Consider the following 72,089-nt stretch of genomic DNA (forward strand, 5'->3'; position numbering starts at 1 on the left):
GGTCCCAGCAAAGGAAGAATGGATACAAAAACTTATGGCGAAACTCACTGGAAGAAAAAGAAATAAAGATAACAAACTTTTTTTTTATAAAAGAATGGAAATGCTTTATTGAATATTTACAGATAAATTACAAACAGATAAAAACATTGGCAGGATTATTGTAATAACCTGCAATTTCATAAGAGTTTATATTTAAAGTAGATGATTAAATGAGCTAATTAAATAAATCTGGATATGCAGAAGAGATTAAAAATAAATTTGAGGAACCGCAGAAAGAGGGGGAAGGAAGTCAAACTTTGAAATGTTAAAATGCTTGTAAAATTAATGAAATGTATAAATTTGAAAAGTATAAATAAAAACTTTAAAAAGAAAAGTAAGCTCAGTAATTCTTTCAAATAAAATTGTTCAAGGCTCGAATGAGGTGATCCATTGTATGAGTGTTCATATAAGTAAAAAAAAAAGCCATCATGTGGCTGAAAAATCTTATGGTGCATCAAAGCCATTGGTGACTTTACATTCATGAGTGAGCTTGTCCAAGCCTTTCATGTCACACCCTTACTGAACATGGAATAATTTTACTGTGGGTAGAAGTACAAAAACCTAGTGGATAAAATGTATGCCTGGGGCTGTGTGAGGCCTGCGTGCAAATGTGACCTGGAGCGCCTATATTTTGGAACTCTTTTTCAATGAAGGTTTTAACGCAGATTTCAAGGTAAATTAGTAAAAACACATTTGTTCTGCTGGGACCTGGATTCTTAGAGCTGGCTCCTTGCAAATTAGGGTGTCATCCACCAGACACCCCTACCTAAGCAGCCATCAGTAGCTGAGGAAGCTACTGTACTTATTGTACACTAAAAAGGCAGGAAGGGATCAGGACATTATATTGCATGAGTTTCCTCCATAAGGCAGGAGTGGAGAATCTGTAGCTTTCCCAGAAGTTGCTGGACTATAGCATCATCCCTGTCCTTTGGCTATGCAGTCTGATGGGATCTGGCATCCCGAAAAATCCAGGGACCATTGGTTCACCATTTTCCTAAGTGGCCTGCCTTCAAACTGCTTAGTCCCCTATGGGAAAGACATGTGTGCCCCATCTGTATGCCTGCTCCCATGTGAAAAAAGCAGTTTAGAGCAGGAAATTGGCAATTTAGTTGAAGAAATCTCTGTGTGTCAGCCCCAATCCAATTCTCCTCTCTCCCATACCATGGGTGTTTTTACTTTAACCCACTTAGAGAAACACACAGGAGATCATAGAATCATAGAATGGTAGAGTTGGAAGGGACCATGCGAACCATCTAGTCCAACTCCCTGCAATGCAGGAATATGCAGTTGTCCCATATGGGGATCAAACTTGCAACCTTGACATTATCAGCACCATGTTCCAACCAACTGAGCAATTCAGGCTGACATTCAAGAGTCTCCAAATGTCACACCCAGTTTGAGCTAAGGGAATACATCATGTGGTTAATATTCCTTCACAGTGAGAATGAAGCAGGCAGAACATCAGGTAGAGCACCAGGTCCTTATCATACTCTATTTGTTCATTGCTTGACTTTCATGTGTTCCAGGCTATTTTGTTGAATGAAAGGAAGCTCCATGGAATAGTTAGTGGCACAAACCAAACATGACACAGGAGCAGCAGCCACACTTAAGACTTTCAGAAACTTGAACAAACTGAAAATATTAATCTATATCTATCATCTATCTATATTGATCTATCATCTATCTGTCATCTATCTATCTATCTATCTATCTATCTATCTATCTATCTATCTATCATCTATCTATCATCGATCTATCTATCATCTATTATCTGTTTATCTACCTACCTACCCACCTGGCATTAATGGTTTGTGACAATCTGAGAACCTGGTCTCTTACAATCCCTGTCGCCATTCAGAATGTCAGTGACTTTAAGCTTCTTGAATAATGTCAGATGTTATTTGTGAATAATTCATATGACAATTCATGCAAAACTCCCTAGATAAGCTCATTGGTTATGAGTTCGATCATTAAAAAGAAGACAGATGGGGAAACAAAAGCAATAAAACAGAGCACACACCACTAAAGCACATTATTTTGAAATAATACAATAAAAACATGCATACATAAAGGGTCAATCTGTAAAGAAACATTTTCCTCTACAATAAGTGGCAAAGATAACAACAAAAAAGAGGAAAAAATAGAGATGCCAAACATTCACTTCAGAAACACCTGCATGTATAATAACAAGATCACCGGACATGACCTAAAAAAATGACTCAGCAACAGTAATTGATCTCGCTGTGGACAAAATGTCACAGGGCAAATTTAAGCTACTGCTCAAAGGACTCAACTTCTGCCCAGCATCAAGAAACCACAATATATCATGAATAGGATGGGGAGAGGAATGACACAACAACATTTGAAAGGAGATGCAGATTGACCGGTTTTGTTTGTGATTATTCTAATGACAACATGGATATCTACAATAGAGATCCTTTGCCACTGAAAACTTGGACACCAAATATTAACAGAAATCCAGCCCTAGAAAACTTTTTCTTATCAGTCAGACAGGGTGATTAACAAACACAAATCAACTCCTATTTATTACAACCTTTCAGAAAGAAGGAAAGAGAGAGAACAGCTCCAAGAAACATTCAGATGAGAAAGGGTGCTGTCATTAAGCCTTCCAGAGGTAGAGCTAGCTGCCATGGCACGCAAAGCAGCATGCACTCGGGGGACGGGAGGCGTCCCGGCAGTGGCGTAGCGTGGGGGTGCAGGGGGGGCCGGCCGCAACATCTGGGGGTTAGGGTTAGGGGGCGCAAATCCATGGGTTAGGGGGCGCAAATTACTTGCCTTGCCCCGGGTGCTGACAACCCACGCTACGCCACTGCGTCCCGGGGCAGCATGCATCCCAGGGGATGGGACACGCATCCCGGGGGTGTACCGGCTGCCGCGAGCCTCCTGGGGGCACTGCCCACAGTGAGTGTTGGGGGGCAGCAATGTCCACAGACTAAAAACAGAACCCCACTGTGATAGTGAATACCTCGTATATTTGCTTGCGTTATTTCCACTCCTGACCTAAGACAAACATGCAAATTGTGTTGGTTTCTACTTCCATATCCATTTCTGATGGAAATCTTTGACGATGGTACTTGCAGTTGAAAACCACTTCCTGATTGTTTTACTCAAGTACAATAGCATCAAAACAGGCAGTTGCATAATTGTGCAAAGTGCCACATTTCCATATAGAACACAATTATTCAGAGCCAATACAAGTCTGAAGAGGTTCTCAAGTGGTGCAAAAAACCCCAAACCAAAACTATTTGGAGTTGAGCATACATCAGCAAAAACACATTTACATCACACATTTTAAAATACAACTCCCCCTGCCCCCTGTCCAAGATCTGAGTTACTTTGCCAACCATCCATTAGATCCTTTAGGCCTTCTATAACTGTGAGAAATTGACATTGGGAGGTGAATGGATTCTATATCATTACAGGCCCACCCTCCTTGCCACATTTTAACTGCCATGAAAATGAGCTGTTTCGTTTTTAAGTTATTTTATATGTTGCTATACATTTTTGCACTGTTTTCTGCTCAACTTGTGCGACACATTTTATCAGAGACAGAACACATATGCAGCAGCCATATCAGTTTTCCCAAGAGTTTGTGATTACAAGATTTTCCGTAAAAGAGTAAGGGAACTATTATGCCTTATTAGCAGCACTAGTGGCTCATTCAAACAGTTGTTTATATATGGTTTGCCATAAAACTGCATGAAATTCTTGGACATGTGTATTGCTGCCATATCAAATATCTGATTCACTGATAGGCATTGCTACATGGCAAGCTTGTGACTTGTTATCAGTGCGGTAAATAGAAGAATAATTGTACATGCAAAGTTTAAGTTTGTGTTGGCCTTTGTGCAAAAGCAATTGAGTCCTGGAGCTCATTCAGATGAAATCCTTAAAGAAGGGGGGGGGATTTATATATCAAATATTTAAAGAGTTAGTGGATCAACACTAATTTCTGGCATGAAATCACTTGATATTATTGCTTGTAAGCCGCTCTGAGCCCGGCCTTGGCTGGGGAGGGCGGGGTATAAATAAAACATTATTATTATTATTATTATTATTATTATTATTATTATTATTATTATTATTATTATCTGTAGTGAATAGCGATTTAACCACACAGAGAGCAGGATACACAACTGGGCATTCTATAGTGGACATAAGTTTTATCCCATTGACATCACTGGCCAAACTAAACTCTCATGATTTTTAATAGATCTGGTCATCGCCCCGGAAGTCATAGCTCTCTGAAATGTATTATTGCAGAGTGTATTTTCTCAATCGCTTTTGTGAAAAGATGTATACTATGTTATCAGAAATGGAAATACAGTAAGGTAAAAAGGTAAAGGACCCCGGACTATGGGGTTGTGGTGTTCATCTCTCTTTCAGGTCGAGGGAGCCGGCATTTGTCCACAGACAGCTTTCTAGGTCATGTGGCCAGCATGACTAAAACGTTTCTGGTGCAACAGAACACCGTAACGGAAACCAGAGTGCACAGAAACACCGTTTACCTTCCTGCCACAGTGGTACCTATTTATCTACTTGCGCTGGTGTGCTTGGTTCGCAGGAGCTGGGACAGAGCAACGGGAGCTCACCGCATCGTGGGGATTAGAACTGCTGACCTTCCAATCGGCAAGCACAAGAGGCTCAGTGATTTAGACCACAGCACCACCCACATTGTTCATTCTCCTTCCTTGGAGGTTTTTAAGTAGAGGTTGGATGACCATCTGCCATGGATGCTTTAGCTGAGATTCCTGCATTGCAGGGGCTTGGACTAGATGACCCTTGGGTCCTTTCCACCCCTAAAATTCTATGATACTATGATTCTATGTAATGTTTAATCAGGCTTTAGTATTTGAATTGGGACACGGGTGGCGCTGTGGGTTAAACCACAGAGCCTAGGACTTGCTAATCAGAAGGTTGGTGGTTCGAATCCCCGCGACAGGGTGAGCTCCTGTTGCTCGGTCCCAGCTCCTGCCAACCTAGCAGTTCGAAAGCATGTCAAAGTGCAAGTAGATAATTAGGAACCGCTTTGGCGGGAAGGTAAACGGCATTTCCGTGTGCTGCTCTGGTTCACCAGAAGCGGCTTAGTCATGCTGGCCACATGACCCGGAAGCTGTCTGCGGACAAACGCTGGCTCCCTTGGCCCATAGAACAAGATGAGCGCTGCAACCCCAGAGTCGGTCATGACTGGACCTAATGGTCAGGGGTCCCTTTGCCTTAGTATTTGAATTGCAGCTTTGTACCTTATTTGTGACTCTTGTGAATCCAGGTTAAAAGGAACCCTGGGGAATTTTGAATTTCTAACTCTGAAGATCCTGGATTAGAATTTGAGAGAACCCTATATTCATTTTAACCAGAGTTAGCAGTGGTTATACATAATGCAGATCCAGGTTTGAGAATGATGAGGGAGAATTCACACATAGTATCATGAAAGTGTAGCTATGGGGAAGGAGCATAAAAGCCCACTCCCAAACCTTAAACTCTGGTTAAATATTTGGGCCACATTCACATCATACATTTAAAGAACTGCAACATCACTTTAAACAGTCATGGCTTCTGTCAAAGAATGCTGCAAAGTGTAGTGTTAATGGTGCTAAGATTTGTTAGGAGATCCTTATTCTCCACACAGAGCTACATTTTAACAACCAATCTCTCACATGGAGCTAAGCCTTGTTAGAGAATAGATGATAGATTAGATAGACAGACAGACAGGCAGACAGACAGACAGACAGACAGACAGACAGACAGACAGATAGATAGATAGATAGATGATAGACAGACATTCAGTAACTTTTAAAAACAGCTTTGTGGTTCCCCAAAAACCTTGCTGTAACATGGAACATGAATACGAGATAATGTCAAAAAGGAGGCAGGATCAGGCTCAGAGACAAATCTGGCATGACATTCATCTTTTTTTCAGTATATTCCATATGAGGAATTAGATACTGCCCATTACTGTCCCCTAAGGCAGCCAATAAATGAACCATCCTTTGTTTCTATAAGTACCTTTTCCAAAGCTATCTGAGAAGCTATAAATAAATGCAATGCATTCTGTGCAACTGCTGCTGAAAGGTTTAATTGCTTGAGTTTCTTTTTGGACATTTTAAATGGCTGTTTCATTTTCTTTTTGGTGGGAAGGGACAGAGTATACAGTGTATGAAGCCCAATCAACGTGCATTAAAGACAAGAAGTTTAGGCAAGCAGTAACAAAGACCGCACATCACACTCCCCTTTCTAAGGACTTGCAAATAAAGTTATGGCTGGTTCTGGTTATGCTAGTATAAATGATTCACCGGGAAGCTGATTATTAAATAAACCTAAAGAGATCATTTGGTGGCACTGGGGAATTGCTGGCAAGATTTCATCTTCCTTTTTCCAAAAAGACTGTACTGTTTTATTGTTTGTCTGACTCGAGTTTGAGACATTCTTTATTAATTGCTTATTCATAGAAAAAAATATTGGCTTGGCTCTCAGAGATGTAATGCAACATGTATCAATGCTTTCCTGTTTATTCTGCAATTTCCTGCTTGTATCACTCAGCACATCAGCTCATCTTAACTTGCCGGGACTATTTAGCAACCTGAATACTTGATTTGATTTATAGCCATCTAGTTATGTTATTTATGTTGTCCCCAAGCTGAAATGTCCCACTGCCTTGCAATATTTATAGTTTGGATCTTCAAGACATCCTTATGAGATAAGGGAGTCTTTAATTACTTTATTATAGATGGTGAAGAGAGGCCTGCAGAAATGAGAGGTGAGAAATTTCAAAGATTCAATTGAAGGGCAAAAAGCTGCAGATTCTGGAATGAAGAGTTAGACCCTATGATTCATGGACCACATGGTTATACGTCACTCATCAACAACTATGTCAACAGCTGATGACATACCCTCCAACTTTTCTCTGATGAAAATAGGGACAACCTATTCCATCATTATCATAATCTTACTTATACCCCATCCATCTGACTGGGTTGCCCCAGCCACTCTGGGTGGCTTCCAACATATATAAAAACAATAAAACATTAAACATTTAAAAAACTTCCCTTCAGATGGCTCAGGGGTTGGATAATTCCATACCCTCCAACATTTCTTCATATGAAAATAGGGACATCCAGAGGAAAAGTAGGACATTCCAGGATCAAATCAGAAACTGGGGAGGAGTCTGTAAGTTTGGGACTGTCCCTAGAAAATAGGTACACTCAGAGGGTCTTGATGAACCCTGCAAACACAACTTGGCATCCTACTGACAACATATTGGGCTGCCTTGTCATTTGCATTGGTGTGTAATTCCTGCACCAATCTCTAAAGTCTTACTAGTCAGAAAAAGCCTCAGCATTTTGGTTACTCAAGCACAATTTGGGATATGTGCCCAATGTGTCTTACTGTTTGCTAACTCATGATATGAACTACCCTAGTCCTCTTCTAGTAGTGCCAGAGACTGGGGCATAACTACTTGTTTCCAGGATGCATGCAAGCGCCACCCATGTGCATTTACTAGAGGTGTTCACTGACCACAAGATTTGGGTTGGACCCCAATTAAGCACTTTGAAAACAGTCTGATTCAATCCAAAATGCTTTGGAGACTGCTCTATTCAGTTTGGGTCAACCTGGCTTCAGAAAAACAAAGCTCTGTGCCTCCCCTGTTCTCTATTACAAGGAAATAAAATGAACATACTTTCCTCCCTTTGACAGAAGCAGATGAAATTTGCAGGCACAGTATTCCCACCCCGAGTTGACAAACCTGCCAAATTATAGACATAAGGGTCCTGGCTTTATTCCCCCCCCTTTTTTTTGGAGGGGGGTTGCTGGACACCTTTAGGGTTGTTGTTGGGATTTTTTATAAAAAGGAACTGCCCGAAACAGCCTCTTTTGGTCCTTGAGTCAGGACTCATCCAAACTTGTTGCACAGCCCTTGTCTATGCCATTCCCATGCTGGTCTCAAATTCCTTGCTGGTGCAGCTAGATCAATGGTGCCTATAAGGTTATCAGTATATGTTAAGAGTTGGTGTGGTGCAGTGGTTAGAGTGTTGGACTAGCACCTGAAAACAAGGGTTCAAATCCTCACTCAGCCAATAATGAAACTCGTAGGTTGAGATTGAGCCTAACCTACCTTGCAGAGTTGTTGTGAGGATAAAATTGGTGGGGGAACATCATATACAATGGTACCTCGGGATGCGAACAGGATCCGTTCCGGAGCCCTGTTTGCATCCTGAAGCGAACGCAACCCATGTCCACACGTCCGTGCATGCACGGTCACGTTTTGCTGCTTCTGTGTGTGCGCATGACGTCATTTTGACTGTTTGCGCATGTGCGTGCAGCGAAACCCAAAAGTAATGTGCTCCGTTACTTCTGGGTCGCCACGGAGCGCAACCTGAAAATACTTAACTTGAAGCACATTTATCCCTAGGTATGACTGTATGCCACTTTGAGCTTCTTGAAGGAAAAGTGGGTTATATATCAAATAAATAAAGTGCATGGAAGGACCCAGCACATGATGCATATGGTTGGTGCTGATGGTACCTTGGAGGAAGGCCACTCTTGCCCTGCTTTAGCTGGTGGAAAATAAATCTTGTATACTCTGGGCCAATGCTATTGTTCCAGAAAAAGAGGTGCTGGAACTCACCACAAAGCGTGTTCTCCATAGCAGAGAGCACATGTTGCGGTTGGGGATACAAGCCACCCCGTTGTTGCTGGGCAGATTTGGATAAAACCCAGGCAGCGAAGTGGTTAAATTGGGTCGCTGGGGAGTTTTGAATGTTGTCAATTTGGAGGTGGGGTCAGGTGGGGTTAAACGCTGGATGCCCAACGTTGGGCGTCCTCTTGGCTGTTTGCACCGGATCACCCGACCACCCTCCCTGTAATGGGGGGGGGGTTGGTTTGCTTGACCTTGCTATGCCTGTCATGGGGTCGTCTGCCTTGGTGCAGGGGCCTGGTAGGAATTTTGCCATCTGGCTGATTGGCTGGTGCCATTTGGTTTTTGCCTACTGTGTAGCAAATCGTCACAACTTGTAAGGTTGGCGGTTAGGCATTGGTTAAAATTGGTTGGTGGATGGGTAAGTGCCTACCCTCCAATGGTGGTGCGGAAAGGGAATTCCGTTAAAGGAATCCAGGGGCTTGCCATTCTTTTCGTCCTTGTCCCTGGCATCAGACTTGGGCCGTGCAAGCCCCATAGGAACATGAGGGTGAGAAGTGAGGGACTGATGCCCAGCTTCATTTCTCACCCAATATTTGTTTCCCACGCTGGCTTCCGCTGGAATCCGGAAGTCAGTTCTGTCCCTGGGGCAAGGACAGATAGTCATAACCAATGCCTAAGCAACCACTCACATGTGTGTATTTGAATAAAGTTTTGGCCAAAATTATGCCAAAAACCTTAAACAACAATTGATGTGTGATGTGTGAATTTTTTTGAGGGGGTGGCATGGAAGCCTCAACACGCAAACACCTCCCTTGTTCTCCTAGAATGTCAATGGTGCCCACCTAAGAGGTGCTGGAAATGAGTTCCTATGAATTCCTCCTGACACCCCCCCCCCCCGCTCTGGGTGCTTTTTTTAGTTGGGAGGTCTAATGAAGATAAGACATACAGGTAAGCTATTGAAACAAAGGTGCAAGTTCCACCCTAAGTTATATTCATAGTTGGCTGGAGTGAAGGAATTGATAAGTCAGTGAACCAATCAGAAGGGAAAAGGAAACAAACAAGCTCAGCCAGCAAATCCAGCAAATGCTTTTTTATTCATGCAACACAAAGAGAGCTCCTGTATTAGGACACTAAACATTCATAAAAGGCTTTTTAGAAAAACAGCAAAGAGGTTAAAATAATGATGATCCAAGAACTTCTGATGAGTTCGTCTGGATTTTCATAGTCATACAAAGCCAATTTTGGCTCCTGATCAAAGAACATGAAATGAAGCCAATGATTCCTGATATTTAATCTCATCTCCCATTGGGACATACGATGTTGCCCAGGAACTTGTTTTTCTTTTTTCGCAATTTTTAAAACAAAGTCAATAATGATGGCAAAATATCCCATGAAGACCGATTTCTTAGTACATGTGAAGGATAGGAATAAGATATTTAGTGCAGGAGTTGGAGAGACAGCCTCTATTGCATGGCATGATATTCCTTTGGAAATGGCAAGTCTGCAGCTTGAAAGTGCTCACTGAGGTCCAGGAGGCCTCAGTGGCTTAGAGTGCTTAATTCCATCTCCAACTGGTTTGCCAGCTATAGTCCTTCCTAGAAAAAGAAGGCTTGGCAACTGGGATCCATGCTCTGGTAACTGCACATGGGACTTTCATTGAATATGGTTTGGAAACTGCGTGTAGTGCAGAATGCATCTGCCACATTGCCTGCAAGCACAACTGGGAAAGCTGGTGTAACTCTTCTTCTGACAGAACAGCACTGGTTGCCTATTCACCTCCAGGCCCAATTCAAGGTCTTGTCTTTGACAAATAAATCCCGACATTCCTTGGGTTTCAAATGTCCGAACAATTGACTCCTCTCATATAGACCAAACTCGTAGCTGCGTTCATCTACAATCGGCAGGTAGGGCCTTGTTGGTGGTGCTGCCACCAGGGGATGCCTGAAGGATGCAACCTTCAGCAGAAAGAAGTGTGTTTTTAGAATAAATATGTATGGCATAAATGCAAATTTTGAATGTGCTTTTTTAAAAGAAAGAAAAAAGAAATATATTAAAAATTGCAGAAAATGGGAAGGATTGATGCAAATCTGTCAGGGGCTGGAAATGGACCAATCCCTCCATCTTTACGTAGATGGTTTTAAAAATCCATCATTGAATGGCTGTAAGCCATGATGTTTATACAGTGTTACCTCTGGTTACAAACACCTCAGGTTACAAACACTTCAGGTTACAGACTCCGCTCACCTGGAAGTAGTACCTCGGGTTAAGAACTTTACCTCAGGATGAGAACAGAAATTGTGTGCTGGCGGCACAGCGGGAGTGGGAGGCCCCATTAGCTAAAGTGGTACCTCAGGTTAAGAACAGTTTCAGGTTAAGAACGGACCTCCAGAATGAATTAAGTTTATAACCAGAAGTACCACTGTATACACCTAGCATTGCTGCCCTTTGATGGCTCCTGAAAATTTGTCATTTCAGGAGGGTCTCAGTTTCGTGTATACTGCATGTGTGTAGTTTAGGACTTGCTTTTAAACTGATATGAATTGCTATTTCTACTATATGTTAAGTTCTCTAAGATCTTTATTGTACACCACTTTGGAAATATGAATTGAGAAGCAGTTTATAAGTTTTTAAATTAATTCACACAAAAAATAAATACACCTCCAAACACCAGCCAATGTATCCTGCTGCTTGGGAAACCCAGCCAGATGGGCAGGGTATTATTATTATTATTATTATTATTATTATTATTATTATTATTATTATTATTATTATTCAGCTGAAATATTTTGCACTAAAGCTGTCATCATTACTGACCATTGTCCATCCTGGGTGAGGCTGATGGAGGTCATCATTCAAAACACCTGAGGGGCACCAGCTTGACAAAGGCTTCTGTAGACCACAAAATAGTTTATTCCCTGCTCACACACCCCTGGAAATTTGCATTAATGTGGAGAAAAATCGCTCTATTGATACAAGGAGCTAATGTCCCCCAAACAGCTCACCACATGGTGACAACCACCATGTGGAGCGATTTAGAGTGGCCTCCAGCCTATCTAGAATTCCCGCCTTCAAAAGAGTATTTTTGAAATGGTGCTTTGCTGTACAAATACACCATATGAGCAACAGGAGCAGAATGGAGACAAAACAGATGTGTGTTTTATAAGCTAGTCGCTGATGCCATGGTGCCTTCTTTCCTTTCCTTTCCTCTTTTCTCTTCAAAAGATGGATTTGAATTTCAGGGTTAAGCAACAGATTTGGATTAGAATTACAGAATTACATCCATGAGTCTCGTTCTAAATATTTCAATCAATTCCATCAAAGAGCATATAAAGATCTGAGGTCTTATAAAGAATCTTATCTAGCCTATTAGCGTCATTACTGCCAAATCAGTTCAGCATGAAGTTACACACATTTTGTGCTAATTCAACCTTTTGTATGCCTCAGCTTTCCTGCCCTCAAGGAACTCTCACCGTGCTATTCTGTCTGCAAAGGGATCCCTGGACTTCTTCAGTAGAGCATGTAAAAGAGGGCACTCTCAGCTTGCATGGGATACCAGATCATCCTTTTTGGATCTCTCCAGACAGGTGGGCCTTTGTGTGATTCCGCATGTGTCTTCCGCAATATGTCATTGATGCAATCACACTGCAATAGTGGTGTGTTTATACTGGATCATTCCACTTGATGAGTTGTTCTGTGATGCTTCCCCCTTATTATTACATTATTGCAGTCAGGAGGAGCACTCTAGCACTCTAGCACATCAGCTGCTCCCTTATGTATGCTCATCCTACACAAATAGCAGCCTAAAAACAGCTACAATCTCACATTGTTTCCTTTACTTCCCCCCTTATAGTCATCTGCCTCTGCCCTAATAAACAAAACTGAGCAAAGAAAAAACATAATTAGGGTTGCTATGGCATCATGGTTAATGATCTACCATGAATGCACCAAGCTGGGCCACTTTATTCCTTCCCATTCAAGAGATATGCTTAATGTTATACCTAAACCAGGGATCTGGTTCCCTGTTTAGGGAAGCTTTTAATGTTTAATAGACTATTGTATTTTAATATTCTGTTGGAAGCTGCCCAGAGTGGGTGGGGTATTAATAATAATAATAATAATAATAATAATAATAATAATAATAATAATAATAATAATAATAATAATAATAATAATAATTGTTATCATCATCATTATCATCATCATGGTTTGATTTGCTGCAATTCTCTGTAGCTAAGGTTTGCTTTTGGCTTACAATTCCTAGTTTGGACATAACGTTAAGGCAGTACCATTGTTATTTTTCCTGGTTGTGTGCTAGTAGGGAGAAACAAAATGGCCCAGATTGGGGTAATAATAATAATAATAATAATAATAATAATAATAATAATAATAATAATTTATCTGGGCTGTTTCATCAATATGGTTTTGTTTCAGTCATGACAAAATTAACTGGCAAATTCTCTATAGATCTGAGCACAATCTTAAAGTAACATTCCATCTGATCAAATGAGTTCCCCAGCAGCTTCAGGATTGCATATGAAGATTCTTAGAATTGCCTCTGCAGCACAGAAAGAGGCACTGAAGTTTAGATAACTCTCCATGGCTAAGTTAGCACTCAGCAAATATATCCCATTTGTCAACTAAAAATCTGTCACACATGTTTGGAATTATAACTTCTTCTTTTTAATGACGACTGTGAAATTACTGTTTGGTTACGATGCCAGTTTAATATTTCATGTAATATTAATAACTTCTCTTTGTATAAAATTAGTACTAAGCTGGGAAGTCGGCAAAAGGCTCTATAATGCTGAATTATTATTATTAACAGTCCATAGCCATTCATTTTACATCAGATTCACTTCCAGAGCACATTAGCTGCAATCATGTGCTTTCTCGTTTGCCAATATTGCCAAAATGAGTGCCATTAATTGTTAAGGGATGCACAGATTTCCTTTGTGGAGCTAGGCTTTCTGGCCACTTCCTGCCCCATAATTTCAAGGGAACGAGGACAGCAATTCTAGCATATTAGTGGGAAGGCACATATGCATTCCAGGTTGTTGTATTGAAACCAGCTTATTCTTTTAAATTTAGTTCCCACTCTTCTCCAAGAAGCATATTTAACATATGATAAAGGTTTAATCTGGGTTTCTCATACTTATCCAGAACATTAGTTGAGGAACAGTCTGTGTCGTCCTGTATCTTGTTTCCCATGGTAGCCAAGCAGATGCCCCTGGGAAGTCCATAAGCAGGACAGGGGTGGTAGCGGCTAGCATTCAGAGGCATACTGCCTCTTATTCTGGACTATCATGACTACTACCTATTGATAGCCTTCATTCATTTGTCTCATCCTCTTGGCCACCAGCACATCTTGAGCAGCAGATTTGAAAAGTGATGTGACATGGAGCAGTTGTTTTCCTCTCCTAAATCTACTGTCAAACCAGGTCAGTCGATGACTCTGGGTTCTAGTATTATGGCAGAGGGGGAGTAACTCACTTCCATCTACAGTGGTACCTCGGGTTACATACACTTCAGGTTACATACGCTTCAGGTTACAGACTCTGCTAACCCAGAAATAGTGCTTCAGGTTAAGAACTTTGCTTCAGGATGAGAACAGAAACCGGGCTCCAGCGGTGTGGCAGCAGCTGGAGGCCCCATTAGCTGAAGCGGTGCTTCAGGTTAAGAACAGTTTCAGGTTAAGTATGGACCTCCGGAACGAATTAAGTACTTAACCTGAGGTACCACTGTATATAACACCATGTATCCCTTTGTAGAGCAAAGGGCCCAGATTCAATTTCCAAAGTCTCTGATTCAAAGGATCTTGAAGAGCAAGGCTAAGAAAACCACAATCCCAACCCTGGACAGGGATAGCCTAACTTCTGTTATCTATGCTCTTGTAGCCTCTAGGCTAGATTACAACAGCACTTTATGCATAGGTCTGCCTCTGAGTATGGTTCAGAAACTTCAGCTCGTACAGAATCCCATAGCCAGGTTGCTCATTGTGGCAAGATGGTTTAAGCATATAATGCCAATATAGGCCCGACTGCACTGGCTGCCAATTTGTTTCCGGGCCCAATTCAAAGTGCTGAAAATAAAGCCTTAAACAGCCCAGGACCACTAAACCTCAAGGACCATTTCTCCCCATATGAACTGACCTGGACCCTGCCATCAACACCTGAGGCCCTTATTTGTTTGCCTCCTCTGCGAGAACGAGAGGGTGGCAACATGAGAACGGGCCTTTTTCTGTAGTGGCTCCCTATTTGTGTAATGCTCTCTCCAGGGAGGCTTGCCTGGCGCCTTCATTACATATCTTTAGGCGCCAGGCAAAAACATTCCTCTTCTCCCAGGCCTTTGGCTAATTACACAATCTATGGCCTTTGATGGCACAAAGTGAGGAGCAATTAAAGAACCTTTTAATGAGGGTGAAAGAGGAGAGCGCAAAATATGGTCTGAAGCTCAACATCAAAAAAATGAAGATCATGGCCACTGGTCCCATCACCTCCTGGCAAATAGAAGGGGAAGAAATGGAGGCAGTGAGAGATTTTACTTTCTTGGGCTCCATGATCACTGCAGATGGTGACAGCAGCCACAAAATTAAAAGACGCCTGCTTCTTGGGAGAAAAGCAATGACAAACCTAGACAGCATCTTAAAAAGCAGAGACATCACCTTGCCAACAAAGGTCCGTATAGTTAAAGCCATGGTTTTCTCAGTAGTGATGTATGGAAGTGAGAGCTGGACCATAAAGAAGGCTGATCGCTGAAGAATTCATGATTTTGAATTATGGTGCTGGAGGAGACTCTTGAGAGTCCCATGGACTGCAAGAAGATCAAACCTATCCATTCTGAAGGAAATCAGCCCTGAGTGCTCACTGGAAGGACAGATAGTGAAGCTGAGGCTCCAATACTTTTGCCACCTCGTGAGAAGAGAAGACTCCCTGGAAAAGACCCTGATGTTGGGAAAGATGGAGGGCACAAGGAGAAGGGGACGACAGAGGATGAGATGGCTGGATAGTGTTCTCAAGGCTGCCAGCATTGGTTTGACCAGGCTGCAGGGGGCAGTGCCTGGCGTGCTCTGGTCCATGGGGTCACGAAGAGTCGGACACGACTAAACAACAACAACAATGGCCTTTTAAACTGTATGGGGGCAGGGGTTCTTATTATTTGTTATCATGGTATGTGTTTTCATATTGTAAACTGCCCTGAGATCTGCAGATGAATGGCAGTATAGAAATTGGATAAATGATGATGATGATGATAGTGGGGAGAGAAATGGCAGAGGGAATGACCCAATGGTGTCCACGAATCCAAAAAGGTTGATGAAATTCTCGATTAGAACATTTAAATAAAATGCCATTTTGTAGTCGTCTTCTTAAGCTCTTCAGAAACCTGACATATTTAATAAGATTGCCCCAGGATGCGTGTAATTCAGCAAGCACTTAAGCAACAAGCAATTGCCAGTGACTCAGGTGTCTGTCTCAAACCTTCAGAAAGGCTGATGAGACAGTAGGCGTTGCTTAGTCACGCTACACCTCACAGACAGGATTCAGAAACTTCACACTATTGTTCCCCTGTCTGTTTTCGCTACACCTCTCTGCAGAGTTTAGTACAAGAAGGCCCTCCAGCATGTTTTCTTGGGATGGGAATCATATTCCCTCCTACAAGTTGTCTTCCAGATTTATTTATTTTTTAATTAGCAATTTACTTGGCAATTTTCCTCTGTAGCATTTTTTTTACAGGTTTTCTAAATGAAAAGAGCGTGAATTAAACATTTTGCTTTAGGTTTACAAACAGCATAATAGAAGCTCAAGGAAGTTAGAAAAGTCACTTCATGTGATGGCAAGAGAAGAAGTAATTGGTCCCTTTCCCCATCTTCTCAATAAATTTCAATTACCTATGTTTTGCCAGTGTTCTCTGTAAAGTGAGTGTCTTTTCACTGCCCCAAATCTATTAGCAATGAATCCATAGGAGAGAGATGGGGAACGTGTGAGCCTCTGGGTGTTACTAGGAATCATTAGGACATCAGGTGGCAACTTCCAAGGGGCTCGATGTTTGGTCCTGACAGCAAGCCCAGCTTTGTCTCTTTGCTTGAATATAAATTGCACCTGCAAACATACATTATTTTTCTGCATAGCAGTCTACAAAGCCAATCTGCAGAGGAAAAAATCTCAAAGTGAGCCTGCAAACAGACAACTTGAAAGGGGCTCACTGTCAGTGCTGATGAGCTGATTCGTGCTGTCAGCAACCTCTGACTGCCAAGGAATATTTGGGAGCACAAATTATGCTCTCATTTCCTTCCTTTGCTGCCACATCTTTACCTGACCCATACCTGGCATCACATCTGACACCAGGTGTGGGGTAGCAGGGGATTGTTTGGAAATAAACAACCTCATGGGCTAAATCAGGACCTCAAGTGGCAGAGGCCCCAAATTGCACAGAAGATTGGATGGGCCAATGACATGTGTGTGATGTCAAGATGTCGGGAGTAGCCAGAGGGCAGAGTCAAATGTGGTGGCAGCACAGCTTCAGTGGCTGATGCCTACTCCTCTCTCTGGCTCAGCCCCGTCCTCCTCCTCCTCCTGATGCCCCCACTGGCAGGGGGCTGTTTTCTCCATCTTTCCAGGAGAAGGAAAGCAGGAGCAGGAGCAGGAGGAGCCACTGGCCACTGAAACTGCAGTGTTGCATGCTCAGCTCCATGATTGACCACCTCTTCCTTCTTCTGCCACTGCCACTGGCTGCCTCCTTCTCCTCTGTAGCAGGAGGAGGAAGAGCCAGTCACTGAAGCTGCCCCACGCTAGGCTCCATGTTTGACCTTCTCTGCCCCTGATCATTCTGAACATTATTAAAGGTAAAGGGACCCCTGACCATTAGGTCCAGCCGTGGCCTACTCTGGGGTTGCGGCGCTCATCTCGCTTTATTGGCCGAGGGAGCCGGCGTACAGCTTCCGAGTCATGTGGCCAGCATGACTAGGCCGCTTCTGGCGAACCAGAGCAGCGCACGGAAACGCAGTTTACCTTCCCGCCGGAGTGGTACCTATTTATCTAGTTGCACTGTGGCGTGCTTTTGAACTGCTAGGTTGGCAGGAACAGGGACCGAGCAACGGGAGCTCACCCCGTTGCGGGGATTCGAACCGCCGACCTTCTGATCGGCAAGTCCTAGGCTCTGTGGTTTAACCCACAGCGCCACCCACGTCCACTATTATTGGGCACTCCCAAAAGAGCTGGGACCCTAGGAGTTGGCACCTGCTGGTGTGGCAGAAAAGAGCTGATGGAGAATGGGCTGATTCTGCAACACCCACTAAGAATGCCAGTGGGGCTGAGCAATTCTTGGGATTGTCCTTTAAGTAAATGACATTAAGAAGTTCACAGGAGAAGTCCTTGCCAGACCAATCAAAAAGCATAGTAATGGCAATCCAACAGACATTATGAAGTAATTGGCCTGAACGCAATCAGACAAGCCTGCTCGTCAGTAAAATTCAAATAAAATCTAATGCCATAAGAGTTTTAAGACCATCATATCTCCAGCACCAGTTTAGCACATTCCTGATCGGATTAAAGTGTCGAGTGAGTCAGAAAGCACAGATAAATCCCTCCTAGCTGCTCCAATTGCAAGAGACAGAAAAATTATATATATGCTATAGGTCAATGGAAGTGGGGGTTGGGTGGAAGAGTCCCGAGGAAAGGAAGTAACCACGAAGCACAAAACGAACGTATTACAAATAACTAGGAGACATTTAAATCCTAAAGCAGGAGTTGCTTTAAAGTGAGTCAAATGGAAATCAGTGAATGTGCATCGCTGTCTAGTGAATACAGGGCATTTGTAACAGTCTGCAGAACAGACCAGGAGACTGGCTGTGGTCTGTTAAATCCCCGTTACCTACCGTAAACTTGACAGAGGAAATCCAGCCTCTGTCAGCAATGGCTGGCCATCCGTTATATGTGACAGCTAGTAAGTCGACAGTTCTAGCTCTGTTCTGAAGTTCCCTTCTTGGTGGTGGCACCTGGACTCTTAAACTCCCCCCTGCCCCAAGAAGGGCATCTGTTGATGAATAAGTCTGGATAGCTCAACTGGTTATAGTATGGTGCTAATAATGCCAAGGTTGTAAGTTTGATCCCCTTAAGGTACAGCTGCATTGCATTCCTGCATTGCAGGGGGTTAGACTAAATAATCCTCAGGTTCCCTTCCAATTCTATGATTCTATGATTTATAGGTGACAGTAAAAGATGCCTTTGTTCATTTAGGTTTTTAGGATATAGGCTAGATCTGAAGTCCAATTTTGGAGATATAGATATACAGTGGTGCCCCGCAAGACGAATGCCTTGCAAGACGAAAAACTCGCTAGACGAAAGGGTTTTTCGGTTTTGCGTTGCTTCGCTAGACGAATTTCCCTATGGGCTTGCTTCGCAAGACGAAAACGTCTTGCGCTTTTTTCTTAAAGCCGCTTGAAGAGGCACAGTTGCGACGGACCATGCTTCACAAGACGAAAAACATCGCAAGACGAAAAGACTCGCGGAACGAATTATTTTCGTCTTGCGAGGCACCACTGTATGTTCAATAGAACGTCAGTTTTTGACGTTCTACTGAACCTACGTACAAAAGAGGCAGGGCCAATATGAGGGGACCTCAGGAGGGCCCCATTTAGCTGGAACCTCAGGCTCAAAGGAGGCCTTAGATTTGGACACTTTTTAATTTTGGGGCACTTGATTTGGTAAAAGCCATATTTTTTGTTAGCTGATCCACATTTAGTCACTATGAAGCATTAAACACCTTCATAAACATTAAAAAGAAAATATATTCGTTTGAGGACACAAAATTAGATTGTGGTGGGCATGCCCTCCCAGATCAGCTATAAACTAAGGGTTGAGATTTATTTTTTCTTGCCAGTAGTAGTCCATATTCTTAACTTCTCTCCAACCCCCGGTGGGTCAGATTTGACAGCTGGGCACTGCATTCAAAAGCTGGAGGTGATCTGGGCATCTCTAGACCTCTGAGTTGGCCTGAAAGCCAGTGCTCTATCACTAAACTACAGCCCTTCCAGCTAAAGGCCCTATTTTGAGCTCTCTGAGTGCCTCTGTGCTGTATAAAATCATAATAGCACCATGATCCTTTATACCTACATAGAAAAAGGAAGCAGATGTGATTATTTAAATGTGTACATACCTTTATATATGGTGCTATCTTTCATTATCTACATTTCCAACTCCCAGCTTGCTCTTCTTTACCCTTCTGGAATATCTCATTTTTATGACTATAAAGCTTCAATCTTAGGCGATATAATACTTTGCATCTATATTATGCCATTTATCCAACACTGCTGAAGTACCTTTCTTGTTGTGACAAAGATGTTTTAGCGCTACCATTGCTTGAAAGTGGAACACAATGGCTGCTTAGGGGGAGAGGGGAAAAGCACAATAGGCATTTCACCTTCTCAGCCCTTGTCCCTATCACAGGGCAGCCTTCCCCAACCTGGTGCCCTTCATATACCTTGGACCACAGCTTCCATCATTCATGGCCATGCTGGCACAGGGTGGTTTTCTCAAGGTTGCTGCTGAAAACTTAATCATCATCATCCCTGTTGTTGCCGCTGTACGTGGTATTGCATTATTGTGTGAGAAGTGTAAATACAGGAAATTTTAGCCATGACACCAAGAGTTCAATACATTTTTTTGGGGGGGGGATTCCTTTATTTAATGAGATATCTAAAATGAATTGTGTGTCAAATGTGTGGATCTGTTTGCCGTGCTGGCTGAAGAGCTACATTTGACCCCCTGACCTAAGGTTCTCCAGCCCTAGTATAGACAATACTGCACCCAATGGCCTGGTGGTCTGACCCAGTATAAAGCCACTTTGTGTGCTCAGTGGAATCAGTCCAGCACTATGGCCCTTATCCAGTGCCATTTTTCTAGAAAAAGAGGTTCCGGAACTCAGAGAGAGCCAGTGTGGTGTAGTGGTTAAGAGCGGTAGACTCGTAATCTGGGGAACCGGGTTCACGTCTCTGCTCCTCCACATGCAGCTGCTGGGTGACCTTGGGCTAGTCACACTTCTCTGAGGTCTCTCAGCCCCATTCACCTCACAGGGTGTTTGTTGTGGGGGAGGAAGGGAAAGGAGAATGTTAGCAGCTTTGAGACTCCTTCGGGTAGTGATAAAGCGGGATATCAAATCCAAACTCTTCTTCTCACCATGAACGTCTCCCTTGTTCTCTTTGAATGGCAATGGCACCCACCTGAGAGGTGCTGGAACTGAGATCTGGTGAGTTCTGGCTGGGGAAAAAATCCCTGCCCTTATCATCAATAGTCCCATGGTAGTTCTTATAGATAACCACGAGATATCTGGCAGAACAAGAAGCACTATAGGAATGGAAAAGGCTGTAGTTACGGGAAAGGCCATAGCTCAGTGGTAGAGCATCTGTTTGCATGCAGAAGGCCCCAGGTTCAAGCCTTGGCAGAGACCCCTGTCTAAAACCTTGGGGAGTTGCTGCAGTTCAGTGTAAGCAATGCTGAGCTAGTCTTGGTGTAAGGCAGGTTCCTATGTTCCCATGTCTCCCACTCTCATAAGCATCCATGAGCCAGGGTAGTATTGCCTTGAATAGAACATGGCCACAAGAAATGGAAAAAGAGCTTAAATTGAATAGGTGGTCTGAACAGGAGCCAATTTCATTTTGAAAACAGCAAGCCTTTCCTCCTGTCTGGATATACTCTTCAGAGGATCCCATTTTAACCAAGGGTTGAGGGAATCTAATTGTGTAAGTTTCAGTAAAAGGACAAAATTTGGGTCTTGGGAGGGATAAAGGAAAGAATTCAATTCTTTCAGAAGGAACATGAAGAGGTCACACCTGCACAGCTTATATTAAATGGGCCATTTCATAGAAAGTGTCTCAACGCTACAGATTGGAAAACAAAAGAGCCACAGAAATCACATTAAAAAGCCAACATTCTACATCGTTTAGCTTTGCAAAGCAAGCAAATGGTCTTTTTGTGGATTGTTTTTTTCTAAAGCAAGACAAAATTATTTGACTGCCTCCTGAAAAGGAAAACAAATTTTAAAGGTGTTTTGTGAATATTATTTGACCAGTGCTTATTCAGGCCTTGACAGCCACCGACTGTGCAAAGTGTGCCTGACCAATGGGGAGAGGTTTGTTAAAGGACCTTGAAAGCTGTACCGCAGAGAAGCCAATCTGAAAAAGAGATGATTATTTAACTCTCTCTCACGCACACTGCTTAATAACTCAATGCAAACCATTTGGTGACTCTGGGCAAGGGATCTTTGTAAACAAAGATGTGTTCCAGAGATTTTTGCACGTCAGCAGGGTCTGCAAATTTGTTTGTCGTTTCCATATTAAGTTGAATAGTATTTTCCACAGCGTGTGTGCAAATGTCCAGGTGTGGCTGAGATCACATTCCAGAAATAATAGCGAGTTAAAATTCACTCACAGTCATCTTGAAACAACTTAGGGGAGAGTTGAATCAAGCTGGCAAAAAGAAGCAGGGGATTTTGTCTTTTGCCCTCCACCCTGAGGGGGTGAACTAGGCCCTGGTGTTTGTGGGGGGGGGGCTGATCTGAGTCAGTTTTCATCACTCATTTAAGGGCACTGTGATTTCAAAAGCCACCAATAAATCATTCCAACACGGGAGAGGAACAATCATTAAAAAAAAAATGGTGTAAGAGCTGCTGCTGCTGCTGTTGTTTGTTGCTCGTGCTGTGCACATTCATTTCTTTTATCCCTCCATCAACTTCCACTTTTGTCTCAAGTTCACATCTTGTTCCACTGTCATTTCTCTGAACAAGAGATTTCACAGGGTTCTGAAGTGCAACAAAACTCTCCAATGCCTGTTTTGCTTTCCCCCATGTGCAGTGTAATACAAAAGAAATTACGGCATACACAGTCAACAACTGTGCCCCTTTTCAGCATTTGGGGTGGGTGCGGGTGGGGATGTTACCTCCAGGCTTGGTTTAAGTGGGAGCTGCAACAAATGTGGTATGGAGTGTTCTTGTTCAAGGTTCCAGCCAGCCAGCCATACCCTTTCCCAGATCACTCTGTTCCCTTACCTTCCTGCCATTTGTTGTTTTTGTTATCAGACTACTGAGCATGCTTATTCCAAATTGGGTTTTTTAATCTTCCCTCTTAGTTTTATTTTTCTAAAATCCTGCTTCTGCAAAGCTTGAAGTTTTCTCAAGCTGTACAAGGATTCACACAGGGACAATGGGTTTTCTTTGTATATGGGATATCGGATACCTTCAGGCCTATTGGTATCTAGATCTGAAACAGTTGTATCTGTGTTCCTGCCTTGGTATACACTTCAGTGACAATGTGGCATTATGTTTTGTGGCACTACGCTGTGTTAATTGTTGGTACACCCTGGACTTAGAATTTGTTTTCTGCCACAGTGAGTTGAAAGATCATGGAGGAAAACAACAGCATTGAAGCCATTAAAAAATAATAAAATAAAACGCACAACCTTCATTACAATGTCATATCATTTTCAGATTTTCAGAGCTGGAATCTCATTTCATTTTTTCATACAACTTCTACCAGATCAGGGGTAGTGTGTGTGTGTGTGTGTGTGTGTGTGTGTGTGTGTGTGTGTACACCCACCCACCCACCCACCCACCCACCCACACACACACACACCATAAGTGTATAGGTGAGGACAGATTAATTCTGTCTGGGTAGAGAGAGAAATGTATTGTGCTTTGTTTTGTTTTGAAATTAATTGAAGCAATTGAGTTGTTTTCCCTTTGGTCCTATATCCACATTACCAGGTTACTCTTTTCTTTTGACACTCATGGGGCCTTGGTGAGAGAACTATGGCTTGGAATGCCTGGAGTTACATTCTCAGGGGAACTAATATATGAACACCGGACAATCATATTTTGGAGAAAGGGGTGTGTGGCAAGTCCTTTAGCTCATATCGTGCTGGGCTAAATGCAGTGCCAGCCCAAGACATTTTGCTGAGGCAAAGGACAAGATGGTGCCCTTCTCCAATTATAAGTTCAGAAGCCAACTACTGTGAAGTGTGCTGCATGGCAGGCTCAGGAAGAATGACTGGGAATTGGCCAGGGCCTCCACACATTGAAGCCATCCCCTCACTCTGCCCCATGAGATGGTTGGCTGTATGGAAGCAAAGGCTGGCCTAGCCTGAATGAATTTTGCGGGCTTTTAATAACTGTGTGGCAGAATTAGGATGTGCAACATCAGTTTTGTGCCACAGTGACTGCATTTGCCCATAATGCTCAACCATATGGCTTTTTTAAAAACCATGGTTTGCTCAACAAACCACAAGTCATGCTATAGATGAGCAAAAAAGCCATAACATGAAGGAAGGCAATGGAGACACTGGAAAAGGTCTCCCCATCGGGTTTCCCTCCCTTTGCCAGTCAAAAGCCAACTAGGGGGGGGGGAAAGGTAATTTTGGTTACACACAATTTTTGTGTATATGTGCTGAACCCCAAGATGTATGATAAAAAAGGTAAAGGGACCCCTGACCATTAGGTCCAGTCGTGACCGACTCTGGGGTTGCGGCACTCATCTCGCTTTATTGGCCGAGGGAGCCGGCGTACAGCTTCCGGGTCATGTGGCCAGCATGACTAAGCCACTTCTGGTGAACCAGAGCAGCGCATGGAAACGCCATTTACCTTCCCGCCGGAGTGGTACCTATTTATCTACTTGCACTTTGACATGCTTTCGAACTGCTAGGTTGGCAGGAACAGGGACCGAGCAATGGGAGCTCACCCTGTTGCAGGGATTCGAACCGCCGACCTTCTGATCGGCAAGTCCTAGGCTCTGTGGTTTAACCCACAGCGCCACTTGCGTCCCTAGTACCACCCGCGTGCCTATATAGTCGTGCCTATATATTTCCTGAGACTCTTCAAGTGCTAAGCACCATGAAGCCCCGATGAAGTGCCACTAAATGAACCTGTTCCATAGCAAATTATTTTTCCAGCCTCTAACAGTGTTCCTTATACTCCACTTTGATCACTGAGATCCTCAGATGGGGCACTTCTGGTGGCTCCCCATGTCCCTGGGGTTTGGTTGGCCATCACAAAGAACCAAACATTTGGTGTGACAGGATATTCCTTGTTGAACTCCCTATCATGAGCGATTCAGTGGTAACCGTCCCTCCCTTCATTCAGATTCCCCCCCCCAATACTTTCCCCCTTTGGACAGCCCTGGACAAGATGAATATTCTATTCATCCAAGCAGTATTTTACTGATGTTTTTAATTACATTTTTTATGAATATTTTTGTTGATTTTTAAAAATATTTTGTGCTCTGCTTAATATGTAACAGAAGTGTGGCTTATAAATCTGTAAATAAAGCAATTATTAAGAAGAAATTCGCTGATGCATACCTCTGTCCTGATCTGTGCGGAATAAGATAATTGGAGGTGTCTGGCCCAGCTGTGATGAACTCTCAAGTGATCCCTAATCCATGATTCAAAACAAAAACTGCCAAGACAATAAAGCCAAACTCTTCTATGGCTGCACTTGAGATTGTGGGAGAGATATATACAGTTTTCACCCCCAAACATCCATTTCCTCCTCATTTCTTCCATCTTTCCTATTGCCAGCTGAACTGTCAGCTTGTCTCTTTTGAGTTCTATACCTTTTTCCTGGATGTGTGGTTCTCCCCATCACCTTATCCACCCGTATCTGTTCAGAGCCATCAGTCACAGTGCAGATTTGTAATGAACTTTCTCTCTGTGCCAAGGCAAAAAAAAAAAAAAAGTGACATCATTTTCAAAGAGAAGATCAGTACTTTAATCTCCATGCGATAGGGAACAGAACAAAAGGGCCTCATCTGGCAGAGAAGAAGCGGGGGAAGAGGAGGAGGAATGGGGAAGGAAAGGCAAAATGGGAAGGGATTTTGTTACCTTTTGATGCACCAGATAGTCCGCTCGAGGAGTTTGGAACACATTCGCTCCATTTAATTGAACATACCTGGTCTTTGAGAGCGATTGCCTGGAGGTAATTTTGGAGGCACCATTGCAAGATACCCTTTGTGGAGCAGTGAGGAGGCTATGCAGAAGCAATGCCTGGAAAAGTTCTGGATTCCTTGACATCTGTTCAGTATTAACGATGAAGGTGGGGGAGGAGTCCTCCTAACCATTTGTACAGATTGAGGCAGGATTATCCATGATGGTAAGTACTCTGTAGAATTAATTCATAGCCAAGGAATTCCTCTTATTTGAGGTGATGATTCACTGGGGGGGGGGGGAGAGAATGTGCCCATCCTTCCCAACTCTCTCTGGCTTTCGCGGGATGGAAATGGGAGCTGTTTCCTTCCTGTATCATGTGATACAGAAGCAGTAGCCTTTAAAACCAAAGGTAATAACACTTCCTAAATTAACATATTAGGCAAAGTAAGGAAAGTGCCTCCGGCAGCAGTTGCCAAGAGGCAGCAATGGCAGCTCCCTTGCCCTTCCCTTCTGTTGGAGATGCATATGCTATAATTCTCAGAGTGGCTTAACTGTTGTAGCCCGGAGAACAATGAAGATCTGGGCAGCATATTTTCACGGTACCAATGTCAATGGATGCACACAATTTTCTGATGCATGAATACGGATTCTAACATTTTCTTACTGAATGTTTTCAGATAACACAAAATCGACCACTTGTGCTGAACAGGCGTTGCATATCCATCCCACGCTGGTCCAAATGACGAAAAGCAATCCTGAATTGTGTTTCCTTCCGAAATGTAACTAAATGCCCTACTTTAGCATCACTTGATGAAAAATGGCTGCACTACACCTCTTATCGCTTTCAGTTACGTCTGATCCTGAAGGGCTTCCTTTGAAACATGACATTGTAATACCTGCATATTTTAAACATGGCTCGTTTAATAATGCATGAGCAGAGGAACAGAATAATATATTTGTGAAAGACGTTAAAAGGAGAGAATCAGAATGTTAAAAAGACACTTTAAATATTAATTAGATTAAAATGGAGGCTTTCACGACACACATTTTCCAATTTAACTCGTGAAAAGTGCTGCCAATTAGCCAAAAATAAAATAAAATGCCCTGCTGTGATTCATACATACAGATTGTGTGCGTGTTTTTCAGCACTAGGGAGAAAAGTATGGTGAGAATCATCACAACCATCACCTTCAAAAGGAGGAAGTCAGATATGTGGTCGTGATGTTTAATCTTTGGCAACAGCTGGATAAAAAAAGGTGGACGTTATGAATGAATTATGCCAATCCCTTCTTCTATATTGTACTCAGTTAAATTTTATCAGGTATTTATTTATTCCATTAAAAATTATATACCCACTTGATTGTAAAACAAACTAAAAGCGGTTTACAAAAAGACAAAACCATACAATCAGGACAAATTTACAATACATTAAAACATACAAGAAGTCAATACACTAAAATAGATTAAAATTCTCACCAGCTTTTTGAAGCATATGGGCCAGCTTGTCTTAACAGGAATGTTCTGAAAATAATACAGTGAAGACACCTGCTTGATATCAATAGACTGGCCAGCCCCAGGCCTTGACTTACTACCCAGATGTCATTATATTTTCCTATATACATTGTGCTCCTGATAGCCAACCATGCTCTGGTCCTAGTTGCAATGTTTCCTTAAGTCTCTGTTGTTCTTGCTCTTGTGTGTCTTCTGGAGAAAATTCAGGTGTTCTGCCTTTGTGTCCTCATCATCTTTCAGCTGCTGCTGTAGGCTCCTCTGCCTTCGAAGTTCTGCTTTACTCTTCCAGCTTCTGTGCCCCTCTTTATCTCTTGTTGTTGAGGATGTGGCAAGGAACAACACTATAACTTTGGACTACAACCTGGGAGACCAGCGTTTGAATCCCCACTCAGCCATGAAGCTCACTGGGTAACCTTGGGCCAGCCACCTTCTCTCAGCATAACATTTGGAAGAGAAATTTTTAGGTTTCTAAGCTTATGGAAAATGCCAGGATTGGGGGGGGGGGGAGAGAGAGCCAGTTAGTGAATACAGCATTGAGCTAGATGGACCAATAGTCTGGCATGGCAGTGTCCTAAGTTCCTATGGTTATGTCACCCTCGCTCAATTTGCAAAATTAGGCAACTGCCTTTTGCTTTGGAGTGGCTCCCTTCAAAGGAGGACATTTTCCCCTCCAGCTTTAGCTATAATGAAGAAAACGTCGTCCCAGCTTGACTTTGGGCCATGTAAATTTCAGCATTATGGTTTGCCTCCCTTTCTCTGAATGTCCTTGCAAATCCCCCTCATTTTCTAGGAATTGGGAGGCTTAATACATAAGTAGGGATGTTGAAAAGGTGAGTCGTTTGCAAGCAGCGGTTTCTTCCCTCTACGCGGTCCACCCATTTCCCCAAAGCTTGCGGTTTTTCCTTCTTCTCCTCCTAATTATGAAACATTCATTGTTCATCACTCCAGATGCCACTTAAGATAAGAGGGAAGTGAAATCCAGGCTCATTAAAGATGCCGTTGCAATGTGATTCCTCTTCCACTGCAGGCAAATGTTACCATGTACAAGACACAATGAAAAGGGCATAAAACCATTTTCCAAACCACAGTCATGGAAAGGATTTCACGCTATTTGAACAATCGTATGCTAATCCTATATTTAATCCTCTAATGCTTCTATAGACACAGACTAGCCTATTTTAGACATGGTTAACCAAACAGGATAATCTCCCCTTCTCTCCATAAATGCTTGTAAAATAATGTTCATCATTATCATGCATATAATCAAAAGCTACCTCTCTTCACCCTTAGCCTCATATACCCTCCCTGACATGGTGTTGGGTGAGATATGAGGGAAGACTCTCTCCCCCCCAATGCCAGCTGAAACAGGAGAAATGTGGATATTAAAAACTAAGGCAATGCCCATCGTTATGATTGATAGGTGATGTGTGGAGGGAGGGCTTATAAATTCCAAGGATCCCTGAGGGTTATAGTGCTGCTCTGTGTGCTGAGAAACATCACACATAGAATCAGGGTCCTTGTCATTCAGTATCGGTATAAAGAATCAAGAAAGTATAAAGAATCAAGAAAGAACCAAGAAGAAGGGCACAAGAAGAAGGGGATGACAGAGGACAAGATGGTTGGACAGTGTTCTCGAAGCTACAAACATGAGTCTGACCAAACTGCGGGAGGCAGTGGAAGACAGAAGTGCCTGGCGTGCTGTGGTCCATGGGGTCACGAAGAGTCGGACACGACTAAACAACTAAACAACAACAATAAAGAATCATAGACCCATAGAACTAGAGCTTGAAGGGACCCCTACGGTCATCTAGTCCACCCCCTGCAATACAGGAATCTCAGCTAAAGCATCCATGTCCACCCAACCTCTTCTTAAAAACCTCCAAGGAAAGAGAGACCACAACCTCCCAAAGGAGACTGTTTTGCTGTCAAACAGCTCTTACTGTTGCAGTAAGCAGGGGTTGCCAACTTAGCACTTGAGGGCACCAAATTCCCCCGATCTATAGCTCTTCAAATCCAGATAAATGAACAGTTATAAATGAGTTCAAGACAGGGGAAAAATCAATCAGCGGTACAGCACAACATGAATACCTTTCTGAAGGTATGCTATGGAGCCCCTAAAATGGAAACGGCTGGTGCCTGGTGATATTTTACATTGGCTTAAGCTTCCCTATCCAACCTGCCTTGGAGGCAGGATCCTGGGCAACGAGGGATTTTGTTATGTCATATTTGAGCCTCTCTGCTCTCAGTACTTCAGTGAGCAACTGGAATTCTGGCAATCGCCCTGGGCTATATATGTGTCAGGAGGAGAATCCCAGGGCACACATATCAGCACCAGAAAGCCAATGGGCTTTCCACAGGCATCTGATTGGTCAGATGGGCCATTGGCCTGATCCAGCGGGGCTCTTTGTTTCTTATGAAAGCAAATAGAAGGGACCACAGAACCGCCATCTGAAGCAATATCCCTGAGCATCCCCCTCAATAATTACCATGTAAACATGCCCAGGCGGCATTTGAGAGAGATGCGAGAGGGCAGGCGGCCAGACTGACAATCTGTATTCCAGGAGGGCATGGTTTACACCTCATCAGATGAGGCAAAGGAACTATCATTAGGCATATCTCCCAAACTTGGAGGCTGAACAAAGGTGCAGTTTACACTGTCTTTGACAGCAGTCGACTCAAACATGATATCTGGCTTTGGAACACGGTCTGATTGATCAGATAAAGCATGTGTGTTGTTGCCAAAAAAGTGCAGACTACCACATGTGCACTCATGTGTTGCCTCTTTGGAAGCACTTTGGGTTATTGTGATGGCTTTTTTATTTTTTTAGGGGTGGCTCATCCCGAGAGAAAGAAAAAAAGGCTTCACATGTTTTCACTGCGTGAGACCAGTTAAAAGGCATGTATGGCAGCATCTGGTCAAGAAATAGCCAAGGAGACGGGGCACTTTTTATCTCTTCCCTGGCTGTTTGGGAAGAACAAATTCAGCTCCAAGGAGTAAAGGTCATAAAGAATATGACATCCCGGTAAGTCCAAAATTATGCACCATACGGGTTATAAACGATGTGGCAATAAAGAAAGGCAGAAGGGGGGAAATGGCAAGCTGTCAGCTTAACGGCAGCCATATATAGTGTGGTTAAAAGAGAAGAAAGAAGCATTACCCTTTCCACATGTGTGAATGTCTAGCACTTCTTCCTCTAAGCACTCTGCAGATCACAGAAAAGGTTTGTCTAGAGCTTTAAATGCTATCTTTATAAGTCTGAAAGCACATCAGCGATAACAGATCTGTTTTGGAAAAGATCAAATGCCTTCCCCATCTAAAAGAGCTGGGGGGGGGGCACAGTATAGTCGACATGGGCAGGGGGTGGGGGAGGCAGTCGGATGCTTCCCTGCCTTGAACTGGGTGCTGTTTTCATTTTAGCTGAGCTGATTCCATCATCATCCATTTGCGCTGACGGTTTATAGGAAATATTTGTCAGAGAAAGCAATTTTCTGAAGCAAGTTTCTGGAGTTTTATGGTTACAGTTGCCAGGGAAGGGGAGTGGGGGAAACAATTCAAGAGGCAAAAGAAGAAGGGGCACTGCTCGACTCTTCTGTCCTGCAAGATCCACCATGACTGCCTCTTTGTGAAAAGGTCCCATATAAGGAGCTAATTTTGATTTTTCAATCAATTGGGGCCTGCTTACTCCAGGGTTCACCTCCCATGAGATCATCATCTAAGTTGGACAAGGCAAGACCTGTTGTATGTGCTACTTCCTTCAGCTTAGGACAGGGGTGAGGTACCTGTGGTCCTGCAGATGTTGCTGAACTACAATCCTCATCATTCCTGACCATGCTGGCTGGGGCTGATGGGAGTTAGAATCTATCACTTCTAGAGATTCCCTGTCAGTGGTGTGGTCAGTGGCTCCACAATGTAGAGCTTTTCCCTTGAAAGACCTATTTCCAGCGCCTTTTAAAAAAAATGTTTAGGGGTACTCTCATTTTGACTCATCATTTTATAGCTCAAATCAGGAAAAATAAATACAGTAAATGGACAAAAGGACTAAGATTCACAAAATGTTTAGGGGTATGCATACCCCTGCATCCCTCCAGACAAAAAGCAGTGCATATTTCAGTCAAGTTCTGAGCATTCCTAGGAGAAATAAAGAAACATTACTCTTACAGGAAGCATTTGGAGTTGTGTCATTAACTCTTTTTATGGTTGACAGTTGTAGGCCAACAGATCTTCAATCTGGCTTCCAATAAAGTGCAGCTATAATTGATAAGCAATACAAAATAGAGGACATGGGTGACACTGTGATTTAAACCACAGAGCCTCTTGAGCTTGCTGATCAGAAGGTCAGCAGTTCCAATTGGTGCGACGGGGTGAGCTCCCATTATTCTGTCCCAGCTTCTGCCAACCTAGCATTTCAAAAGCACACCAGTGCAAGTAGATAAATAGGTACCGCTGTGGCGGGAAGGTAAATGGTGTTTCTGTGTGTTCTGGCTTACATCACAGTGTTCTGTTGTGCCAGACGTTGTTTAGTCATGCTGGCCACAGGACCTGGAATGCCGTCTGTGAGCAAATGCTGCCACAACCCCGTAGTTGCCTTTGACTGGACTTAACCGTCCAGGGGTCCTTTACCTTTACCTTTTACAATAGAAAGTTAAAGCAGTTTATCCTCTGGAGCCTTTGATGCTCAGGCAGCAATGAAACCCATTTCACAGTGCACCCTGATTCGGAGAGAAATGCTCCTTCCTTACATGCTAAAATGAGCCCAGCCTATATCTGGTGGCTTTTCTCAGGGCTTATCTACACTTACCTTTCCTCTGCACTGAGGCTCTAAAGCTCTGTGTCTGAGCACTCTTTTTGCTCTAGAGCTTTCCCTGTGAAAACTCTCTATTTAAATCTTGGCCGGGGGGGGGGGAGTTCTCAGACACAGAGCTTTAAAGTGTGGACTTGTGACTGGAAAGTGTGGATAAGTTCTCAGTTTCAGTGGGGCACCATCCTGTGGCCAAAAGCAGCCTTTGTTCCAGCAAAACTGTTCCATGTCCTTTTGTTCTTATGGTAAGATGTGGGGAACATGTTCTATACTGAGGCAGCCTCCAGGTTCTCTCCTTTTGAACTTCCCAGAAACATTGCCATGGTTGCAAAAAGGAAGTTGCCATTGGTCTGATGCAGCAGGTTTTATGATCTTATGCGCAAGCTGCACTACTCTGTAGACTTTGGTTCTTGGGCATTCATATAAGTGTGGAAACCGATGGACCCTGTTTTGAAATAACTACAGAGAACTTAATTGGCACATGTCTGCTCTCCTCCTTGACACTTTCCCATATTCCCTCTCCTTGATTATGTCTTTGCCAGAAGCAGAACAGGCAGGAGTGATAAAATAATGTAATTTTGTGGGCGACGGTTACCCCCGTCAAATGGAGAAGGCTATAAATATTATATTAGCGAGAGTGAACCGCAGGACCAAAATGGAAATGGAAAAGAAAGAATAAGGGAGAAGAGTTGGCTGTTCACTGCCGCAAACCCAGGAAACAAGAGAAAAAGTAATTCCTCCTGTTGATACTTTCAAAATGACTTTGTGATGTGCAAAGTATGGGTACGCTGCCTAGATTCACCTTGACAGTAAATCCTGACGTTACTGAGCAATATCTTCCCTGTTGCTGTGTGTGTGTTGGCATTGCCCCAATGTAAAGTAGGCACCGTAGCATCAGACCAGTTTTACTTGCAAGGTCATGTATAGTTTACTACTTAACTAAACAGCTTAGGCTGGAGGGCACAGAACTGGGAATGTGAGGCTGGATGTCTTGCTCAATTGCTATGTCTGTTCAATGATTGCTTTTCAAATCTCTCAGTTGCCCTGATGCAGGAAATGGAGGGGCAGGAAAAACATTCCCCCCCTTGCTCCCCCCTCTAAATGGAGAGACACTGCTCACCTCCCAAAGGATGGGTCAACATCACTGGTCTTCTTTTTTGGTCTACTACTGCTGCCTGTCTGAAGGAAAGGGGAAAGGCTGTAGCTCAGTGGTAATGTATCTGCTTGCATGAAGAAGATCACAGGTTCAATTCCTGGCATCTCCAGGTCTCACTGACTAAGAGAGATCCTTACCTGAAACCCAAGAGACCTGCTCCCAGTCAAAGTAGACAGTACTGAACTCGATGGACCAATGCAGAAGGCAGCTTCCTATGCTCCTGTGTGAGATTGATGGATTGCTGTGGAACCAAAAGAAAGAACAGCGTGTAAGGAACTGCATCATACTAAGGGGCAAAACTAGATGTATGTTTAAATTAGTGCCGTGCTGTTAGTTTCTCCTGCATTCCCGCGTTCATCAATTAATGAGAAGACAAATTACATTTGAAGATGATCAAAGGGTGAGAAAACTTTTGAGGGAAATTCTCAGAGGGGAGGGGCAAGGTTATGCTGTGATTACCTTAATTTTAAGGTAGCCGAGAGGTGCTTGTGAGTGTGATTTTATTTATTCTACAAACCAACACTCTCTCGTTTTGTGCATCCTGTAGCCTTGCTTCCTTGACTGGGCTTTCATGTAAGCAGAGGAAGGGGGAGAGGACTGATGCTTTGTGCCTGGTAACTGTTCATTTTTTTAAGGGTTGTATTTTTTATGTAATCAGTGCAGAAAGGTATTTTTAAAGGTAAGCCATGAGACAGCAATTTTATAAGTTTATAACATTATACATGGCATGGATGAAGTGGATAGAAAAAGTTTTTTCTCCCTCTCTCGTAACACCAGAATTCATGGGCATCCGATGAAGCTGAACCTTAGAAGATTCAGGGTGGACAACCAAACTTCTCACCCCACATATTGAATTTGTTCCCACAAGAAGCAGTTGTGGCCATCAATTTAGGCAAATTCATGGAGGAGAAGGCTGTCTGCAGCTACTAGCCACAGTGTCTATGCTCTGCCGCCACTGTTGGAGGCAGTAAGCCTCTGAATGCTGGTTGTTAGGAATCACAAGTGGGGGAAACGCTGTTGCACTTAGGTCCTGCTTGTGGGTTTTCCACAGGCATCTGCTTGGCCAGTGTGAGACCAGGTTGCTGGACTTGTTGGACCTCCTCTTATGTTCTTCCATTCTTAACTTACAAACAAAATCCAGTGGGAGCATGCATCTCATGAGTTTGGTGGCTGGTCTCCTCAGCTTCCCATGCTTCAATTAAAGCTCAGGGGTGGATGGGCTTGGGTAACCTATAGGGCTTTTTGCAGATTATGGCCTGTGGACAGATGGAGAGACTGCATCAGGCTGAAGAAATATTTACTGGAAAGAAGTACACACAATGATTCAGTAAGCTCAGCCTTACACCTACCAAAATTCTGAAGAATAAATTTGGAAGATTTCTGAGAACGAAAGAGGAAAAACAGAAGCCTCTTTCTCAGGAGAAGAACTCTTTTCAGATATTGGAGGGCAGGTTGTGGCACAGCACTAATTTAAAGATGTAGCAGGTAGCTAAGTATCTTGTTTTTCCTGAACTAATCACAGGAAAGCTCAGTTCTCATTGTAAAGGCATCACATGAAGAGAGGCATATCTATTCATTTCCTGGTCATATTGCAAGCAATGGTAGTTCCCCACCCTCCAGGCTCTTAGCCTGGGGTGTGGGTGGGTGATCTCCACTGCAATCTTGGTTTCAGGATTTTCCAGGAGTCAGGATGTTCCAAAATCTCCATTGTGACAGGAAGCTTCCCCACTACAGACATTTGCTCTTGAGAACATTGCACATGGAATAAAAGCCACATCCTGAATAGGGTGGTGGTTGCTTGGAGCTGTCCAAGGTTCTGACTAATACACCCTTGGGCATCTATAATGCCCCATGCTGCTGTGGTCAAGACAATGGCTTATTCTTGAGCTGCTTTCTTTCTTTCTTGGCCTGCCCTGCCAAGTATGTCTTCACTGGGCTTTATCTCCACACGCCTCCTCTATAATAGTTTGAGATGCATCATCACAAGTTGCTTAAAGGAAACCCTATACTGAGAATTGCTTACACCCAAAGCTTGCATGAGCTCTCCTTCATGCTATGTCAGTCTTTTGAAAGAGACTGCATAATGCTCATGAGAAAGGCATGGGAACCCTATTCATTTCAAACAAGTAGTTTCTATGGGGAGAAAAATAGTTTCCTTTGTTGCTATTTGTATCTGTAGCATTTTTCTATCTCCTAAGAAAGCCCCTCAGACCCAGTAGAAAAGAGATTATTATATGGAGCAGGATTTTGAGTACTGGCAATAATTAATAGCCACAAAAGGCACCAGCTGTCAGAAAGCCCATTTCAAAGTTTCACACAATAGGCAAAATGATTCTTCTGTCAAGTTAGTGATGACATTTAAGCATTCAGTGGAATTCTTGTATATATAAAAATGAATTCTGTGGTCTTCTATAGAAATAGACCATGAATATAACTTTTATCTCTCTCCTTTGTATTTTCCTGTTGTGCCTTCACTCATATTTTAATATCATGCATGTTTGCATGAGTGTTGTTAAGGCCTATTAATTGCACACACCCCATGATCATCTGAGAATTAGTCATCATTCCCTGACTGACAAATTGGTGGTGGGTGTTGTATTCTCACTCCCTGCAACGTTTTCACTCCAAAGGCTCCCCAGATTGTCATATGCAATACAGAGACACCTAGCTGTTTTCTAATAACAGAAGCGGAGCATCACTTTACACCATAGATAATCCAAGTATAAAGTCCATAGTACCAATCAAGTAAGCAGTAGGTGTGGTCCTATTATATTTTTTTACCCTGCTTTGCATCATTTAATAGATGACATAGAACCTTGTGGCAACACAGAAACTTCAAGCCATGCCTCAAGGATCTGGGTATGTTTAGCTTGGAAAAAGGTAGACTGAGATATGATAGCCATCTTCAAATATCTCAAGGGTTGTCACACGGAAGAGGAAACAAACTTGTTTTCTCCTGCTGTGGAGGGAGGGTAGGACTCAAACCAATGGCTTGAAGTTACAAGAAAGGAGATTCCGACTAAACGTCAGGGATAACTTTCTGACCATAAAAGCTGTTCAGCAGTGGAATGGTCTCCCATGGGAGGTAATGGACTCTCCTTCACTGAATGCTTTTAAGCAGAGGTTGGATTGCCTTCTGTCATAGATGCTTTAGTTGAGATTTAATTGTATTGCAGGGGGCTGGACAAGATGACCCTTGCAGTCCCTTCCAATTCTGCAATTCTATGTGCACCAGAGAGAGGGAGGGAGGGAGAAGAAAACAAACCAACAAGGTTTAACTAAGCTGGCAGAACCTATGAATTGAAACAATAGCCAGTACAAGCGGGAGTTGAAAAGGCATCCTACGTTAGGCACAAGTCCATTCTTCGCATCCCTTTGAAAAGATAAGCAACATTTGCAGAGAACCAGTCTGGGCATCTCCAATAAAAATGTTTACTTCTGGGAATTGTTGTTGGATTTACACAAGCGGAGGCTCTTGTTTAAACAGCACAACGTGCTATTGTCCTATTTACTTGCATCATTTGTTATTTAAGTAGGGGGAGAGATATAAAAGTGCAAACACTGCAGCCATCTGGGTTAGTGCAGTCTGCTCCAGTTAACTTACAAGCTAGGGGAAAAGGAAATGCTGCACCTGATCACCCACAAAAAATAATAGAGCCTTTTCTCTTTGAAGGGAGCATTATAGTCCAGAGCGATAAGAGCCAGCCGCACCTTCTGAAATTATGGCAAGGGGACTGGGTACAATGGCACACACCTCCCAGGACTCAGCTTCTGTCTTTCATCCCACCCACCCCCAACGTCGTATTGAATGATCACTAAAATATTGCCAAAACAGAAACTGAAAGTCTATTTGTATGGTCCTTTTCAGCCAATGCACAGCAGATGTGTAATCAAAGCAACATTCAAAGCAAATTTAGAGATTCCTCTGTTTGAAGCAGCCTGAGACATTTGGCTTCCTTCAACATTTTTCAGCCGTCAAATCCTTTTTGTGGGAAGTCACATGAATAAGACAGGCAACATTTCCCAGGAGGATCTTTATGCCCCCCCCCCTACATACAGGAGACTATTGCCTGAGGCATTCTTGGGACTAAGGTATGCATGAGGTAGAATCAAGTTGGGAACTTCTTAGATGCTGCTTCTTCAAGCTGCTGCCTCTTTGTATGTTGAAAGCTAGCTTCTCAGGGGGAAGACTTTAATTCCCTGCCTTTCCCCTTCAAGGCAGCATAACTGGAGTTTCCAGGTAGTCTTGGGGTTGCTAAGTCAGGAGCATCCCAGGCCCTGATATTCCAGGGTCCAAACCTGAGACCTAGGGGTGGACCCAGTGATTTCACAGTGGGCAGGCCCTGGTGATGTCATTAAGCATTTCTTAAACATTGTTCCTTGCCTGTCATCAGTTCATTTTTTCTACATTCAAAGCCATTTCTTATACCAATTCCTAGGGTTTCCAATTGGATTATTTCAGGTGGGAGAGGCTGCTCTGAAGGCGAGGAATGATGGGAACTTTCCAATCTAGCATTTTATTTTATATTTCCTCCACAGCAGCCTCCACCAAACTAACTTCCCCATGAAATGATCCATCTAGCCTCCACTCGACTCAAATGACTGCTGGGCAGAAGCTAGCATACTGCTCACTTAGGGATTGTTCACACTTCCATTGCATTTCCAGAAGCTGTTTGGTCTGGCTGTTGCGGTGCAGGATTTACGTATAAGCTAAACAAGCTATAGCTTAGGGCCCCACTCTCTTGGGGCCCCCAAAAAACCCCCGGGATGTACATTTCCAAAATATAAGATAACAAAAAGGCTTTAGATACCTATTAGGTCCATAAATTACCATATAGCTTATATTCAACACCAAAAAAACAGCGACAATTTGATGTTGACAAAGGACAGTTGGACATTTAAAGGGCTCCATTACCTTCAGTAGCCCTGGGCTGTTGTATGCTCTTTAAGCACTGGTGATGGGACAATGTTCTGCTGAGGCCAGCAGGCTAGCTTGGAGGTTCACAGGGCAAACAATATGGCCTACACAGCTCTGTCCTCCAGCACTTCACCACCATTCCTTAACTTCCAGTATCTTTTGCCTAGGTGGGTGACTGCCTAATGGTAGGGCTAGTTATGCCCATACCAGTCTCTGCTAATCTGCATGGCTGATAAAGACAGGAATAGTATTGCAATTGGCAATGAAGTCTGAACCCTAAGCTTCTCCCATCTGCTTTGGGGAAGCATCTGTGTTGTTGTGTGTCTACACGGAAGGAGAAGCATCAAAACCACAATTACATGTGCTCGCTTCGGCAGCACATATACTAAAACCACAACTACATGAGCCAAAGCCTAACACAGGGATCCCAGCAGTTCTGGGGATTGGGGCCTGTCTCAGCCCCTGTAGTCATCACGCTTTAACTGAACTGTGAACCACACTGAGCGATATTGAAACATACAGTGCCATAAATGCCTTCATTGTAACACAGACATAAATATTGTATATAAATGCTGAGCTTCTGAATAACACACGCTCTTAAGAAGGTTCAAAGGCTTAACTGCACTTTAAACGCTGGTAACGCTGATGTTGCCCGGCTTGTGGACATCTGTTCTGAACATTTCTTTAGTCAGCACTACCCCTTTTACAAGGAAATGTCTGAAGAAAATGTCAAGCTGTTACCATTACATCATGTTACAGATTTTTCACACCTCCATAAGGTCCGCTTTTATACAGGCTTAACGAATCCAATAAACCTGAAATGAAAGCTGCCCCCATTTTGTGTTCTGAACATTCCTGCAGTGGCAGGCAAAGGAGTTCTTGGCTGGGGACCGGCCCCAAATTGGAATTGTAAATCTCCAAAAATCTAGCTGTGAAGTCTTCTGGTGCTTGGCTTCCATCTTGGTGACAAGGCAGCTGCATGCATGGCAACAGGAGACAAGTGGCTATGTGCTTTTGGACACTAGGATTTGTAGAAATTTGTAATAGGAAACTGTGCATGTTTCTTGCCCCTAAGTGTGTGGGAGATATAGGTTTGGAGTATGCTTTAGAACAGGGCTGAGGAACATGGGTCCTTCAGATTTTTTTGTACTCTAACTCCCATCATCCCTGATCACTGGTCATGCTGGCAGTGGCTGATGGGAGTTGCAGCTGGACAACATCTGGAGGACCACAGGTGCCCACTCTTGCTTTACAACAAATAAATTTGTTGCCATCTCCCTGTGTTATGGTGAGGCGGAGAAAAGAGTGGCTTGTCTAGGCCAGCTGTTGTGCTCTTGAAAATATTTTGATAATTTCAGTGGAAACAGCAGTATGCATGGATTTGCTTCTTCCATTAAAATGAATTCAGAAGATGACCTAAAGCTTTAGAATGGTGTCTGCAAGAGAAGGCAAATTTTCAGGTATCCTGATCCTAAGCTGTTAGGGACTCTAAAGGAGTAAGCCCCATAGGACATACTTCTGAGTAAACATGCATGATCTGCAATCCAGAACACACTTAGTAGAGAGTCAGCATGCACAGGACTGCTCGACACATCTGTTTTTCACAACTGTGTGTCACCTTGAATATTTGTTAGGAAAGCAATTCATAAATCCATCCAGCTAGCCTTTGAAATAATTTCATTACCATACTGGAAGGATAGAACTATATATCAGTGTAGAACCTTGATATTAAGGATGTTCTGCTTGAACTCCAGCATGATTTCCTTTCCGAATTTGAACCATATAAAAGCTTTCGCAGGTTTTCAGGAGCACACTTTTGTGCCGTTTTTGAATGGAGGTTTCTTTCTTTCATCATGTTCATGTTTAGCTTGCTGCTTATTTATTTATGGCATTTATATCTAACCTTTTCCCCCATGGAGCTCAAGGTGGTCCATATGGTGCACCCCCTCCTCATTTAATCCCCCAACATTTCTGTGAGGAAGGTTAGGCAGACAGTGAGAGTCGACTTCAAGGCTGAACAGGAATTTGAATCCCCTTCTCCCAGGCCCTAGTCCAACACTCTAACCACTACATCACGCTGGCCCAACAGTTTTCTTCTCCATCTTGTCCAGACATTTGCTATAAGAATGAAGAAGCTGAGGAAGGAAAACAAGAACCAACCCAGGACATACAAACACATAATACTATATTTAATAATATTTATTACTGGTAGTTTTCTCTCTTGGTTGCTGATTTTTTGATATGAACACAGTGAGCTGTAGTTTCTGTCAATGTGTTCACATTTCAAAGAATCCAAGCTGCAATCCAGTAACACAAGTGAGGAGAGGGCTCTTGCTCTTAAGTCCTACTTGTGTGTTTTGCAAAGGCATCTGATTAGCCACTAGGATAACAGGATGTTGGACTAAATGGACCTTTAGCTTCATCCCGCAGAGCTCCTCTTGTGTTCTTAAAGTTCTACATCAGGTAACTTTAATTAGGTACTTCCACCTTGCAGCTTCTTCCTCTAATCACTTCGTCTGGATTGTAACCAGAAGGTTGGTGGTTTGAGCCCACCTAGGAATGGCTGTGGGTAGGAATCCTGCATTGCAGGGTCTGGACTAAATGACTGTAGGGATCCCTTCCAACTCTACAATTCTATGATTCTGTAATTTCTGATCAGGATGATATAAGATTACTGATAAATGGATTATTAATTTCCTTTACCATTGGGAGAGGTTTTATTACACTTCCTTCCCTCACCCTGCAAAAATTCGTGAAATAGCACTATTTAATAATATCTCTCTCTCTCTCTCTCTCTCTCTCTCACACACACACACACACACACACACACACAAAAAAAAAACAAACCTGATAGATAGTCAGTACTTAAAATCTTCTTTTGTTGTTAAGCAAGAACTGACTAATTAAGCAGCAATTAACAGAAAGTACTTAATGAATGCTGCATCATGCTAAACAGGAGGCAATTTGAGACAGAAGCTGGATGGGGAAGCTGCTAATTAAAGGCACAGTAGCCCCAGAAATACTCAATTGTGCTTTGCTTGGCAAGCTGGTTTTCCAAAATCATTTTAAGTTGGTGACGGGGAGGAATTGCAGCAAATCAGGTGTGAGAAAAGACACAAAGACATCCATGAAAAAGCAGGACTCTGGTGGGTTGGCAACAAATTCATGTGCATTCTCTGCAAAAATGGAATGACTAAAAGATCACAAGTCCAGTCTAAACAGCTGTGATGGATGGTTCCCCCCAAAATCCTTTGTTAATACTATGTATATTGATGGCACTGTATAAAAAATACTAAATAACTCTATTCCAAGTTCAAACTTATACGCACAGAGCATCTACCGGCATTACCCTCCCAAATCCCTCTTGGATAATGCTGTCTTTCATTTGCAGCTTCTCAGTTGGAAATGCAGCTATTAGGATATTTTTAATTTGCACGGTTTTAGTGTAGAATAAATGTGCCTGCTTTTAAATAAGAGAGAGACAGAGAGGCCCATCACTTGCATTTAATCACACCAAACAAGCTCTTTAAACAATTTGTTCTGAAATTCCTCTAATTAGAGAATGCCCTCCAGGTAATGCTCTGATCTGATTTACCAGTGGGTATAAATTAGGGACATTATGTAATTAGCCCAAAGACCACAAATGGAAGAAACAGCTGGGTGGCTTGGAGGGGAAGCAAATAAACAGCTCCCATGTGGCTCCTTAATGGAGAACGGACCCCCCTTTTATGTGTAATAGGAGGTGACTGCTATTCTTACCATTGTAACAAATATAAGAGGGCAATGCTTTCAATTGTTCGACAAGCCACACATTTTAATCCCCCCCCACATTATCTTCAACCATTGCCAATCTGCTGGTGTTCATTCTCTATTAATGTTATCCATATAAATTATCTCCCCTAAACTAATATGGGATGTCCTTGACTGAGCTAAAGGATACCTGCAAGACACTCCTTCCTATGGGGTTCCATCTTTGTTTACTGCCCTTGTTTCTTGCACATGCTTTGCTTCTGAGCATGGCTGTCATAAATTTAGCAACGTAATATTTTCCTGGTGTTCAAGATAGTTGAGGGGTTTTTTTAAGCTTCAAGGGCTCATTTCTCTGTGCCATGATGCTGCTATTAAAGGAAAGCAGGAGGAAACATGGGATAAAATTCCTGCATTGTGTTGAAATAAATTGGCTGCAGGGGTGGGTGAATAGGTTAATTTTGGTTTCTCTCCATTTATCATTTCCCCAAAATTAAGTCTGGATCTCCACATTGTGCTATATTTTTTTTAAAAAAAGTCTGCATGGAAACTAACCCACATTTTAGGGCAAATTTATCCTAATATACACATTCTGCTATGTATTTCTGCCTAATATACACAATTCTGCAGAACACTTCCCCCTAATATAAAGCACGTTCATACATTATGTTCACTAATACAGGCATCTTTATGCATAATTTACTTTAGTACATGCATTCCTGTACATATTACTTGGCTGCAGAATTCAGAAAAAAATAACTTCTGAAGGATTTGGCTGTGTTTCAGTTCATGTACAGTATTGTGATTTGGGTAGATTCGCTTTCAAATAAAATCTGAATTGTATTTCCGACATATTTCACACCCATACACATGCATAGCTCATTTGAATACTGTATTTTAAAACAGTTGACCTACTTGGGACCTCACAGTGAAGGGTCGGTAAGAAATCTACCACCACTACTACTAATAAATATACCACAAAGGCACACATCCCCCATGCATATAAGCTGAGGAGCGGGTGTTATTGTGGGGAGCTCAGCAAATGATTGATCTAGTTGCTGGGGAGATGGCAATTTGCATTGCCATCATGGAGCTGAACTGGGCAGAGAGGTTAGCCATTGTCTAGCATCACTGAAAGCATGGACTACCTTATTTAAGATAGGATCCTTACTCTTCCTTGTGTTCTTGTGTGAACTTTTCATGGCCCATTAGGCCCTAATTATGGGCAGATGCATAGCTACTGTCAAAACTAAGTCGGTCATTTAGCAAGAAAGGAGCATCCGAGAGCATCTACTGGAAAAGGCCGCTCACCCAAACCTCTCATGTGTGCTTTAACAGGGTGCTAACCCAAGTGGTTAGGCACTGCAGCTGTGGATATCATTACAGCTTAGAGCTCAGCTTCCTTAATCAGCTGAACTTCCTCTCTGTAATGGTCCAGCAGCTTCATCCAGTGGCTTGGCTTTAATTGGCTGCAGCTAATCACCTCTCCCTCCACCCCACCCCACCAGCCATTAAAGCACCAGCCTGTTCAAAGCAAGTGGACACAGCAGAACCCGGCACATTCAAATAGCTGCCAATCACGGTCACACCAGTTTTTCAGACCTCGTGTGTGTGTGTGTGTGTGTGTGTGTGTGTGTGTGTGTGTGTGTTTATAATATATTATTATTTATATGCCACCCATCTGACTGGGTTTCCCCAGCCACTCTGGGCGGCTTCCAACAAATGAAAACACAGAAAGACATCAAATATTAAAAACTTCCCTATACAGGGCTGCCTTCAGATGTCTTCTAAAAGTCAGATAGATGTTTATTTCCTTGACATCAGATGGGAGGGTGTTCCGTAGGGTGGAAGAAGGCCCCCTGTCTGGTTCCCTTTAACATCACTTCTTATATATTATAGGTTTGAACGTAATGGTATGCCACTCCTTCCATATCCCCCTTGGCTTAATAAACTGAGATATGTTCTCTTCTCAGTGTGCCATGTTTGCAAATTAACCATGGTTTCCTATTATGTCTGAACCAGGAAACCATTCTCATCAGGATTGGAATAAGCCAGGAACAAGCCAACCTCACACCATTTGCCCCAGTGCTGTTGTTTAACTCACCAAGCAATGGGACTGGACTGTAGCTAAAGCCAATTTCACTTGCCTGGTGAATCAGTCTGAATTAGTGATGGTGACAGGAAAAAATGCTGAATTTTATAAATCTGGCCTACATCCTTCCTCTTAACTGCTCTATCAGGACATGTGAAGTTTATATCACTTTATTGGAAATTTATTTTATTTGCCGAAGCCTGAAGTGAAAGTTTTATACTTCCTTGACTCTTGGTGCCTATAAAATGGTCATAGTTTGGAGTTGGTACTCCATTAAATGAAACAAACTGGCTTCCTCTGCCGCTCTGGTAGCCAATCAATATTCTATAACATAACAAAAAATCCCTCCAAACTAGTAGTAGCACAAGACTGCGCCAATGGCTTTAGCATCTGAAGGTTTGGAAAGAAGCTGCATCTTCTCTTTGCTCTTACACAGTACTTACTCCTTAAAACATTTGCAGGCAAAGGTTTATCTACAGACACAGCTTTCCAAAGCAGCCTATCATTTAAAAAATGTTGAGTGATGCTCACTTTATTACCTGATAAGTGCAACATCAAAGCCCTCATTGGGCATTCAAAAGAACCTACAAGGGAACAAACTGGGGGGGGGTGCATGGGAGCATGTTTGCTGCTCCTGCCCCAATGTCTGTGTGCATGCCACCCTCCCTCATCTTTCAGCCTTCATGTGATATCTGCAAAGGTTCAGTGGAATGCAGTGGAATGCAGCTAGAATTCTCCCTTTATTTGAGAATCTCATTTGGAGAGTTCTCAGTTTTGAAGAAATTTTCTCACCCCGCTAGAGAAAGTACCTGTTGGAGATTTCTTCTGCCCATTGGGGAAATTCAATGAAATGGTCCACCCAGTTTCTCTGCCACATAGGGAAGAGAATACATGCTCTGCTTTTAACTACATGGAGTTAGCTTGTCTGTGGGGTCAATATTAGGGCTGTACACTGAATCCAACCAAACCTTGAACCAAATCAGGCAAATTTGGGCACTGGCCAAATTGAATTGAGTTAGCCTTGGAAGCAGGCAGCCTTGGCAGGGTCTTCTTCAGCAGTGCAAAGGGGAAGGGGATGCAATGGCTCCTTCCCCTTCCTTCCTCTAGACCACACCAATTAAACTTTAGGACTGGCTTTCAAATCCATTCCAGCCTGGATCCAGGCCAGACCAAGTCAGCCCATGATTTACCTAAGTCATGGTTGATCCGAACTGTCTCATCAAGGTCCAAATCTCTCTCTCTGTGTGTGTGTACAGTCCTAGCATATATGGATGTGGGATTCTGGTAGGGAGGGTGGTTGGGGGTAAGGGAAAGGGGCTGCATAGCTTGTCTTTCCCTTCCATTTCTTTTGTGATAAAAACCAAACTCTCTTGAGAACACTGTGCAAGGGAGAAGAGGCTACTGGAGCTTCTCTACACATTGTTAAGATGTCTTGTGTATTTCCTTGCCCGTCAGCAATGGATCACTTTGATAAAAAGCATAACTCCCACCCAAGTCCTTTTAGAACTTCAGGTCTCCCCCATCCCTCCTTTAAGCCTTCTTCACTTAGAACCTAGGATTTCAAATCATGCAGGCAAAGGCAAAACGGGTCACCTAACATCATTGTAACTTTGGATGATTGAAAGGACAGCAGCCCTGTCCACCTGTCAGCGTTGACCTGCAGCGCTTGACATTACAAGAGTGATGATCAAGGGTATTTAATATGAGAAGGCTCGAGGAAATGCTAGTTTGGAGACTCCTCTGCTGTTCCTGTTTGGCACTTCAGCCATTTGCTTCTTTCTTTATATCCTAAAGGTACTAAATTACACATTTTATTTAATATATACGAAGTATGTACATACATTACAGTTATATATGAATATTAGTAAAGCATTATGAGATTTTAATAAATTTCAACAGTATCTTTCTACTACTAGACTCTTTTACTTCTCAGTCTCAGGTTAGCCTGCCCCCCACCCAACTCATTTGAATACCCAAATAGAATAAAGCTTTTCTACTCCTCCTGGGGATCAAAATATCTCCAACTGCCCTGCTTTTAATAGCCCAGCAGCTGCATAGGAAGCTTCCTTCTACAAGGTCCCTTCCTGTAGTCCAGTGTTGCTTACCTAGACCTGCTAGCTGCTCTTCACGATACTGGGAAAAGGCCTTTCCCATCATCTTGCTGCCTAGTTCTAGCCTGCTAAAAGGCCCATATAATTCACTAGCCCGTTCTCTCGGTGGACAAACAGATGCCCATTCGCAGCCCAGTAGGGCATGTCCTGAATGACACCCCCAACCAAACACACTTTTGATTCCCATCAACTGCTATTCGGAGCCATGCTACCACTGACAGTGGACTTAGTTATCATGGCTAGCAGCATCTGATAGTCTTGTCTTCTGTGATTCCCTCCCCCCTAATTATCCTTTAAAGCCATCCAAATTTGTAGCCATCACCATACCCTGTGGGAATGAACCCCACAGCTGAACTCCGTGCTGTGTAAAGAAGAAACTCCACTTCCAAATCTTCCAACATTCAGCTTCACTAGGTAACTAGAGATGCCAAGAAGTGAATCTAGGGCCTTCTGCATGAAAACGATGTCCTCTGCTACTGAGCTAAGGTTCTCCCACACCCCTGAAAATTTGTCAAAGCTGGTTCTACTACCTGTGCTTCCGTCCTCCCCGCTGTGAGAGAAAGACGGGAGTTGTTTATACTCTGGCAGATGGAACAGGATGAAAGGAAACCAAAACCAGAGGAAGGTGTGCTCAGGAAAAGTCACCACTTCATTCTCTTTCATGGCTGCAAGGCCATTAACGAAACAGGATAGTTCTCAAGGTTGTGATCTGGCCAACCCTGCTTTCATTGCTGCTCTGGCATGGGTCCCCCTTTCCCCAGCTGTTGTGCATGCCTCTTCCACCTCTCTGGAAAGGGATCTGCCAAGGAGTGGACGGGCTGCCCATCTGCGTGGCACTCGGCACTCGCAACGATCACTGCTTGCAAATGATGTGATGCAGAAAGAGACAGAAACTTTGGAAAGTGTCAGTTTGCAAAAACAGCTATGTGCTGCGTGGTGGTTTTTTTTGGGTTTTTTAATGCCTGCAAGGAAACATCTCATTATCAGAGCACTTAACATTTTCTTTTGGCTGCATGTATGCACGGAAGCAGCAAAGCAGTAGCAAATGTTGAACGAGTTTCAAAAGTGTGGGAGTAAATCAATGGGGACACAAGAAGCGCTGACCCAAGTTCCATCCAGTACTCCAGTATGGAGAAGAGTCTGGCTTGGATTATGCAAGATTTACGATGAGACTGGTGACGACAGTTAACTCTTGTCAGTCTCATAAAGGTTTAGCTTAGCACAGTGTCTTTTTCAGAATTAGCTTTGCAGAATGGGGGGTGGGGTGGAGCTGTGGCACCCACTCCCTACATGTGGTTGCATTCAATTTAATTTCTCAGCAGATCCTCATCCTCTCCATGTGCACTCTAAATGCACTGAGGAGGACAATTAGCTGCTGGCCCATACCCCAGACATCACAAACAGAGATGGCCCTGTTTCAGTGATGTTCAGCACAATGTCTCCAAAGGAACACCTATAGCTAGACATGCAGAGGAGCTTCATATGATCGAACCTCTGATCATGTAGAGGAGCTGCATGGGTACATTGGGCGTCCCTTTGCAGACACTGTGCAGAATGCATATACATAAGGAGGTATGGCCAGCAGCATGTGTGGTATTGGCGATGGGGCTTGTGGTGAAGTTTCACTCTCACTCCCCCATGTGTTTGAGTGTGCGTGCAGAGAAGCTCTGAAGAGGGCTCCAATGTACACACAGGGCATATAGGAATATAGGAAGCTGCTCCATGCCAAGTTAGATCATTGGTCCATCTAGTTCATTATTGCCTACCATGAGTGACAGCAGCTCTCCAGGGTTTCAAGCAGGAGTCTCTCTCAGCCCTACCTAGAGAGGCAGATGATTGAACCTGGGACCTTCCACATGCAAGACAGATGCTCTACCACTGAGCTACATCTCTTTCCAGACAAGCTGTATGTGTGTATAGCTGTGTCTGCATGATTGGGGACCTTGTTTTTTTGCAGGGTACTTGATCAAGCCTATGGAGCCTTTGCATGTATAACTTGTAAGCACATAGGGCTTGTTCTCACACTCTACTGAAATAGTTAGACCCACAGCTGCAATCCTGTTCTCCTCTCATGATATCAGTAAATCTTGTTTTAATGTCTGAAAACATATTAAAGGAGCCTACGAGGTATGGTCTGAAGGCAGATGATGTAGCAGCTTTAGCTAAAGCTAAGCACGTCTGGGTCTGGTTTGTACCTGGATGGGAGACCCCCCTCCCCCACACCTCCACCTTGTGTGTCACTTTGAATTTCATCATGAAGGAAAAGTGTGATTTAAAATAATAAGTAGCAAGCTAATTGGGAGGTTTCTTCCTCAGGCAAATCAACTGTGGAATTCAGAAGAAAACACTGAAGCATTTCAGTAAAATTACTGGCATTTATCAGGAGGGTTTTACACATCCCCTGCATTATAAAAATTCATCTCCATTTGAATTATTTGCCTAGTAGCACATTTTTTACTCAACCAAGTATGTTGATTCACAAGAATATTTTGTTCTGCACACTTCTTATCCTTGACCTTCCATGTTGACACTATGTGGAATGTGCATCATATACTTTACAACTGGGACCACAGCAAAATGTTAGGGACTACACTTCCCATCAGCCCCCGTCAACATGGTCAACGGTCTGAGATGATGGGAGCTTTTGTCCAGTGGCATCTGGAATAGGCTTCATTGTTGTTGTTGTTGTTTAGTCATTTAGTCGTGTCCGACTCTTCGTGACCCCATGGACCAGAGCACGCCAGGCACTCCTGTCTTCTACTGCCTCCTGCAGTTTGGTCCAACTCATGTTAGTAGCTTTGAGAACACTGTCCAACCATCTTGTCCTCTGTCGTCCCCTTCTCCTTGTGCCCTCCATCTTTCCCAACATCAGGGTCTTTTCCAGGGAGTCTTCTCTTCTCATGAGGTGGCCAAAGTCTTGGAGCCTCAGCTTCAGGATCTGTCCTTCCAGTCAGCACTCAGGGCTGATTTCCTTAAGAATGGAGAGGTTTGATCTCCTTGCAGTCCATGGGACTCTCAAGAGTCTCCTCCAGCACCATAATTCAAAAGCATCAATTCTTCAGCTTCTTGATGGTCCAGCTCTCACTTCCATACATCACTCCTGGGAAAACCATAGCTTTAACTATACAGACCTTTGTTGGCAAGGTGATATCTCTGCTTTTTAAGATGCCGTCTAGGTTTGTCATTGCTTTTCTCCCAAGGAGCAGGCGTCTTTTAATTTTGTGGTGTTTTCACCATCTGCAGTGATCATGGAGCCCAAGAAAGTAAAATCTCTCACTGCCTAGGGTTCATTAGCCAGCCCCAAAGCAAATGAAGAGTTGGCTAACCTAGGGCTCAGCATGGCTAATGGTGAGAGGAGATTAGAGTTGTAGTTCAGCAACATTTGGAGGACTACAGTTTGCCTGTCCCTGACATAAGGCATCCTTCAGAAGGGATAACAATGAGTTCACCTTGGGCAGTGTGAGTATTGCAATATTGTAAGCAAGTCCGTATCTTCAGATGTGAAATGTTTGACTGAAGAAGGGAGTTCAGTGTGTGAAATTTGCATAGAGGTTCCCAAGCATAATAACTGCAGCATTTGAACAAAATCAATTTTCCAAACAGCCCACCAGACCCACTTTTGCCACAGACTGTTTTGCCATCTGCCCTATTAAGGTCTCCCTATTAAGTGAGCCTTGGGTCTAATCCTTTGCAATTGATTATGAATTGTGCACAACACATGACCTGAAATAGAATTAGAGAAACTGATTCTAGAAAGTAAGCTTGTGAATTTATTACCAGAGATTTGAAAGGATATATCCAAGCTTCAGAACCTTCATTAGGAAGGAGGCATATTTGGATATTTAGCGGGCATTCAGCCCAGTAGAGATGTTAACATTTGTCTTGCTAATGGTGGTGAAGTTTTTCATGTATAGAGCATGTCATTGTATCATCTCCATCTCCATATGGAGACAGGAAAGTCGTCAGATTGTATGTGATAAAATAAAGGTGCTGTACCTGAGAAAATATCCCCTTGCTCTTCTTAAATATGTGCCAGACAGATAACTGTCTGAGCATTTCTCTGCCTGCTGTTCATTTACTCTGCAATAGCTGAACCTCTGCAGCTGTTAAAGAGGTGTGTTTTAAACATAAGTACGTTTAATCTTACAATGGATCTGTTTGAATTAATTATAGATTAGTTGCAGCTCACATATTCGGGAACATTTGCTATCAAAGGTAAGTAGCTGGGGGTTAGAGGAGAAGGGACACAAGCCTTTTGTATACGTGTGTGTGTGTGTGTGTGTGTGTGTGTGTGTGTGTGTTTGTACTCGCTCACTCACACAGAGATATACATGATGTGTAAGAAATTCAATCTTTGCAATTCTGAAATGAACTTACCTGTTTTGCATCTCCTGGACTAATATGTGGGCTAGGGCTAAATTATGTAATAGCTTCTACATTTCCCAAATGTCCTGATGTACTTCCCAGCTCAGAAACAAACAAAGAAGGAAACAGATGTGTATTTTGAAAGAAAATACACTCAAATTGTGAATATAAATGCAAGTTCTCATGCAGACTTATTTTTTTTTTAAAAAAATGAAGATTAATATGGAAATGGACTTATGGGTGATCAAATGTGAAAATAACTTAGATTGGGAACAGACTAATTTGCCGTGTGCATGTGGACACAACTGACTAGGAAGATTTTCCTTTGCATTCCCCATTGAAATAAACGTGAGCAACATAAGAGTTTAGCTAACTATGAAAACGTAAGACTGAGAATGACTGTGTTAAGTTCTAAATCTTCTAAGTGAAAGTTTAGGCATCACCCAAGCACCCGTCTATCATCTCCATTAAACAAAGAGCAATTAGGAAGCCACTGTCCTTTACATGACACAGATTGACGTCACCTGTGCTGCTGAATCAAGCATAGCCTTTTCATGCTGGCCAGTTTCAAGCGATGACAAACTTTTGATCTCCATCTGAAAAACAGCAACACTAGAATGAAGAGAATGAAGGGGTTTGCTGCTGCTGCTGAAACCATTTATGGAAGGAAATGCTGATCTGAACAGGCAGGGGAAGAATTACATTGGTTTCCTTACATTTTGTTAAAGCTACCTGACTTTCAAAGTTTTGGGGGCTTGCAGGTATTTTTTTTTTTGTACAGAAAGGACCTCCCGGGGAGCTGGAATCTGCAGGAGCTACAGAGTGAAGTGATCAAGTGGGTATGTAAGGGGTGAGACTATCTTTTAGGTATCCTTATCCCAAGCTGTATAGAGCTTTGAAGTCCAGCACCAGCAAATTGAACTTATAACCGAGACCATATAACACTGGTCCTGAAAGACCTCCATTGGCTCCCAGTACCTTTCTGAGCACAATTCAAAGTGCTGACCTTTAAAGCCCTAAACAGCCTCGACCCAGTATACCTGAAGGAGCGTCTCCACCCCCATCATTCAGCCCGGACACTGAAAACCAGCTCTGAGGGTCTTCTGCTGGTTCTCTCACTGTGAGAAGTGAAAATAAAAAAATTCCTTCCAGTAGCACCTTAAAGACCAACTAAGTTAGTTCTTGGTATGAGCTTTCGTGTGCATGCACACTTCTTCAGATACACTGAAACAGAAGTTGCCAGATCCTTCTATATAGTGAGAAGGTGGGGAGGAGTATTACTCAGAAGGGTGGTGGGAATTGGAGATTGGCAGGTTGTAGTGTTAAGTCTGGTTGTAGTATTATTGTGGGTTAGGAGTTGTTTAAGATTGGGTGGCTGTCTGTAGGCAATGAAAGGTCTTCCTCCCAGAGCTTGAGAAAGAGAACTGTCATTGTCCAGGAGAGGTTGTAGATCTCTGATGATGCGTTGTACTGTTTTAGCTTGGGAGCTGTATGTGATGACTAGAGGTGTTCTGTTATTTTCTTTTTTGGGTCTGTCTTGCAGCAAGTTCTCTCTGGGTATCAGTCTGGCTCTGTTGATCTGTTGTCTAACTTCATCTGCTGGGTATTTTAGTTCTGAAAAGGTTTGCTGTAGATCTCTTAGGTGAGAGTCTCTGTCTGTAGAATTGGAACAGATGCGGCTGTAACGTAGTGCCTGGCTATATACAATGGACTGTTTGGTATGTTTGGGATGGTAGCTAGAGGCATGTAGATATGTTTGTCGGTCAGTTGGTTTACGGTATAAGGTGGTGTCTATGCGCCCATCCTGTATTTTTATAGTAGTGTCCAAAAAATGTATTTCTTGCGTAGATTGATTCATTGTAAGGTTGATTGTGGGGTGAAAATCATTAAATTTCTGGTGAAAGGTGTCCAGGGTCTGTTGACCATGTGTCCAGATGATAAAAATATCGTCAATGTATCGCGCAGGTACAAGAGAGGTTTGAGTGGGTAGGAGTTTAGGAAACGTTGTTCTAAATCTGCCATGAAGATGTTGGCATACTGTGGGGCCATGCGGGTGCCCATTGCTGTGCCGCTGATCTGAAGGAACAGGTCATCACCGAATTTGAAGTTGTTGTGGGTAAGGACAAATTGGCAGAGTTTGGTGGCAAGGTCCGCTGTGGTTTTATCTGAAATGGTGTTCCTTATAGCTTGTAAACCATCGTTGTGTGGGATGTTGGTATACAGAGATTCCACATCCAATCTTAAACAACTCCTAACCCACAATAATACTACAACCAGACTTAACACGGACACTGGCACCAGAGCCTGCAATAAACCCAGATGCCAACTTTGCTGCCACATACACACGGACAACACCATTACTGGCCCCAACAACATCACACATACCATCTCGGGACTATTTAATTGCTCATCGTCTAACATTGTGTATGCCATCAAATGCCAACAGTGTCCTTCAGCTCTCTATATTGGACAAACAGGCCAAACCTTACGCCAAAGAATAAATGGACATAAATCTGACATCAAGAATCACAAAACAGAGAAACCAGTAGGAGAACACTTCAATCTCCCAGGACATTCTATACAAGATCTCAAAGTAGCTGTTTTACTACAAAGGAATTTCAGAAATAGACTGGAAAGAGAAGCTGCTGAATTGCAACTCATTACCAAACTTAAAACCATGGAGAGACCTGGTCTTAACAAAGACACTGGATTCTTATCTCATTATACATGACTAAGCCATTTCTCACCTTCTCACCCCTTGCCTTTTCCTGTAAGACCTATTACAGTCGTTAAGAGTCGTCAACAGGCTCATCTCAGCTACCTGCCAATCTCCAATTCCCACCACCCTTCTGAGTAATACCCCTCCCCACCTTCTCACTATATAGAAGGATCTGGCAACTTCTGTTTCAGTGTATCTGAAGAAGTGTGCATGCACACGAAAGCTCATACCAAGAACTAACTTAGATGGTCTTTAAGGTGCTACTGGAAGGAATTTTTTTATTTTGACTATGGCAGACCAACACGGCTACCTATCTGCATCTGTGAGAAGTGAGATTGCAGGGTACCAGGCTGAGGGCATTCTCAGTTGTGGCACCTGCCCTGTGCAACGCCCTCCAATCAGATGTTAAGGAAATAAACAACCATCTGACTTTTAGAAACCCTAACTATTGGATTCTTTTGCCCCATCTTTTTGTGCCCACCAAACAGCCATGTCATGCTTATGATAATATTTTATTCTCTTGTTTTAAATGTGCATTTTATATTTGACTTCACTTAGATTTTTTTTTGAAATGTTTAATATTTTTTGTTAACTTTGTTTTGCTAAATATGTATTCTGTAATGTTTTATTTTGAAAGATTTTGAAATCTTTAAGATAATATGTTTTCTGTTAATTATGTTGCTTTCACTCTATACTCTATATTTGACTTTCTTCAGATTGTTTTATTAATGCTTTAATATTCTGTAAACCGCTTTGAGATTTTTCTTAAAAATATAAAGTGGTATAGAAATGAAAATTATTATTATTATTATTATTATTATTATTATTATTATTATTATTATTATTATTATTAACATCTAAGGCAGCCCTGTTTAGGAAAGTTTTTAACGTTTGATGTTTTATAGTGTTTTTAATATTATGTTGGGAGCTGCCCAGAATGGCTGGGGAAACCCAGACAGATGGGCTGGGTATAAATAATAATAATAATAACAATAACAATAACAATAACAATAATAATATCTTAGTAGCTAATTGGCAGCCAATGCAATTCTTTCAGTGGCCCTGTAACGTTATGGCAAGAATCTGCCACTGTTGAGCCATTGACAGAACAGGATGCTGGACTAAATGGGCTTTTGCATGATGCAGCAAGATCTTCTTAAGTCTTTATGCATATCTCCTGTTGTGAATAATCCAACAGAATTTATGAATTTCCCAGTTGGATTTGACTTGCTATTGTTTACACACACACACACACACAGAGAGAGAGAGAGAGAGAGAGAGAGAGAGAGAGAGAGAGAGAGAGAGAGAGAGATGGACTAGAAAGGCCTTTGGTCTCCTTCAGCAGAAGTCTCATTATATCTTCTTCACCAGAAGAACCAATTTACACCCAGTACTCCACGGTTCAACAGGAACTTGATAAATGGTGCAGAAAGCAGCAAACTGACTAGTAGCAACATGCTCCAGCATCTAGCACACAGTTGACTTTAATATGAAATGCTGCAAACCTTAAATTGCTTCAGCGAAAGCTTTAGGTTAGTGTGTGGGACAAATGATTTTCACCAGCTTGACTTCAAACAATAATATGTCTATTTGTCCTACTGAACACTGTCCTGGATTTCCAATCCTTTTGTGCATGACAGAGCACTTGCCCTGAGTTTTTCATTTAGCTCATGCCAGAAATAGGCTCTGCTGGATCCCTACCACCACCACCCCCCCAATCCTAATTGGTATCTGGAAATTGAACTTTCTCAAAAAGAGATTCTTGTCTGGACTCATCTCAAAGAACAATGAACAGTAGGAGTCAGAGACAAAGAGGAAGGGAGGAGACAGAGGCAGGAGAGATGATGAAAGATGATCAGATAAAGGATAGGGGATGTCTAGCTGAGATGCGGTCACAGACTATTTCATATTTTGAGCTATGTCATCACACATTTTGCTTGCTGAGGCAGACACATGGGACGTTGTTTTTGGAAGCAAGCACCATGGAGCCAAGGCAGTGTCTTCAAGGTAAAAACATCTAGTTCAGGTTCAAAAGTTTAGTTGGCATTATTTATATGGGGTTTCTAGGCCTCAGATGGAGGTCTAGAACATGACTTCTGCTGACAAAGCACTAAGTAGGCGTATGGGTCAAGGAAGTGGACATTAGAGTTCCAGGCCACAAACGTCAAGGTTTCTCCTGATCTTAAGAAGCTCTGAAAAATAAAATGCAGTGATGTGCAAACACTGGCCCTCCAGATGTTTCTGGACCACAACTCCTATGAGTCCCAGCCACCATGGTCCAGATGTTTCTGGACCACAACACCTATAAGTTCCAGCCACCACGGGCAATGATCAGGGATGATGGGAGTTGCCCCAGTGTAATGGGGGAATAAACCTTTATGTCTGTCTCCAGGCTAGTTTTGACAAGGGTACTTGAGCTTCCTCTGGTACAATAGTTCTTCTTATACTGTGATATTGGTACCACAGCATACTAATATATGAGTTTCTTCTGCCTTCATGAATTTTAACATTAAGCTTCCAAAGTGCCCCCTCCCAAACAAAGCAGGTATGATGTGGGGCAGGACTATTCCATTTAAGCACCACAAATTTCACATCTTGAAATGGGCAGGCAGCTCAGCCCATAATTGCCCCATTGTGCAGGCACCAAACAGGTCCCTAGGGGTGTGAGATTTGAAGACTGGATAACCGGATTTCAAAAGAAAGCCCCAGAAACATAAAACCCAAACCTGCAAGAGAGAGAATAATTACTTAGCAACATATGAGTTGGTGGCCTGCATCACACCTTGTGGAAACAAATTCCATAGGTTATTGCCTAAGGAGGGTTATCATATGACATTGCAAGATGCATTATGGACAGTAGTTTGCAAACCCCATACTCTCCTGCCTGTGCATTTGCAGTGTATCTACCTCCCCACTGCCTTGCCCCCTCTTCCTCCTGGTAAGTGCGGAGACACCAGTGGCAGGACAGGTAAGCATCATCACCCATCTGCACTGACCACAGGTGTCCCATACCGACCCCTGCAAGAACAGGATGAAAGGGTGATACTGATAAGGTACACATGATGCACAAAGGCACACCAGAGTCCCACCACCCATATGGATGAATGTGGATGAATCCATCATCCACTTGGCATACCCTAGAGAATGGCTCCAAATGAACACTTCACCTATGCCTGATGACTTTGGAATTTACGCAGCCAAGGGATACAAGTGCAAAAGCCAGCACAAAGCTCCCTCAGCAAAAAGGAAGTGACTCAGTGGGGGAAATTAAACAACATCTAATGCTGCGGAAGCAGATGGATTGCTTCAGAGACATTAGGTGTGGCAGTTTGTGGTGCTGTCTGTCTGATCTTGCAGCCAAGAAATGACGGGTAATATTACCAAATAAGGAAGTGCATGTAAATAAACAGCCGTGTTGTTCCACCTTCTTTCTCTCAATGGGGCCCAAATTCCAGGAAGAGAGAGAATTTGTACAACAGCAAACACTCTCCTTCCTATCAAGCAGAAAAGGAAAGTGACTCGTTACCATGGCTGTGGGTGCGATGCACATGATTTAGGCAAGAGTCCTTCCCAACCCTAACTGGAGATGCTTGGGATTTATTTATTTTCCTTTATTTAACAAAATTATAATTTCCGCCTGATTGCAATACAGCCTCTAAATGTTTTCCAAGAACTATTAAAATTATCAACAAAAACGTGTCATTTAAAACATTTAAAAGGTAATTAGAATAAACAGTAGACTAAAAAGAATAATAGAATCTTAGAGCTGGAAGGGACCGCAAGAATCATCTAGTCCACCCCTCTGCATGTTTCAATGGAATTGAAAGGTCAACATCTGTGTGCCTGGATAGACTTGCTGGAAAAAAAAATTAAGCAGGTGCTGAAAAGAGTACACTGCAGACTCCTGCCTGATACCAACAAGCAGGGAGATTCAAAGTGTAAGAGCTCTCACACTAAAAAGTCCATTTCTTACAAGTGTTACGTAGCACCTGTAACAGTGCCAGCTCTGCAGATTGAGGTCGTTGAGCGGGAACATGTGGAGAAAGACGATCCTGCAAGTAAGTAAACATGAGACCTTCTGCTTGCAAGGCAGATGCTCTGCCAGTTATGGACCTTCTCCAACATCTGGAGGTTACCAGATTAGTTGCCCCGGGTGTAATTCTTGCTGAACATAGTGAGAATTGTCTCTGGCCCAATATTCCCAGGACTGCACTTCCCAGCAGGTAGTGTGTCTTTAATTGATTGCAGGCTGGATGGCAGACCAAGGTGTTCTTGGCCCTAGCTGTCCAGATTGACAGGAAATATAAAGTGTGGATGGTGCTTTGAAATCTGTATGATTAATGAGCTTCCATTGCGACATGAAGGGGTGAAGCTGAAAGCTGCAGTGTATTTGTGCAGGGAAATTTCAGCATGCCTGCATTGTCACACTATCCTGAAGTAATTGGGCATTTTGTTGGAGAAAGAGGATTTGTGCAAAGATTTGTTCCAAGTACAAAAGGAACAAGTAGTTAGTTAGTCCCGAAAGTGTTAATTCATGTTGACTAGAATCCTACAGAAAACTCTGAGTGATGAATTCAGTGCTGCTGCTGTGCTATAAGAAAAGGCCTGCACTTCTAGAACAAACTTTACACTGCCTGGGCTTGCAGAAGGATGGCACTTTTATACACTCAATATGATGGAGATTTTAGAAACAGCAGCATAATAAGCTGCCCCTGCCCAAACTTCATTTGAAGTCTGCTATTGATGTTCCCAATCTCCATAATAATTCAGTTTGGGCAATGGACTGTCACCTCTGTGCATGACCTGGATAATGAGGAGAACAAGGATGATTTGAGTCATGACCTCATGTTCCTGAGTTGGATCACTCCATTAACAAGGCATCTTGAGGAGGATCAGGGAACCTGTAAGCTTCCAAGTCACTCTGCGGCCTAGGTTTATCTAGCTAAAAGCACAGCTTTCCTCACCACCCTGCCTGAGAAATGAAGCTAAACTTAAGTCAGGAAATGCCCAGAGCTGAGAAGGGATGGGGTAGGGAGGAGGTAGAGGGGGGGGGGTATATTTTGTTTTGATGAACAGGTCTATCTTTTAATCACAGTGAATTATTTTCCAAGGCCACTCCAATCACAGTGATTTGGGGACAGGAAAAAGATGAAATAAATAAACAGAGCTGCTCTTCATGTGGTTTTCGTTGTGAGAATAGGGCATAAGTAATGGAGCTAGATTATCACAATGGTCTGCTTCTTTCCCAATTGTTCTTTTTACTAACAAAGAATTAAAAAAATAACTTCTTTCTCTTTTCCTTTATAGTGGGTATTTCCTGGAAAGGTAGGGTGCTGAGAAATAAATTGTGATTTTCCCAAGTTTTTTTCCTACATTGAATTAAATGGCAGCCCTTGGACCTGTTTTTCTTACCTTTGGCAGGTTGCTTACTGAGGGGGCATCTCCCTTATGTCCCCTTTTTGATACTGATTGCCGCCACCCCCTGCCCCAACAAAACAAAAAGAAACCTAGGAGAAGGAACATAATTTCTATCTTCCCATTGCAAAATGATAAAGTCTATCCTTCCAGGAGAATTGCTGCATCTGCCTTTCTGAAATGTAAAATCTGCTTTGTAAAAGGCTCCTGAGGGGAACCTCGGAAGAATCATAGAATCATAGAATCATAGAATCATAGAGTTGGAAGAGACCACAAGGGCCATCGAGTCCAACCCCCTGCCAAGCAGGAAACACCATCAGAGCACTCCTGACATATGGTTGTCAAGCCTCTGCTTAAAGACCTCCAAAGTAGGAGACTCCACCACACTCCTTGGCAGCAAATTCCACTGTCGAACAGCTCTTACTGTCAGGAAGTTCTTCCTAATGTTTAGGTGGAATCTTCTTTCTTGTAGTTTGGATCCATTGCTCCGTGTCCGCTTCTCTGGAGCAGCAGAAAACAACCTTTCTCCCTCCTCTATGTGACATCCTTTTATATATTTGAACATGGCTATCATATCACCCCTTAACCTCCTCTTCTCCAGGCTAAACATGCCCAGCTCCCTTAGCCGTTCCTCATAAGGCATCGTTTCCAGGCCTTTGACCATTTTGGTTGCCCTCCTCTGGACACGTTCCAGTTTGTCAGTGTCCTTCTTGAATTGTGGTGCCCAGAACTGGACACAGTACTCCAGGTGTGGTCTGACCAGAGCAGAATACAGTGGCACTATTACTTCCCTTGATCTAGATGCTATACTCCTATTGATGCAGCCCAGAATTGCATTGGCTTTTTTAGCTGCCGCGTCACACTGTTGGCTCATGTCAAGTTTGTGGTCAACCAAGACTCCTAGATCCTTTTCACATGTACTGCTCTCAAGCCAGGTGTCACCCATCTTGTATTTGTGCCTCTCATTTTTTTTGCCCAAGTGCAATACTTTACATTTCTCCCTGTTAAAATTCATTTTGTTTGATTTGCCCAGTTCTCTAATCTGTCAAGGTCGTTTTGAAGTGTGATCCTGTCCTCTGGGGTGTTAGCCACCCCTCCCAGTTTGGTGTCATCTGCAAATTTGATCAGGATGCCCTTGAGTCCATCATCCAAGTCGTTGATAAAGATGTTAAATAAGACCGGGCCCAAGACAGAACCCTGTGGCACCCCACTAGTCACTCTTCTCCAGGATGAAGAGGAACCATTGATGAGCACCCTTTGGGTTCGGTCTGTCAGCCAGTTACAAATCCACTGAGTGGTAGCAGAGTCAAGACCGCATTTTACCAGCTTCTTTACAAGAATATCATGGGGCACCTTGTCAAATGCCTTACTGAAATCAAGGTAGGCTATATCCACTGTGTTCCCTTCATCTACCAGGCTTGTAATTCTGTCAAAAAATGAGATCAGGTTAGTCTGACATGACTTATTTTTCAGAAATCCATGCTGACTATTGGTGATCACAGCATTCCTTTCTAGGTGCTCACAGACTGTTTGCTTAATGATCTGCTCCAGAATCTTCCCTGCTATTGATGTCAGACTGACTGGGCGGTAATTATTTGGGTCCTCTCTTTTCCCCTTTTTGAAAATAGGGACAACATTTGCCCTCCTCCAGTCTGCCGGGACTTCGCCTGTTCTCCAGGATTTCTCGAAGATGACTGCCAGTGGTTCTGAGATCACATCTGCCAGTTCTTTTAATACTCTTGGATGCAGTTCATCTGGCCCTGGAGACTTGAATACATCTAAACTAGCCAAATATTCTTGTACTGTCTCCTTAGTTATTCTGGGCTGTGTTTCCTTTGCTGAATCATTTGCTCCAAATTCTTCAGGTCGGGCATTGTTTTCTTTATCGGAGAAGACTGAGGCAAAGAAGGCATTGAGGAGTTCAGCCCTTTCTGTGTCCCCTGTTTGCATTTCACCATCTTCTCCTCTGAGTGACCCCACTGTTTCTTTGTTCTTCCTTTTGCTACGAACATACCCATAAAAGCCTTTTTTGTTGCTTTTAACCTCTCTAGCAAGCCTGAGTTCATTCTGTGCTTTAGCTTTTCTGACTTTGTGTCTACACGTGCTGGCTATTTGTTTGAATTCCTCTTTGGTGGTTTCCCCCCTTTTCCATTTTTTGTACACATCCTTTTTTAATCTTAATTCAGTTAAAAGTTCTTTAGATAGCCACCCTGGCTTCTTTAGGCACCTTCCATATTTCCGTCTCATTGGTATTGCCTGACGTTGTGCTTTTACTATCTCCCTCTTAACAAACTCCCAGCCATCATGAACTCCCTTTCCTTTTAGTATTGCTGTCCATGGGATCTCACCCAGCACTTCCCTAAGTTTTATGAAGTCGGCTTTCTTAAAGTCAAGAAATTGAGTCCTAGTATGCTTGGCTGCTCCTTTCCGCTGTATAGTAAACTTCAGAAGAGCATGATCACTCGCGCCTAATGATCCTTCCACTTCTACCCCACTAACCAGGTCATCAACATTGGTTAGGACCAGATCTAAAATGGCTGTTCCTCTTGTTGCTTCTCCCACTTTCTGGACAATGAAGTTGTCTGCAAGGCCAGTGAGGAATCTGTTTGACCTAATGCTCTTGGCTGAGTTTGACGTCCAACAAATATCCGGGTAATTGAAGTCCCCCATTACTACTATCTCCCTTCCTTTTCCATGCTTGGCCATCTGTTCCAGGAAGCCATCATCTATGTCCTCCGTTTGGCTTGGGGATCTATAGTAAACTCCCACAATGAGGTCTCTGTTATTCTTCTCTCCCTTAATTTTGACCCAAATGCTCTCACATTGGCTTTGAGGTTCTAAATCTTGGATCTCTTCACAGGTATACACATCCCTGACATATAACGCCACTCCTCCTCCTTTCTTGTCTGGTCTGTTTCTCTGAAATAGATTGTATCCCCCCATTATTACATTCCAATCGTGGGACTTATCCCACCAGGTTTCAGTGATGCCTATTATGTCATATTTAGTTTGCTGTACCAAGAGCTCAAGCTCATCTTGTTTATTTCCCATGCTTTGTGCATTAGTGTACAGACATTGAAGTCCATTAATCATTCCCCCGTGTCTCTTATTTAAGGATTTTTTCCTCCCACCACTAGGTCCGCGTGCTGTTTGCTCCATTTGGTCTATGACATTTGGATGATCATCTTCATTAATTGATAGACTCCTACCTTCAGGAGCACTGTCTCCCTCCCCCACATTAGTCAGTTTAAAGCCCTCCTGATGAGGTTTCTGAGATTTTTGGCAAAAACATTCCTCCCAACCGTTGTGAGGTGCAGCCCATCACTTGCCAGAAGTCCATCTTCAAGAAACTGCAGTCCGTGATCTAAGAATCCAAACCGTTCCTGTTTACACCATTTGCGAAGCCAGCTGTTCACTTCCACTATTTTCCCCTCTCTCCCTGGGCCACGTCGTTCAACTGGGAGGACAGACGAGATGACAATTTGTGCATTTAGTTGCTTCAATTTCCTGCCGAGAGCCTCGTAGTCTCTTTTGATCTTCTGGAGGCTATTGCTTGCAGTGTCATTGGTTCCCACATGAACCAAGAGGAAGGGGTATTTGTCAGTGGGTTTTATGATTCCTTGCAGTCGTTCAGTTACATCTTGGATCTTAGCCCCGGGGAGACAGCACACTTCCCGAGACATCTTGTCAGGCCCACAGATCACTGCTTCTGTTCCCCTCAGTAGGGAATCCCCTATCACCACTACACGCCTCCTCTTGGGTTTGGTCCATACCTGCAATTTGCATCGAATTCTGGCGTATAGTAGGGGGAAAAAATGGTCAGAACTTTTATTTAACAACTTTTAAAATTTCTTCATTTCTTTCTTAGATCCTGTGCATGAAAACTACCTGATGCATCTGCCTGAAAATTGCTAGGCTTAATCCACTCTGTGCTGGCTTCTTTGCCTGCAAATTTCATCCACTTGTGTGAAAAGAGGGAAACTGTTTCTAAATTCCCTTTATAGTCAGTGTGGTTGAAGAGGAGCAGATTTAACAGTTCAGAATTGTACCCAAATAACAGACTTAATCAGAATGACACAGAGCAGATCTGAAAGTCCCTGGTTTTATCCCCAACATCTCTGGGCAGAGGTGGGAGAACCACTGTCAGTCAGATGGTCCAGTGACACATGGTTCCTATGTTCCTGTAATACAAGACAAGTCTAATGAGGTTGCAAGACAGCAACTAATGATGTTTATGGCTATATCATACCCTTGTAACCATAATTCATTGATAAAATGTTAGAGTGGTGCTGTGGAGGCAAAGCAACATGAGCACAAACATTCAAATGTGGATGTAACTCAATTTGAACTCATTCCCTCACCTCACCAAAAGCTAGATTTATTGCCTAAATATACTGCAAGTAAACGTCTCTGAAGTGCTTTCACATCCATGGGTGATACTGTGTTAATGCTGTCAGCTGGGCTGTGTTACTCCTCTAAAGCAGTGTCACAAAGTCCCAGTGCACTGGTTCTTGGGGTATTGAGCTGGATTGTATGTTTTTCTGAATGCAAAATTTTGCCAGGTCTATCAAGTTGCTAGCAAGCCATGTCTGTTTCTGTGTAACAGTAGTCTGGAAGTTTCAGGCTTGGTTGTTAAATGAACCACAACATGAAAACACAGACAAGCCTGTGCAGCCAAAACAATTACATCTGTGACTCATTCGCAGAATCACATCCAATCGCCCAATTAGACATCATCCCTGGAACTGCTGACATCAATAGGCTTCTTTAGTCTGATATGTATTTTGCCAGAATTTCGATATAAAATAATGATAAAATAAAAGAATGCCTAAAACCCCTTGTAGAGTAAGCCTGTTAAACATCACTGTAGCTATCTGGGCACCTCTTTTCTTCATTTTCCTTTTGGCAAGAAACACTTGAGAAAACAGTGTGAATGCTGTGTCCCTTAACTCGAACAGGTCTTATCTTATGAAACTTCCTGAAGTTTAAGCTTCCTTGGCTGTTTGTGACAACACAACGACCACTGTCATCTTCAAATCTTCTAGAGTAGCCTGAGAGCTTGGCAGCCTAGTTATTCTGCTCCTCAGTCCATCATCTCAGCCTTATCCTTCCTTGGATGGATAGCCACCACAAACTTGTTTACATATTAGACTTTATAAAGCCTGGAGGGATACAGTTTGGAATTGAGTCATATAAGCTCCCTGGAAAGCTGTGTATGGAAGAGAGTTGATACACTGTTTTGTTTTTTCCTTTGGCTGCTGTAAAAAAGGAGGGCAGCTGGGGAGTTACAGCAGGGGAGTTACGCACATCAATATATGAATCCCAATTTGTTCTGAACTGTGTAAATACCCCTCCCTCAAAAGAATAAGCACATATCCTGTTAACAATCTATCTTTTTTGCTTGTATGATGAATGCAGTAGACTGAATGAATGCGAATACTAGCAACCATCTGTAGTCATTGCACAAGTTGACCCATTCCTGCAGTTCACCATGTTCCTACCAATGTCAACCTCAACTAACTTTCAGCAGACAAGGACTGGCTTTTGCTGGTTTTACAGTTTAATGGGAAACAAACAGCACCCTAAAACCATCAACCTGGAAGATGTCCCTGCCCCATGCAAGGAAAAACCATTAGAGCTCTGACTGGTCTCACCCTTCCCCTCACTTCAGACCCACCAAGTTCTTCCCCATAACCTTGGAAAGACAGACGGTGGTGTGTTTAAATTGAAGTGTCTCTGGCTGTGTAAAGCCAGAAATCCCTAAGTGCTACTCATGAGGAGGAAGCCATATTCCTTGCTTTGGATCAAGACCCTAATGAAGAAGAAGAAGAAGAGTTTGGATTTGATATCCCGCCTTTCACTCCCCTTCAGGAGTCTCAAAGCGGCTAACATTCTCCTTTCCCTTCCTCCCCCACAACAAACACTCTGTGAGGTGAGTGGGGCTGAGAGACTTCAAAGAAGTGTGACTGGCCCAAGGTCACCCAGCAGCTGCATGTGGAGGAGCGGAGACGCGAACCCGGTTCCCCAGATTACGAGACTACCGCTCTTAACCACTACACCACACTGGCTCTCCAGGAATGACAGGCCAGGAAGCACCAGTGCTAGCAATAAAGCTGCTCAGTTGCGGCCTAGTTAGTGCTGAAGCAACATCTAATCTGACTGTGGCCTCTGGTGGGCAGCACCCCTTCAGCACACCGATATCAGCTTGTGTAATGGGACTGCCCCATTGTGTGCGCCCTGTGCCCTTCTCAAATCTTCTCCAGAGGGTTGAGGGCACACCTAAAACAAATTTAGGGTACATAAGATGTACATAAGAGGGAGGATGCGTGAGGATGTTCGATTGCAGAAGCAGAAATCATTGAGCTGATGGTAAATTCACCTTAGCATGACATTGGATTCCACTCAGATTCACTGGATGGCTTGTGGTGAAGGTGGGTTTTCAGCAATGTGGCAGGAATGGGGTGCCCACTAGTTGCTGAAAAAACAGTACATGAGATGCTTGATATAGTTATACATAAGCCACATAAGGAAAGCCCTGCTGGATCAGATTAATGATCCATCGAATCCAGAATTTTGTTCCCATATTAGCCAACCAGAGAAGAGATGGGAAGCCCACAAGCAAGACATGAGGGCAATAGTACTGTGTTGCTTGTGCTCCCCAACCACTGGAGTTATCCTTAGAAATCATGGGAAAGGCATGTTAAACATGAAGTCACCTACACTGGGGAGTGCTTGGGGTTTTATGGAGGATGCAAAGGTAGGCAGAGATGCTAAAATTTGTGAACTGTTATTTCTGTGTGTGATCTTGTTAAATGTTCTCTCACATGAAAAGCTTCCTGAATTTAGTTAACTCGCACATGAAAGGATTATGCTAATTTTCTTTCACTTATACTTTGGTTTATTAAACATCTTTTCTTTTCTTTTCTTTTCTTTTCTTTTCAACATAGCAGTTTCCCCCCTGAAGTGCTGCACCCATTTTAACTTTACCATTCTCCATCAATTGGTGAAAACAGAACTTGCATTTTCAAATTATTAAAGGGTAGAGAAAATTTTGGTGAAATTCTTATGCCTGGAGAGCAGGGTTTGAAGTATTTTGTTTTTTCCATACTTACCATACTTTTCAGGTGGCTGAAAGTTGTCTGTGAGCGCCCTTTCATTTTACCACCACTATTCTATACTCTGCAGCCTTCCTGGATTCTTGCACTACAACTAAAGAACAAGGGAAGACATGTTGAGGTAACTTCTTCCATTGTCTTCTTTCTGTCAGCCATGAAGCCTGGGCAGCCAGGGGGGGTTGGAGTGTGCTGAATAACTGTTTCTTGGAAAGTAAAAGACATACACAGAGAGAGACATGTTACAGATAGGTAGCCGTGTTGGTCTGCCATAGTCAAAATAAAAAAATTCCTTCCAGTAGCACCTTAAAGACCAACTAAGAGAGAGACATGGTACCTTCAGTCCCATCACAACAATATAGGAAGCTCAAAACTTCACAACCATTGAATTATAAAGAAAATATAAAGTGCCCCAATAATGAGGTAGGAAAATGGGAACTTCTCTCACAAAGGAATAACTTTTTGAGAATTTGGAGGAGCAATTTTGGATCAGCACTAGGTACAATCTAGAGTTCTTACAAGTAGACTGACCTGGTATTAGCTAGGTTCTTGTGCAATTAGAAGAAAAACTTCAGTGGTCACTTCTATGGAAGTACTCCCATTGACGTTAACTGGCATTTCAACAATGATAATCTGTCACTGAAGTTTTTTTTTTTTAAAAAAAAAATGCACAGTCAAATATTATATCTCACTTCCTGTACAAGGAAATAGCTGGGAACTGAAACAGTGGAATCCCCACTCACATGGGCCGTTCAATGAGTTCAAAGGACTGCAACTTTAATTCCTTATTTTTATATGAATCATAAACCAACTCACTGACCTCAGTAAGCTCAAGTGCATCAGGTTTCTGGATCACAGTCTTAACTGCTGAACCTCGGTCACTGACAATATTAGTAGTTTTAACTAGCAGCTCTGTTCTGTAGGTTATGCCAAATGGCTCCAACATAACAACATCCAACAGAATTGCCTAAGAGTCTATGCTCTGAAAGCTTGAGATTTCATCAAAGAATATGACAGTACAAGGATATTCAGGTCTACTCTGAAGTAAGCCTGGCGAGTGTAACAGTGCTTACTTCTACTTAAATGGGAATAGCATTGCAGCTTGACTTAGGACCCTTGCTCCATCCTGAATGGTCTTCTGCCAAAGAGTTAAGATCTCTCCTTCTAGGAAGGCTCCTGGTTTCTCTGAAGAATCCTAAGCACTTGAAAGTAAGGCCCTGTGATTTCAATGGGACTCACTGTCATGCAAGTGTGTTTAGGAGTTCAGCCTAAACCCTTTCTCCTGACACAACTAAAACATTTATTATTATTATTATTATTATTATTATTATTATTATTATTATTTACTGCTGAAACTGTTCTGTGTGGAATTTTAAAATATCTGGTTCCTGCAGCACTTTTGTTCTTAGGTTGCATGTCATTAAATTGTCATTTGCTCTTAGGTTCCCTTTTATATTTTCGTTGTTATCACTGCTTGCATTAACAGATTTTAACGTTGAAATTATTTTATGGAAAGTATATGGGGTATTGATGTGTTAACTCAAACATTCACATAGAAAGCTCGACTAACAGCACAGACTTATGAGTGTCTTCTCCAATATGATAAGATGTATTGTATTCCTATTTAAATTATAGCAATTATTTTTACACAGTATATATACCCATATAGCACCTTATGCAAATTTTATGAAAATCAGCATGCTGCTTTTTTGTGATGCATAAGTAGACTCCCTACTTCTGATGCTAAAACCTTTGTAAATAGCATTCAGTTTTACTAAGCTATCTTAGTATCTAAATTATTTTTCTCCAACCTGGTGCTCTCCAGATGTTAGGGACTACAACTACGATCATCCATGAGCATCACCCATGTTTGCTGAATTTCTCATCCATCCCAACATAACACGTTCTCTTACATTTTCTGTTCTATAAAACTCGACTTCCCTTTGGTCTTTCAGCTGCAGTTGTTTTCTGGTGGCTGAATTGGTAACAGTTTCCTTCTGCACTTTGATCTTGTTTTCAGTCCCTTGTTTACTTCTCCAGAGAAGTAATAATGGGTATTACATAATGGTTATGTGTAAAGCTCTAACAATGTTTAGGGACCGCAGAGTGAACATTTAAAAATTAAGGGAAAGTGTTCTTTTCAATATTACATTTTCTGTGGTATTCTGCTGGCAAGGATATTTTGAAACTGTGGGTCCTAAAATAATATGGTTTTTTAAAAATAAATAACAATGACATCTCCCTAAAGTGGGCAAAATGTTATATATATTCCAAAATGAAAATAATCTCTAGGGAAAATTATGCAAATCAAAAATGCTCTGCTGGTACAAGACTATCAGAAACCACACCTCTATTTATATGTTACTTTCTGCTAAGGCCGTAAGTCTATGGATATTTCTTTTCTATTGAGGAGAATATTTGGGCCTACATTTACATCCCAATGAAATCAACAGCAATAAAGACATGATGGATTAGCAACAGTTTGCTGCATGAATCTTATAAAAGCATTAGTGTTATAATGAGGAAAAACAAATATATTTATCAAATGAATTCATCCATCTTCAAAATGCCAGCTTGATTCCATAGCCAAGGCTATTTCAATAATACAGTTGGCTAAAAATAAATAGCAATATGTTGCAGATCTCATGCTTCCCTTTTGTACTTCTGTGGGTACCTTTCAGCATCTATTTTGCTTTAGGCTCAGAGCCCATTTTGATAAGCAGATTAAATGTGATAAGTAGACTGAAAGTTTTCTTGAAATTCTTAAAAAAATTGGCCTATGGGTAAAGTTCCAAATTTGCCTCCAATTCTGCTTAAAGTGAAAATCTCATCACTGTCATGGGTGGGTAGGTTTATACAGAACTACCATGTTCCTAATAAAATCAACTAGTAGTACTGAAACACTGGTCTTCAAAATTCCTCTGACATTTGACATGAGCCGGAATTCCCAAAATACTTTGAAATTTCACATATTACATGCAATATTTCTTAACCAAATAGATCATGATTTGCTTGGTCAGATTTATTAGGGTTCCTCTTGAATAAGTTCCTCCTGAATAAGTTTCAGGGAAGGAATGGAAGTATCACTAAATGTGGATTTTGGCAGCCATACACGAAAAAAATGGAATTACTTTGCATTAAGTTGAAGCTATTTGTCATTCTCCTATCTTCACTTAGTCCCTTTATGAATCTGTGATCTCCCAGAGTTTATTGTTCTATTAACTAAACCTTTGCCATTTGCTTTCCAATCTTTAAACAAGTAGCAACTGCTTACATACATTAAAAATCTGTACACTTATCTACCCTCGAAGAAAAATGATCACTTGAGTATATAAAATAAACAAGTAGGTACTTGTTTGACATAACCACCCCGGAGTCTCGCTGGAAACCAATATGTGATATCATGAGCAGTTTATTTTTTCATACCTCTTTCTTCTCACTATTGTATATTCCAGTTATGGCACTTGATATTAAATTGCACAAAGTATTAAAAACAGTGCTCTGCAAACCACAGGCCTCTGCCACTAGCCGGCCTTATGGGCTGGCATAAACACCGTACATGTGGTACTCATTTCGAGTATATTTCAGTTGCTGATCCGTGGTTACTGTCATCCATTCAAGATAACAAACACAAAATTATGGGGAGGAATGTGGTGCAGGAAAGTAGCTTGGGAGTTATGTGCAGAGCACGTCTTTTCTATCTGGGACTGTAATTCAGCTCACAAAAATGCCTTTCATGTATGAAGGAGACGGGGCGGGGGGGGGAGAGAAAGGTTATTATCCTATCAGTATAAGATCTGCTAATAGCAAACATCAGGACTGAGCAATTCATTTGCCCTGACAGCTTTGTTCAGCGAGCTTAGAAGCTCTTTTGAGCAGTGAAATACATTCTGGGACAAAAAGAGGGAGAGAAAAGGATGTTATTTACAATGAGAATGACAAGAGGCCTTTCCCGTACAGAGAAGGCATAATCTTGAAGATAAAGATCGACCGCGGTTATTAAAAAGAGTCAAAGATAGATTGATGGAATGATGTATATGTGTGTAAAAGCTTCTGCTTTTATAGTGTCTGATGCCAATGACACTGAAACCCTGTTCACACAGTCTGCTTCCCCTTTCCTTGCACAGATGATGATGGCCATTGTGAGAGCAAGGATGAGCCTGTTAGCACTGCGGCTTCCCTGTCTCTCAGTCATTATTCCTCCAGCCACTCGTGTGCTGGGGTTTGGATGCCTGGCGTGTGAGGCCTGCTCTATTCAGATAGGCTCCATGCATGATTAAAAGCCCTGGAAGATCAGACTTCAGCACCATGCAGTGGAGCCTCCTTGATTAGAGGAGGCATCTTGCTGTAGACATTGAGCACCCAACATGTGGACTGGCTCCAGCAATAATGAGGGAGGTGTCCCCTCCCATAATGAATCACTTACCCTTTATTGGACCCCGCCACCACAAACAAACACTCACTCCAACTCCAACTTTGCTGCCGACCAGAACAGAAGCTACAAAAATCTGCACAGTTTACCTGGGACCAAGCCCCACTGAATTCAGTCGAGCTTCAGTAGGATCATGCAAGAAGATGTGTGGCTGCATTGCCTGACATTTAGGACTGTCCAGACTACTGCCCCATCTGCACTATAAGTTTAAAGCAGTATGGCACCATTTTAAAGAGTCTTCAGTTTGCCAAATCTTCACATTAGTTACAAAATTAACCAGTATTTTAGTGCCCCTTTTCCCCAAGATGCACTTTTGCGCATATACATGTTTGTAAGCATTTTCCTCTAGTTAAAGGTATTTTTGTATATTGTCACAACTTTTTGCTAAAGGGAAAAATGGGGTGGTGACACACATACATAGATAGAAGTTATACATGTGTCGGCACAATTTGCTGTGATGAGCAGCCGGTTTTCCATACTGGTGAGTACTGTCACTGAAAAAGCCCTGGATTTTTTTTTGAACATATGCGTTTTTATGCTCCCCTTTTTATACACTATTTTTGGCATTTGCATTGCAAAATTCAAAGAATTGTGAATTTCAAAGGCTAGATGGGCTTTGTTTTGCGTATTCTCTCAGGAGTGCAAATTAGGAAGATTCACATTAAAATGTGGACCAGATTTCTCCCCCAGTCCTAATTTCAGAAAAGGAGAGCAGGAAAGTCTTCCAGCAGTTCAAGAGCTGGTCTTGCCTGCTTCTTCTTCTTTCTTTTTGGGCGATCACTCATAGCCGAGTATGATTGTCTTCCATAAACATGGTCTTAACACTGAGTCCGTAAGTAACTGTGGAGGCCAATTCTGGACCCATACGTCCTTCCACAGTGGGAACATTTGTTCCTGGGCTGGAGTTGATCACGGTATGGATTTGCCAAACGTGCCTTGCTCTTAGCACGTTTCTCCCTTGCGTTCTGAGTTTGAGTGTCTTCAAAGTCCATGACACCTTTGTTGAAGGTTGTTCTCCAACTGGAGCATTCGCAGGCCAGTGTTTCCCAGTTGTCGGTGTTTATACTACATTTTTTTAGATTTGCCTTGAGACAGTCTTTAAACCTCTTTTGTTGACCACCAGCATTACGCTTTCCATTTTTAAATTCGGAATAGAGTAGTTGCTTTGGAAGATGTTGTGGCTGATCTGTCATCTTTTGGATGAGGACCTCGTTGCTGTTGCTCCTCGTCTTCTATTCCTGTTTCCAGGCCAGGAGCTCAAGAATGAGATGAGCTGCCTCCATCACTGTCTCTTCTGTGGAATCAGATGGAATGTTGTTGGCACGGGGCTCCTTTATCCCTTCACCTTCTGTTTCTGCTACCCGCAGGCAGAGTGTGGGAGGGAAAAGCAAAAGGCTCCCTCAGCAAGTTCTGTTGTGACTAGGCAGTGGGCAAGTTTGAGTGGTTGAACAATGCTCCAAGTTCAAGGAGTGGTTTCCTGGCATCGCTAATAAATATTTCATTTCAGAGTTGCACAAACACATTTTCAAAAGCCTCAAATGGTTTGACTTGAGAAACTGGCCGGTTTCCTGAGTTCCACATATCCAACTCTTATCCGTATGCCAATGCCATGAATATAAATTCCGTTCCCTGTTATTCCAAGTGCTAAATTCAATTCTCGCAGTGAGGCTTGTGTGCTCTCCAACTGAGCCTGTTTATTAATTGGTACATCACCTATTTTCTCATGATATATTACGGTTGCTGCTCTGCACTTCAGAGAGATATCATCCTGAAGCATATCCTGCACTATAGGAGGTTTCTTGCTTTGGTTATCTTTAGGGTACACCATGGTCTGATTTACATGTTACTTTTGTTTGGAAAAATGCTGGCACAACCAATTCTCCATGTTGCACTGGTAATGTGAATAATAATAAAAAATGATACTGTGGGCTACTTTATGAAGGTACATCCCACAGGAATGTCAAGGATGACCTTGATAGAAAAGTTCAGAGCTGTTGAAATATCTATGTGATATGGGAGACAATGGGCATGTTTACATGTCACTAATATAATGTGGCATCTGTCTGCAGGGAACTGAGGTTTAAAACAGCAGCCTTGCTGCAGAAT

This window comes from Podarcis bocagei, assembly GCF_964188305.1.
Source record: "Podarcis bocagei genome assembly, chromosome: 1".
NCBI lineage: Eukaryota > Metazoa > Chordata > Lepidosauria > Squamata > Lacertidae > Podarcis > Podarcis bocagei.